Source organism: Capsicum annuum, chromosome 5 (assembly GCF_002878395.1).
Source record: "Capsicum annuum cultivar UCD-10X-F1 chromosome 5, UCD10Xv1.1, whole genome shotgun sequence".
NCBI classification, from domain to species: domain Eukaryota; kingdom Viridiplantae; phylum Streptophyta; class Magnoliopsida; order Solanales; family Solanaceae; genus Capsicum; species Capsicum annuum.
This window is the reverse complement of record NC_061115.1, coordinates 116,747,854-116,819,942: the sequence shown is the minus strand read 5'-3', so window position 1 is coordinate 116,819,942 and position 72,089 is coordinate 116,747,854. Positions and strand designations below refer to the sequence as shown.

The following is a 72,089-nucleotide window of genomic DNA, read 5'->3' as shown; positions in this document are numbered from 1 at the left end:
AGAGATGAGAAGTTGTATGCTAACTTATCCAAGTGTTATTTTTTGTTGGAGTCTGTTTATTTTTTGGTTATGTGGTGACCAAGGATGGTATTATGGTCAATCCAACAAATATTACACAGTTTAGGTTGATCTGGGGCTAATTCACCTATAGAGATTTGGAATTCTATTGGTTTAGCAGATTACTATCGGTATTTTGTTGAGTGTTTATTCATCTATTGCAGCTCTATTGACCAAGTTGACTCAGGAAGAAGATTTCCTTTTAGAGGTTTGATGCTTGTGAGGAAAGCTTTCAAAAGCTCAAAAAATTGTTGACATCAACTTTTATCTTGACTTTGCCCAAGAAGGGAGTGGGTTTTACCATTTTTTATGATCCATCAGGTGTTAGGTTAGGTGTTGAATTTATATAGAAGTTAAGATAATTATGTATGCCTCTCTACAATATGAAGTCCCATTAGAGAAATCACCCTACCTATGTTTTGGAGTTGTGCGAGATTGTTTTTTCTTTACAATTATGGAGGCACTATTTGTAAGAAATCTGTTATGATATTTTCTAGGATCATCATAACCTTTAGTATTCTTTACCCAGTGAGATCTTAACATGATGCGTCATCATTAGATTGAGTTGTTTAAGGATTATGACCTAATTGTTCTTTATCATTTAGGCAAGTCTAATGTGGTTGCGGATCCTTTGAGTCAGAAGTCAACTAGCATGGGTAGCTTTGCACATCTTTTGAGCCAGGAGAGACCATTCGCCTTACATGTTCAATCTTTGGATGATCAAATGATTAAGCTTAATATTTTGACATATGGGTATGTTTTGGCATTTTTGGAGGTTAGGTCCTCCTTGATGGAGCAGATTTAGGCTCATCAATTTGATGATGTTAGTTTGAGAGTAATTTGGGATAAGGTGTTGTGTGGAGAGGCTAAGAAAGCCTCACTTTATTCATATAGTGTTTTGAGTATTGGAGACCGAGTTTGTATGTTAATAGTGGGTGCTTGGATTAGATTTATTTTAGAGAAGACTTATTGTTCCAAGTATTCCATTCATCTGGGAGTTACTAAAATGTATTGTAATTTGAGACAACACTACTTGTGGGGTTGTATGAGGAAGGATGTAGTAGATTTTGTAGCTCATTGCCTATATTTTTAGTAGGTGAAGGCCTAGTATTTGAGGCCTATTGGTTTTATTCAAAGGTTACCCATTCTCGAGTAAAAATGGAAACATATCACCATGGACTTTGTGATTGGGTTTCTTCGTACTTCTCATAGTTCTGACAGTGTTTGGATCATCATGGGTTGATTGACCAAATCTGCTTATTTCATTCTAGTTCAAGTTTTTTAGTGTTAAGAGGTTGGCTCATATCTATATTCGTGAGTTAGTTCATCTTTATGGTGTGCCAGTGCCTATCATCTAAGATAGGGGTTTAGTGTTCGCATCTTACTTTTGGAAGACTTTTTAAGAGAAGTTAGGTACTCGAGTTGATCTTAGCATAACTTTTACCCCCAAACTGATGGTCAATTAGAAAAAACTATTCAATTTTTTGAGGTTATACTCCATGCTTTCGTTATGAACTTTGGAGTTTAGTGGGAGAAATATTTAGCTTTGGTCGAGTTTGTGTATAATAATAGCTACCATTCTAGTATTGAGATAATTATTTTTGAGGCTTTGTATGGTAGGCATTGTTGCTCACCAATTGGTTGGTTTGAGGGTTCTAAGATTAGACCTTGAGGTATAAACTTACTTCGCGAGTCTTTGGATAGAGTTTAAGTCATTCAGGATAGACTTTAAGTGGCTCAAAATAGGAAGAAGTGTTATATGGATCGTAGACTTTGTGCCTTGATATTTAGTGCAATTATCAAGTCTTTCTTCGTAGGTCACCCATGAAGAGCATTCTATGGTTTATGAATAAGGGAAATCTTAGCCCCAGGTATGTTAGACCATTTTAGATTCTTTAAACTTTTGGGGATGTGTCTATGAGTTAGTATTGCCCCCTGATTTATCAACTTTTCATCCAGTTTGTCATGTTTTTATCTTCTGCATTACATTTTAGATGAGTCTCATGTCATTCATTGGGGTTTAGTTCAGTTATAAGAAAGGTTATTATTTATTGAGGAGCTTGTCTCCATTCTAGCAAGGATGTTAGATAATTGAATTCAGGGAATATTTTGATGGATAAGGTCGAGTAGAGACATCGTCCTATAGATGAGGCTACTTGGGAGTTTTAGTCTAATATGCGTGGTAGTTATCCCCAACTTTTTGCTGATTTAGATATTTCTATCATAACCTAATTTCTTAGGTCATGATAGCGCCTACTATAACCCACCATAGTTAAGCCAAACCCGTAGTCCAGAATGGCTAGTAACAGACTACCCAACTAGATAAAGGAAAGAATGCAGAATAGATGTAATAAAGGATCAAACACATACTATAGTTCCAAACCTGGTGGTATCAGTACAAGAGCTTCTAACATAACAAGGATACAAAAGAGGTACTTTTAAAAAAATTAAATTGGGCTGGAGCCCATATTATTAATCAAAAAAATCCAAACTGACACAAAAACCCAAATCAAGCCCAAAATTGGGTCAACCCAGGTCTAATTCCAATAAACATTAAATAAAAGGGTAGTTTTTGGTCTAATTAAGAAAGTACTCCTCAGCTCTTTCTTTTTCTCTTTCTTTACCTTCTTTGGACTCTCATCAGACCTTCATTCATGAAGCACCCTAGGTTTTAACCCTTAGAAATTTTCCTAGGTTTTTTCCTTCTGGATATCATACGAGTTTGGGTACTAGTCTTATGTTATGGCATGGGTAATATGGTCCAGTCATATATTGTCAAGTGTTGGGTCGTGTTGGGTGGTTATGTTTCTTGAATGGGTATGACTTGTATGGGTTTGAGTCATATGGTTGGGTTTTCCTTCACTTAATCTAAAACTTTGTAACTTAACATAGATCTGAGTACGAGTGGATCACAATAAGTGGTTAGATAGGGTACAAGTGGTATAGTCCAACTCAGGGTTGGACAATGCTAACCTCTCTTGATTTTGACTAAGGCATAGTACTAGTCATATGTTTAAGTTTGATTGGGGCTTGGTTGTCATATTTTGGACAGTGTTGGGGGTCCAAGGGATTCCCATGGTATGAGTGGTGGATACCCCTTATATCATAAGGTACGGATGCTATAGTGGAGTCATACCATCCTACGAGAATTTTATGCAGTTTAAGTTAAGGGAAATTTGGACATTTCTCCTTATAATTCCTTGGGACCTCACGGCTTAAAACACCTTTTTGGGTTTTCATTAACCTATTTGCAATCAATCAAACACTCAAAACTCACTCAAAATCACTCAAGACCCTTGGGTTAAGCAAACTCTAGGGTTTCCTTCAAGGTGATCAATTGAGGATCATAGGGGTGATTTCTTCTCATCTTCTTCTCAATCTAAGGCATGTTACTCCTTCCTCATTGTTATTTCCAACTAAAGGTATGTTTTATGAATTTCTTTCATGGCATAATTGTCGTATGGTTTTAGGTTTTCAAATATATGTTTGGGGGTTTTGATTATAAAGGTTTTGTTATGGTTTCCCCATGTTTTAATTTTGGATTTACATGTTTTAATAGTGGTTTGGGCATTTGGTTGTACGATAATGGTTTATTGGTACTTGGTTTTGGTTTTGGAAACACTATCCCTTAACATGTTTGATAAAATGCCCATGAGAATGCTTTTACAATATTATTGGACTTTTAATGGAACTATTCCATGGCACAACCTGGTAATGGAACCCTAAATGGTTCAAATAGTTTGGAATGGTTAAGTTGTAAGGTCTTGGTGGTCATGGTTATGGTTAATGGAACATCCTTATGAAGTACAAGGGAATCCCCTAAGAAAACTAAGCAATGAACATACTTGTGGGGGACATGGGAATCCCCCAAGCTAACTTAACAATGTAATCTATGGGTACATGAGAATCCCTTCTTCTCTAAAAGGTTGTCTAAGGACATTACTTGCAAGCTATATTCGATATGACGATATCACTACTTATAGCCTTGGTTAATAATAAATGGAATGGTGGTTTGGTTGTGTGGTAATGGTTTTAATTAGGCAATAATGAAGGAGTGTGATTTCTAGCCGTGAATGTGTGAGTCTAATAAACGGAAACTGGAAACTCACGTTTTCCAATATGAGGATTGGTCATGATGACCATATATGATACTTATGGGGTACAAGGGAATCCCCTAAGTAAACTTGTACATATGTATTATGTAGAGCGAAGGGTACTCAAGAATCTCCTACTCCTATGGTATCTTCGGTTCATGTAGCTACATGCATCAGAGCATATTCAAGGGGTTACATTGGACCCATATAGCCCATGGGTGGTTCTAGGATGGTTAAGCTACACATACCCAAGTTAATGGTTTTAAGGCATACTAAGCCCGGTTTCCTTTCCCAGCATGGTTATATATATATATTTATGTATAGTTGTGAATGCATATGGTTGGTTTACTTAGTTTTAAAGGTAGGCATTATTTTATCCTTATACTGAGTATTTGCTAGTGATCACCCGCTAACCCATTTTTGGGCGGATGTATCCCCACACAATATAGGAACCAACCATTCTACTCCTCTTGCTTAGTGCTCTGATTCGGGATGAACTCGGTTGGATTGAAGTTGTGAGCTTTCATATTCCGAAAGGCTCCATTTCATGTCATGGATACTTTGGATTTTTCATAGACATTAGTTTTGGCTATGGTTGGGGATATGTCCGAACCAAAGATTTTTTTTAATTTTTGTTAGAGGCTTTGTGGAACTACTATAGGTTGGAATGGGAGGTGTCGGTATTGGTGTCTACCTTAGAATTGGCATTCGTATTGGGGTTGATACCGATTGACTAAATTTATGATTGCTCCATCTTTTTATGTTATGTTATAGATTGGAACTTGGTTATTGTTTTTGTTTTGGAATGGTTATTGGTTGGATTTTGGATTGTTGGACTTGCTTAGGTTGGTCAGGGCTATTGACCTATCCCATAGTCTGGGTTGATACTAATACACTATCTGGTTATATGTTCAAAATTCATTCGATACAAGGTTTATGCTGGTTGGTTGGGTTAGGTATTGGGGTTGGTCTCCAATCCTGGTTGGACTTGGCATGCCCATTATGACAAGGCCTCGATTCGAATCGTGTCGGTTATTCTGTTATCGTTAACCGACTCTTTGCCATCATCATCTTCATACTTCACTAAAGCTAAGTTCTTGGACTTCTTTTTCATTAATCTTTAGTTAATGTATTGAGTTTCGTAGAAACTAATACCACCATCTTAGTATCGATTAGTGTAAATAAAGTCTAGATCTATTAATCTATGTTGATTATTACTATATACATCTAAGGGTTACTAGTTTAGATTTGATATTCCAACTGTTTATCCTTTGACATCTGGAATCTCACTGAATGTAGGTTAAGTATTCATAAGAATTCATTTCTAACTGTCAATTTATCATTTCTATAGTAAGAAAAAAGGTACTAAATAAATATACAAATACAACTATCTCTAAAAAGATACAGGGATCTGTCTAATACATAAGAGAGGTAAGTAATACTCTGAACATCGGGATCTCACTCTAAGTCTAAGAACCATGGCTGCTCCAGACAACACACACATCAATGGTGATAACCCATACTTTGATCTACAGGCTTCAGAAGTGTACTATGAGTACCAAACACGTGGTACTCAGTAGGCAACTGCCAACTAAGCTCCAAAGATAATTCAGATACATTTAACATATAAATAGAATGAAAACTACATCTTAGTGTCTAGAAATTATATACTAAAGCTAGTGAGGTAGTAAGGGAAATTATTCTGCTCATAGCCACTATACAAGCATGATAAAGTTAAGAAAATATGAAGGATGAACTATCCTATTATAGCCATACTCAGGAATCTCAACGCTACACCGTATATCCCTGGCCAATATACGACTATAGGAAAAATATATATATATATATATATATATAACAATATACAAGGCTAATAAATGAATATACAATTTAAATAACTGAAGGAAGAAAGGGATATATGGTAATACCATAACCATATGTAGCTAGATATACATATACATTTATACAAGGTCAACTCAAAATATAGCCTACATCATCAAACTAGCAACTAGTGCTTAAATATACAGGGTTTCTATTCCATATGTCTAATCATGATCTAGTCATGCATAATAATGAATCATAAGATAGAAGAGATGAGAATCATACATCAAATCTAGATACCAAATTAATAGCCAATCTATCATAAACTAGCTATAATAATGATCATAACAATGATAATAACAATATCAATAACAACAGGAGTAACTAGCTAATCCGGACTTCCAAATATCTAGACGAGCCTATCACATGATCTCACCACCTCAGACTCAGAAGATTCAATATGCATGCAACACACCATAAGGTATGGTCATCACCTATACTTATGCAATCCCTCATATGATGCAACACCCCGAGTTTGTACCCTGGACGCCACACGATGCTTATGATCCCAAAGGATCAGAAGATAACCCATGACTTGTACCTACTGTGATCACTAAATAATAATACTGAAATAGGGTGGAAGTACAACTGAAATACCATAAGGTTCTTAAAATACTGATATGAATACTGAAATTCTAAAAAACAAAACTGAATATTGTCTAAGTAAATCTATTCTGAAAGCCTCTAACTGTCTGAATATGGAGTTGATGGGACAAGCCCCCAACTAACTCTGGCTACTGAACATACTGAACTAATGAAATAAATGAACTTTGTCCTCAAACTTTAAGGACTCACCACTGTATCTTCTGCTGATATTCTGAACTGCTAAGTCCGGTCAAGATCCTATGCATCTGAACCTATGATATGAGACATCATAGCACAAAGAAAAGAGTATACATTAGTACTTTAAATTTACTAGTATGCTAAATGAGGTAAGGTTGTATGCATGGGTTCATATGCATGAACAAATAACTGATTGAGTGATAAGAACATAACGAAGTAGAAGTACATGACTAACTGAACATGTAGTAGCTACTGAGTATGCAATGATACCCCATACAAGTATACTATTTCTGAGATTAAACTGAAGCTGAGTACTAAGTTTTGATAACTGAGTAACTGATATTTGAGGCTACTGATCACTAAATTTCTAATAATTGGGTGACTGTGTCTGACAGTCCTGATCCTATTAAACTGAACTGAGTTTTGTACTTAGCCTGAAACTAAATCTATGGGAGGTAATCATCTAACCCACATGCCCATCTCTGAACTGTTTGGGGTCCAACAAGTAACCCAGTTCGAAGGGTGTCAGTACTATGCAATGGGTAAAGACAAGTTACTAGTCACCCTCATCTGGTAGGTACTCTGAATGAGAATGGTGGTGCCCTCAACTGGCAGGTAAGATACCTTATCAGCCCTCAACTGGAAGGTTGATGTCTCAACCTATGCTGGCTATGTAGTTCTGTATTGAAAGGACTACTTGTAAGGATTTCAGCCTCTACTGGCTAGTGATTCCCCATCCTTGGGTTCACTCAGTGCTTAATCCTACTCCCAACTGCTTATACACTGAACTAATTTCTAAACTATACTAGGCTTGACTGAACTGTTACTGATCATGTTAACTAACTGAACTGGACTGAGTTCACTGAGTTTGACTGAGTTCTGTACAAATTGAGTACTATGAATCATGATATTACTGAGACTATTCTGTAACTACTTTAGCTCTAGGTCATCAACTAAGATTTTCGGGTATTAGATACCCCCGGACTCAATAGCATGAAGAGTAACACATAGCATGATCTTGAGAAACATAACAATGTACACTTGTCCACAATTCATTCATAGAGATATTTTATCAAGCATTTGTGGGGCATACGCTTTAACATGATTGGGACCACATAATGACATGTCATGATTCCACTATTTACTTCACATAGGCATTTTAGCAAACACTTGGGAAGCATGGATTGTTTCACATAATAATGGCCAACAAATGAAAACCATGAATACAATACTCAATTTCAAATTCAAGGGTTTAGCATACAATTCATATAATTCATCACATAAACTATTTTAATTTCATGGAAACATAAAATAAATCATGAATTGAAACCCAATCACTTTTATGAACATGAATACAATTAATCTTGAAGAATGGAATTCATGAAAACTCAATCATGTATTTTTAAAGGGTATTCTTGGGCTCTATGGGTGAAAGACATATATGTACACCAAACTTACCTTGATGGTTAATTTTGTGGAGATTGGGGTAAGTTCTTGAGATTTGATTCTTGAACTTGATGAAGCTAGGGCTTGTTTGTAAGAGGATTTTGTGAAAAAACATGAGCAATTATGCTATTTGGGGCTTTAATTTCGTGTTATGGACCTAATGGGTGAAGGGAAAATGACCCATTTTCCTTTAAAGATGCGGCACATAACTGCACGAAAAAACACAGGCCAGACTAGCCAGGGCGCCACGGGCTCTGGAGCGCCGCTCTGGGCAAGGAGTCGCGGGCTTATCGCCTAGGGCCACTATTTCTAAATTCAAAACACGCCCTTACGCTTGTCTGAAAATTCCAAAACTCACCCGGAATATACTATTGATTCCACAACCATGAATCAACTTAAAAGCTAGCTCTCTAAGTCCTAAAGTTCGAGGTCTTTTGAAAAGACTAAGTCCTAACACTTAGCTAAAATTTCTAAGTTTGGGACCCTTTTCATGCTCTAAGGGACTAATTTAAGCTTAGAATTTTATGGGTTCTTACAATATCTCCCCATTGGGAATATTTATCTTTGAATGAGACTGAATATGCTGAGAATACTGATATACGGATGTTACACACTGAACATACATACCTGATGCATTAGATTACTGAAGCTACTGATAAGATGAGTTTTCATACTGAACATGCTTTCTGATACATGAGTATATGACTGAACTGATTCATGAATACATGACTGAATATGTAATGGTAAGGAATACCAAGTTTATAACTATAAATGAACATGAAACTGAGTAAATCTAATGAAAAGTGTTGCCTCAAGCTGAGTCTGAGTTTGAGAAGAAGGGGTGAGGATACTTGATCTGCATATCTGCTTCTGCTTCCCAAGTATCTTCCTCAACGGACTAATTTCGTCAAAGAACTTTGACTGAGGCAACTTCTTTGTTCTCCAATCTACGAATTTCATCATCGAGGATTTGGACTGGAACCTCTCCAAAAGAGAAATCACTCTGAATTTCTATGCCATCTAAGAAAACTATGACTGTTGGGCCTCTAATGCATTTATTTAGCAAGGAGACGTGGAATACTGGATACACTGAAGCTATGTTTGAAGGGAACTTAAGCTTAAAAGCTACCCTTCCAAAACAACTGAGAATTCTGTAAAGACCGACCTATCAAGGACTGAGCTTTTCTCTTCTTTTCAAATCCCTTCACCCCTTTCATCGAAGAGATTTTCAAGAATATGAAATCACCAATGTCAAACTCGACATTATTTATTAAACATGCATAAACAGGAACATGAGAACATAACTGATCCTAAAATATGATACATAGCTTGAATATCATGAACTGAACTAAGCCCCAAAATTCATGGCTTATGGATGAGATTGGAAATCGAGGGTCCACTTTGAGTACCCACTTCTCCAAATTGGATTCGTTACATGAAGAGAAAGTTAAAGGTTTAGATAATGAAACCTAGGGAGATTATAGTGCATCTCCCCCTTGGTATAATATGTCCCGTGAAAGATACTGACTTGGCTAAGAAACTGAGGAAAGATTGGGACGATGAACAGGAAACCTACGAACTGAATCGTGGCTGAATATTTGGGATCTGAAACTGAGGTATGACACATGAACTGGGCTGAACTTGCAACTACCTGGTTTCTCCATCTTGGAATAGCTACATTCATGAGACTTCGGATAGTATGACTAGATCAAAAAATGGGCAACCATACGTACTTATCCTCTTGACTACTAAATTGAATTGCTGGCCTTACGTACTAACTCATACTGAAAAGTTATACTAAACTAGAGCATTTCTCGACACTCTTTACATAAAGATCTACTGACTTTAGGGAGCAAGAAAATCTTTTCATGGGCTGAATAAAACATCTGAATAACAAATCACACCCTGGCTAAAATCTGTAATATGAGACGAGGCCTACGAAACATCATCTAAGATAGAGTGACTAAGCCCTATGCACTACAACCATAAATTTTTAAGCTTAGACATCTTTCTTGAATACTCTCTCAACTATACTGTACTCTCCACCTTAGTACGATGCTTTATTTGAGACTATTGAAAACATTCACATGGGCACTAAGCACAAATGCATAAATATACTAACTTATCTGATTAACTGAATGGGTGATAGCTGAATGCTGGTCATGTGAGATTGAACTGTACTTAGTATGGACTGAAACTATAGTGTATTAATCATATAAAGTAAGGACTGACTGAGAAACATGAAATACTGAGCATGAATACGTGCAAACTGTATTATTGGAGAATATTGGACCAAGTGTATAACATGATTCTGAACTACTGATAACTGAATAATGGATAACTGTATGCTATGGTAAAGTAAACACAAGGCTGAACTGAGTTTTGAACTGAGAATGTAAATGAGTTCTGATAACTACGTGATGGGGACTACCATAAATTAAGGATCTGAATAGACACTCACACTCTGTATCTTCTCAACTTCTCATCTCATGAAAAATTACGATTTCCCTTTAACAACTGAATACAACCTCCTATTAGCCACTTACTACGCGAAATGCATTTATCCACTTACACACCACCATGACATTTAAGCCTATCTTTATAACAACAGCCTCGTGTAAAACAAGCATGTAACAACCTTTTCTTAACATGAAACATTTACTCTCTCCCATCTAAGAAAGTGTTCATCACTACATCATTCCATAAGGAGAGTTTCACTAAAAGTTTCAAACATGAGATCTTGAAGCATGATGGACACTATACCAAACTCAACACGTAAATGAGGCCTAAGGAATAGAATATCAACACAATAGATTTATCAAGAGATCTAAACTGAGGATATACATGACATAATCTAAATTTAGCCGATCGTTAGGAGTGTAGAATAAGTCATGGGAACTGAGCATACTATAAAGCATGATATGAGTACATGAGTCATAAGATAAATGACCTTAGTCTGGAGTTTCTATATTCATGAAACACGATTCATAACACTGAGTGAACTAGAGCTCTTATACTAGGGATTGTAACCGAACATGATTTTTCTAACATGTATGAATATGAGCAATGATCATAGAGCTGACATGTAATACATGAACAGATATCATGATAATTGAGTCTGAAGTACAATTCTAGGATGATCTGCATGATCATTCTAGCTATGGGAATAGACAAAAATGTGATCGATGAAGACTATAATGAACATGCCCAAGTATTGCTTAAACACATAATTAATTAAGTCCATAAAAACTGCTGGGGGATAAGTAAGACCAAAGGACATAACTAGAACTCAAAGTGACCAAACTGAGTTCTGAAAGATATTTTTGGGATGTCACATTCTCTTACCCTGAGCTAATTATAGGTTGATCTGAGGTCTATCTTAGAAAAGTAACTGGCACCCTGAAGTTGGTTTAACAAGTCATCGATTTTGGGAAGTGGATACTTGTTCTTGACCATGACTTTATTTAGCTGACGGTAGTCTATACAAGTTCTAAGAGAATTGTCTTTCTTATGCCCGAATAGAACTGGTGCACCCTAAGAGGACATGTTGGGTCTGATGAATCCCTTATCTAGGAGATTGTCAACTATTTTTTTAATTCTTTGAGTTCTTTGGGGACATTTTGTATGGAGGAATAAATATAGGCTGAGTATCTGGAAGAAGGTCGATTCCAAAGTTAATTTCCCTTTTGGGAGGGACTCTAGGAAGATCATCAGGGAACACATTTAAGAATTTACTTACTACTAAAACTAACTCAAATCTATGAGTATCGGAACTACACTCCTTAACTAGAACAAGATGCTAAACATACCCCTTAAATATCATTTTCCTTGCCCTGAGGTAGGAAATAAGTTGACCCCTAAGTGCCGAAGTACTACCCCTCCACTTAAGGATAGGTTCATTTGGAAACTTAAAATGGAAAATTCTATTTCGGAAATCAACTGAAGAATAGCATGAATGAAGCCAATCCATGCAAAGAGTGACATCAAAATCTATCATCTCTAATTCTACTAAGTTTGCTGAGGTGGCTTTCTGAGATACTATAACCATAAAGTTCCTGTATAACCATTGGGATATGATGGATTTACCCATTGGGATAGAGACTAAGAAGGGCTTTGCTAGGGTTTTGGGACCGACTCCAAAGTCACCAGCTATATAAGGAGTTACAAAGGACAAAAAAGCTCCTGGATTTAGCAAAGCATAAATATGTAAGTGATAAACTTATAATGTACCAGTGACCTCATCAAGAGAAATTTCTTGATCCTATCAGGACTAAAATGCATAAAGTCTGTTTGGGCGCTGCCTACTAGTAGTACTAGAAGCAACACCCTGTTGATTCGATCGATCGAACTGAGCTGAAGGACGATTATGCTGACTTTCTCTGATTCTATGGCCTATATTTCCATATCAAAAACACAACCCACTACCAGCCCTACATACACCCTGATGGTTTCTGCCACTTTTCTTGTAAGAAGGATTTGTTCGGCCACTCTTTGGACATGGCATTCTGGCCCTCTTATTTTTTTTCTACCTCTTTTCTCCTTATTCTATGTAGCTTGAGTCATAAGCCTAGATAACATTGTAGCCATCTGATTATTTTTGAGTGAGATACATGCTCAGTTAGGGGATCTGATTGAATGGGTGGAGGAGCTGGCTGAATTCTAGTTCTTCTTCTGTTAGTCTTTTTAGGAGACATATTCTATAAATAGAAGGAAAAAAAGATTAGACTAAGATTTTAACTTGAGCTCATGCTCACTCAGATGACATGAACACTAAAAGAAGGGAAACTTTTCCTAAAACGCCTCATAGCTTCTTGTCCATAAGTATGTTGCGCTGCACACCCATGCACAAGACTCTACCAGACATGGCTTTCAGACTTCCTAGGATTCTATTAAACCTTAGGATCTAATACGAAGTTTGTAACACCCCGAGACTGCACCCCAGATGCCACACGGTGCTTAGACCCTGAAGGATTACAAGCTAACCCATGACTAGTACCTGTTGTGAGCACTAAATAATAATACTAAAATAGTGCATAATTACAACTGAAATGCCATCAGGTTCTCAAAATACTGATATGAATATAGAAATACTAAAAACAAAACTGAATACTGTCTAAGCAAATCTAGTTTGAAAGCCTCTAAGTGTCTAAATATGGAGTTGATGAGATATGCCCCTAACTAACTCTGGCTATTGAAAATACTAAACCAATGAAATAAATGAACTTTATTCTTGAACTATGAGGACTCACCACTGTATCTGCTGCTGATAGTCTGAACTGCTAAGTACGGTCAAGAGCCCGTGAGTCAGAACCTATGATATAAGATATCACAACACAAAAAAAATATACATCAGTACTTTGAATGTACTTTTATGCTAACTGAGGTAACGCTATATGCATGGGTTCACATGCATGAACAATAACTGACTGAGTGATAAAAATAAAATTGAGTAGGATTACATGTCTAACTGAACATGCTGTAGCTATTGAGTATGCAATGCTACCTGAATACAACTATACTGTTTCTAAAATTACACTAAAGCTGAGTACTAAGTTTTGATAACTGAGTATCTGATATCTGAGGTTACTAATAACTGAATTTCTGATAATTGAGTGACTGTGTCTGACTGTCCTAATCCTTTAGAACTAAACTAAGTTTTGTACTAAACCTAACTCTAAAACTTTAGGAGGTAATCATCTAACCAATATGCCTCTCTCTAAACTGATTGGGGTCCAACCTGTAATCTTAGTTGGAAGGGTATCAGTACCCTGCCATGGGTAAAAGACAAGTTGTTGAGTAACCCTCATTTGGAAAGTGCTCTGAATGAGAATGGTGGTACCCTCAACTAGCAGGTAAGATACCTCAGAAACCCTAAATAGGTAGGTTGATGTGTCAACCTACACTAGCTACGTGTTCTGGAACGCAAGGACTACTTCTAAAGATTTCACCCTCTACTGGCAGGTGAGTCCCCATTCTTGGGTTTCCTCGGTACTAAATCCTACTCCTAACTGATTAGTGATAATGTTCAAATTACACTCCTGAATGGGTGTTAGCGATCATTGTCAATATAAAACCTAACTAGGTTGGCGTCGAATCCCACAGGGAATAGGGTGTGAACTTCAATTTGTTTATGAAAGAATTTACTAGTAGTTTACTGTTTCCAAAAGATGGGGGTTTAAGTTCATAGTGTGTTAAATATCACTTTCAATACTTTAGTATTTGTAATCAAGATAAATGGGAAACCATAGATATGTTCACCAAGGGTTTTGCAAATTAACAGATACGTGGTAATGCTAGAGATTCTCGGAATGAGTAGAATAGCAGAATATCCCTGAAGATTATACTATCTGACTTATCTCTCGACCTCACCAGACAATTTATTAGCTAATTCTCTCAAACTTAGATAACTTATCTATTTCAAATAGAATGTTATCTCAGGTAGATTAATCCACTTACGACATTAATCATTAAACAAAAGGTTGGTAGCTTCCGAGTCCCTGTTAATAATTCACGTCCCCTAGTCTATTTCTCCGTTAGAAGAAAATAAAACCTAAAGCATAATCTAATGTTTGCAACCACTAGATTTCAGTTCAAACAACAGAATTTGAAGATGTTCTACTACTCTTTGAAACTGTTAATCACCTAGCATAATATCAAACCCTAATCTATGGATCCCACAACCCCAGCTAATGGAATTAGTCGCTCATGATTTGATGAACGAACTCACAAGTTGAATTCATAATGATAAGGACTTACGATTAGCTAGAAAATAAAAATTAGTTTATTTGATTGAATCACCAGGTAGAAACCCAAAAATAGTTGATAAAAATAAGAAGAATAATTGATGTAAGAGAGCAACGTTACGTGCCTATCTTTCCTAGGTTAATGTCTGATAGATAACAACAAATCCACTTCAATAAAACCCCAAAACAAGTCTTTAAATATTAAATCCTAAATAAGGAAATAAAATTAAAGTTTTAGTTTTCTCTTCGGTTTAAATGACGATGCTTTTGACGGCGTGCCAGATTCCTAAAAACGTGTGCGAGATGTCGTCAAAGGTTCCAGTGAATTTTTATCTTCTGCCTCTTTAGACGGCAATCCTGATAGCATGTCAAAATCCTAATGGCACGTGAAAACTATCATCACATCTTCACTAGGAATCAGCATACTCTATCTCTAGTTGACGGCGATTTTGATGCCATGTCCCATATTTGACGGCCCTTCCAAATCACCGTCACATTTCCTATCAACTCTTCAGGTTCTTTCTAAGCTTGACGGCAACTTTGAAGGCCTGTCCCATGTATGACGGTGCTTCAGAATTAACGTCAGCTACACTTTAGCTTATTTATAGCAGATGTCATCCGATTTATTCTTCTTTCCTTTGGTTTCCTCCCCGATCTCTTATGTCTGCATTAACACACTAAAAGCAATCAAAAACAATGAGAGTTTCTTAAGACTTTACAACTATTTAGAGTTAAAAGCTTCAAATATGTTAGCATCAGCTCACACATTAACACCCTCAACTTAAACAATTACTTGTCCTCAAGCAACCGAAACATAACTAGGAGTAAACAAAGTACAATTCAGCAGCTAACTACTCTTATCAGTTCAGAATACATGCACCATCTCCATGATCAATCAAAATAAACTCAGCTATGTCTAATATTTGAAAACAACCATGTAACTCACAAGCATCTACATATGGCAAAAATTATAGCAATAGCAACCTATCACATAGCCAAATTACAATCTCCAAACAAAGCAGTCAATAGAAATATACCTGGTGTGCCCTCACAACAAAGAAATCTTTTTTTCACTCAGATTCACATGTATTAACATAGGGGTAAACATAAGACTCACTCTTAGAATGAAGTTCCAACATTGCACATCAAATACCATAGGCTTGCCCTTATAGTCAGTACCAAAGTCTTCAAATAAGTCAGTTAGGATCACTAAAGGGCTTTTCTGAGCTTGTAATGTAAGCTAGGGGATGGTATGATATTCAAGGGTATTTCATAGTGACTATACCTCCTTGGAACTTCATCAACTCACAGGGTTTCAAATTTTGACCTCCTTTTCTTCCCTCTTTTATATGATAGGTATTCTCAAGATGGGTGTTGTATGTTCAAGTATTAGATTAACTTTTTCAGTTTTCTCTTTTCCTACTTTCTTTTTCATTACACCCAACTGGTTATTTATTTTCCTTTTTTTACCTCTCTTCATACTCATAAAGCATCACTTACCCCTATAGTAGCCACCCTCAACTTAGACTATCTGTCTAAGTCAAGGTGCACAGTGTCCAAGGAGGACCAGGGCCAAAACAGGTTCATTGTGATGTGATGGGAAGGTGAAAGGTGTACAAAAATGAACTGGACTATTTAGGCTTAAAAAGGGATCAAGGGATATTATTCACATTTGGTGGTCATTTAAGCTAAATTGGGTTAACATTAAAAACGGCCTATGATCCTTTCCTAATGCTTATCCTATGACTATGGTACGACTAACTGGGCAATTTCTAGATTCAACGCACAATGGGAACTGAGTAAGACCTTACATTCATATGGCACACAAGTATATAGCACATCACTACTCATCCATTTCATGCATTTGTTTTCTACAGGTTACTTATTTGTGACACTATTGCCACAAACAGATACACAGTGGTCACACCAGATGTACTTCACACAGTTTATAGCATATCAGACCATTGGAGAGGTACTCAAAAAGTTAAAAAATGATCTAACTTCCTTAAGTAATTGTACTACTCCTAATCATCTACGAACATGTAACACAACAGTTTTCCTATACCCTCAACTTAAAATCAAAAATAAAATTTACCAAGGGTTAGGATATACCTGAAGACAGTCAAGCCTGTGGATCCTGGGTCTCCGACCCTGCTATCGCATCATCAGTTGTCTTCTCCTCACTCGTGGTGTCTACCTTTTTAGTGGCTGGAGCCTATCCCAACAAAGCACCTGCAGCCCTAGCTCTGATGGATGCTTCCCATTTTTCTGTGTTAGCCAAAGACTCCAGACTTGTCCTTTTTAAGTCTTCCTTCTCTGCCTTCTTCTTTGCTTTCTTTTTAGCCTTTCTCTCTTCTTCACCATCAAACTCATCTCTTTTGTTCTTGCCTTTATTTTCCCCTTTTTTCTTCTTTTTCTTTGGGGAATCTACAACAAGATTAAGTATAGGAATTTCTTTCTCTACATCATGCATGGCTGATCCTATTGGAACCATAATTTGGTGCTGCTGCAACATTCCAACCTCAGCCTTTACTTTGTCCAATCCAGCCCTGAAAGTGGCAAGATCAGTGCCTGTCATCTCTCTCACCCGAGCATTGAACCTATTCTCTAGATCTACTACCCGTGCAGGCAAGGTCATGAAAGGTTCTAGTGTAGCTTTGAGTACAGCTTTTACTCTTTTGTCTAAAGCATCAGCAAATTGTCTGGCAAAGGCCTGAAGTTGCACCTCGCACCAATTCATTTGTCTATCTACTTTCCTGATATCAATCAGCTGAAATGCCGACCCTATTGCTGTTGGAGAAACTGAAGTAGTCAGCTCACTTTGAGGCACTGACTCTGCCTGGACTGAATGTGCTGGTGGTGGTGGTCTAGCTTCGGAGCTTTGCACCCCCACATGTGGTTCTGGAACAGTCTCAGTGACTTGAGGATCTGCTGCACCATCTGTATCTCAATCAACTCATAAGCTCGGTAGAATTTCATTTTTGCTAACAGGGTTGTGAGTCTTCTTGGCATGTATCTCATCATTAATACCTAAAATCACAGGTACATTAGCTATTTCACACAACCTAGTAATCAGACATGGGAATGGATATGCAGCATCGGGTCTTGCGAATTGAATCTTGTTGTCCTCTGCTATGATTATCCCCTAATACATTGTCTCCCTCGGTGGGTATTAGATGAATGCGCACTAAACCCCACCAAAATCTTTCTTCTGAATTCAAATATGCTTTGGTAATCTTTTCTGATGGATTATTCAACTACTTTGGCTCCCCATCTACTATGAGACTCGCTAGCCACTTGCGCTGATTTTCCCGATGCTTCAACCTGGAATAGAATGTAGGTGAGGTGGCTCTTGGGATGAATACTAGCCCATGAATAAATATGTTCATGGTGGCATCTGATACATCCACCCTTATTCCACGTATAGCAACTTTGGTTAGAAGAGGTTTATCGGAAGTTCTATCCCCTCCGTTGCATATATTTTCTACCATAGCCTGGTAGTTCACGTAGAACTCTAGAACCAACAAAGGACAGTATACACCGTTTCCCCTAGTATTCCATTCCAGGCCATACTCCTTGAGTTTTTGTATCACCTCAAGGTATCTGATCAACCCTGTAGTGATAATCTTCTTCTCCTCTAGAATTGGTCTTCTGGCATTTTGTCGATCTGTTCTACGAAATCAATCCAAGTAGATCATTTCATCCCCAGGGATTTGCCATCTCGCATTGTTCCTAACCTTAGGGTTTTTGCATTTCACCAAAGTTCCCCATACTGGAGAATCCTTATCACCTTGCTGCTCCAAAGATGGTGATTCAAACTCAGTTTCTTCAGTTGCAGTCCTCTCAGAATCTTCAGTTTCAGCTTCTTATTCAGTGTCTTCACACCCCTTCTCAGTGTGTTCTGATCCTTGTTCCTCAGAATCTTGCTCAGATGAGTTTGTCACCTCAGTACCATCAGTATTCTCCACCTCAATAGGCTTAGGTGGAGGTGGAGTCTTTGGACTAGTCCTCTTTCTTTTCCACCTGAACAAAGGCTCCGCGTCTTCATAATCAAAGTCCTCATTGACAAGTTGTTGAGGTACACTCTCTTTAGCTACTTTCTTTGGTGTGGTTGGTATCTTCCTTTTGGGTTCCATGCTCAGTTCAGTATAATCATAAAATTTCTGAATTAGTTCCCATAATCAAATAATAGAAGAAAAAGAATCACCTCAGTTTAATCATCATCACTGTTTTTAGTGTACAGGTTCTACGGCCTTTCTGATTTTTCATCACAGGTGTGATGGCGCTTCAAAAACGTCATCAAACTTATCCAAAATCTACAAACTTTCTCAGCCTCTGACGGTAATTTTGACCGGCCATCACACAGGTGCAAGGCCATGAATTTTTTTGTTAGACAACATTAAACTTCTAACTTTTGTTTTGAATATTCTTCTACCATTGTTCTTGATTTCAACTTAGGTCATGCTCTTTACTGAGATTTCCACAAAATTATGCTGCATGCCCCTAGTAGTCCTAGTTTTCGAAGGAAATTGAAGCATGTTCATTGACTCAGCTCACTCCTTTGAAACCAAGGTTTCTTATAGTTCACAATTGATCCAAATAAAGATGAAGTTAAAGTTTTCTCATACCTGGATGTCGACACTTAGTTGATGAATCTTTGAGCACCTTTACTTGTGAGTGAGAGAATGATGAGATGAGAGAAGAATAAGATTTCTTTACTTAACTCTCAGGATTCAACAAAGAAAGTCTTAACATTTTTCCTTAGAATAAATTAAGTTTGAAAAAAAAGAGAAATAATTCTTTAAGGAAAGAAAACTAAAACTGGAAGTAAACTATCTAATATATGCGGGAATGTGAACAGCTATTGCTGGGCTGAGTTAGCTCGAAAATTTGAAGCTGGGGCTGACTCATTTGATGTCATTTTTGATGGCCCATCAGAAATCGAACGGAGCTTCAAAATTCCCGTCAGCCTTTACAGAATGATATTTTAGTTTGATTGTTTTGACGTCATGTCTCACGGCTTGTCATGCTTGTGACAGCCCATCAAAATTAGCATTGACTTGCTCAGGCTGACTACAACCAGTTCAACTACTTTGTACACTCTTAGCTACAAAAATTAAAAACCTAGTGCAATAAAATTAAAACATTGGGTTGCCTTCAAAACATCGCCTGATTTAATGTCGCGGCATTACTAGCTTATCTTGATTACTCAGACTTTGTCAAGATACCGTATCACTAACTCATTACCATCTTCCTGGAATACATCAAAAACTAAAAAGATATTGATTTCTTCCAACTGCTTCATAGGAAGATGCATTTTGAATCTAGCCTCCCCTTTTCCATACCTGAACTTTAGCTCATTGAGCTCCATATTAACCAATACTCTTCCCATGGATAATTGTGGTCTACCCAAGATGATGGGTACCTCAAAATCAACATCACAATCCAATATCACAAAGTCTGCCAGCAGAATAAATTCATCCACCTTTACCAGAAAATCATGTAATATACCAACTGGTAGTTTTACCAATCTATCTGCCATCACACGACGTATCATTGTGGCTATAGGTTCCCCCAATCCAAGCTTCTTGTAGATATCAAGTGGAACCAGATTAATACTTGCGCCTAACTTACATAAAGCTTTGGCAAACTTCATGGACCCAACTGTGCACGGGTCCAGGGTCAGGCTTTTTCTGCACTAAGGATTGTGAAGAAACAACACTACAGTGGTGGATGTTGTCCACCGGCTCACAGCTTAAATTCTGCTTCTTTGTCAATAATTCCTTCATAAATTTAGCATAGTTCATCATTTTCTCAAGTGCCTCTATCAATGGCATATTCACTATCAGTTGTTTCATTATTGCCATGAAATTGCTAAATTTTTCCTTATCTGCTTTCTTCTTCAATCTCTAAGGAAAGGGAGGTGGTGGTCTTGGCATTTCTTCCAATACCACTTCACCTTTCTCTTCGACTTTTTTTTTTTTGAAATATTAACTAACCCATCCAGCTTCTCAGACTCTACTGGATTTCTTTCTTCTAGTTCATTAATATTTACCTCATTTTCCACAGCTTTTCCCATAGAAGGGCCAAGTAACATCTTACCACTCCGGGTGGTAATCTCCAAACAAGAGCCATCAGTCCGCGGATCTGAAACCTGTCACTAGGTAAAGTGCCAGCTTTTCTCAGGTTTAAAGTAGCCGAAAGTTGGCTCATCTATTGTTCCAATTGCTTAATAGAAGCAGGGCGTGAGCTAACCAAATGACTGAGGGTATAAAATTTATTTTTCATATTAGTTACCCCCGAGTAGTCGCTTCAACTCCGTTCAATAGCTTTTCTATCATGTCCTCCATGGTCATTTTGATAGAACTAGTAGTTGCAGCATCCCGACTTCTAGGAGGAACATGCAAACCACTCTTGTCATTATTGTTTCGCCAATGTCCCTATCCATATCTTTATAATCAGGCTTGTAATAGAAAGTCCGACCTTGGTTCCCTTGACTATTGCCTTGAAAACCCCCCTGATTACTCATATAATTTGCCTCCATATCTGCACCTGTAGAAGCAGTACCTTAAGATTCCACAGCTTTTACCATTTAAGTCTTACCAAATAGCAAGTGCTTGGCCAGCAAGTCCATTTGCGTCTTCAAATGGTCCATGTCCTGATCTCGCTTCTCATTCCTTCTACGTTACTCCACAGTAATACTACCAGCAATAGTCGGGCTAGCCATCACAGAATCCCTAGTGTGCCAAGCTCAACTCTTCTTGGTCATTCTGTTCAGCATGTTAGCAGCATCTAGAAAAGAAAGTTCAATGAATTAACCACCTGCAATGTTGTCAACAATAGGCTTTGTCATAGATTTAAAGGCTCTGTATAAAGTCTCCATCAAGTGCAAGTCTGTCATATTGTGGTTCGGACGTTGTGCAAGCTTTTTCTTAAATCTTTCCCAGGTCTCATGCTGTTCTTCAGTCGGAAGTTATCTGAAGTTACTAATTTCTTCCCTCAACTGTACCCTTCTAGAGGGTGAAAAGAACCATTCTAGGAACTCATCTTTCAGCTGTCTCCTGTTGATTATAAAATTGGGCTTTAACTCATTCAACCACATTGTTGCCTCCCCAGACAAAAACAAAGGAAACAATCTCAACCCAATCGTATTTTGGCTTACTCTCAGATTGTCAAAAGATTTTCAAATAGTGATGAAGTTAACCAAGTGCATGTTTAGATCATCTCCGAGTAAGCCTCCAAATAACCCCTTCAGATTTAGGAGTTGGATCCTCATACTTGTTATGATGAATTTTGCTCCTGGTGCCAACGGTGGAGGAATAATAGCACCTGTTGCACCAGCTCCATCCATTTCTTCATCATCTTCATCAGCATCATATTGCATAGGTTGTTGCCCATATATCCCTCGAACTGGATGATTCTGTTGACATTTCGCTGCACTGGTGCAGCAACTTTCTCAGCTTGCCTTGGGTTTTGAGGATTCAAAAGTTCCTCATCACGCGAGTCTTCATCATCAGGGTTCTGGTGATGTGTTGACCTAAATTTTGCACGTTCACCTGAGCCCTGGCCATAGCAGCTAGTCTTTCTGTTTTCTGTTGCCAAGCCATTCTGCCTATCAGTTGAGGTTCCGAATTAATTGATAATAGTGGTTCTACGGAACTTCTTGTGTTTGGCATAAACAACACCGTACCTGGAATAAACAAAAACAACAAATAAATGTAAATCAAGGAAACCTAACTATCAGCAAATTTTCGTGCACAAACTTTTAGTCTACAACCGTATTCCCCAGTAACGGCATCATTTTTTATAACGCTGAAATTACACTCTTGAATGGGTGTAAGCGATCATTGTCAGTATAAAACTCAACTAGGTAGGGGTCGAATCCCACAGGTAATAGGGTGTGAACTTTGATTTGTTTACAAAAGACTTTACTGGTAGTTTATTGTTTCTAAAAGATGGGGGTTTAAGTTCACAGTGTTTTAAATATCACTTTTAATACTTCAGTGTTTGTAATCAAGATAAATAGGAAACCAGAGCTATGTTCACCAAGGGTTCCGGGAATTGACAGATACTAGGTAATGCTAGAGATTCTCGAAATAATTAGAACAGTAGAATATCCCTGAAGATTATACTATCTGACTTATCTCTCAACCTTACCAGACAATTTATTATCTAATTCTCTCGAACTTAGATAACTTATCTATTTCCAATAGGATGTTATCTCAGGTAGATTAATCCAGTTACGGCATTAATCATTAAACAGAAGGTTGGTAGTTTCCGAGTCCCTGTAGATAATTCACGTCCCCTAGTCTATTTCTCCGTTAGAAGAAAATAAAACCTAAGGCATAATCTAATGTTTGCAACCACTAGATTTTAGTTCAAACAACAGAATTTCAAGATGTTCTACCACTCTTTGAATCCGTTAATCACCTAATATTATATCAAATCCTAATCCATGGATCCCACAACCCCGGATAATGGAATTAGTCGCTCATGATTTGATGAACGAACTCACAAGTTGAATTCATAATGATAAAGATAACTTATGATTAGATGGAAAACAACAAGTAGTTTCTTCGATTGAATCACCAGGTAGAAACCCAAAAATAGTTGATAAAAACAAGAAGAATAATTAATGTAAGAGAGCAATGTTAGATGCCTCTATTCCCTAGGTTAATGTATGATAGCTAACAACAAATACACTTCAATAAAACCCCAAAACAAGTCTTTAAATAGTAAATCCTAAATAAGGAAATAAAATTAAAGTTTTAGTTTTCTCTTCGATTTAGATGACAATACTTTTGACGGCGTGTAAGATTCCTGACGGCGTGTACGAGATGTCGTCAAAGGTTTTAGTGAATTTTTATCTTTTGTCCCTTCAGACGGCAATCCTGATGGTGTGTCAAAATCCTGACGGTACATGAAAACTATCGTCACATCTTCACTGGGAATCAACATACTCTGTCTCTAGTTGACGGGGATTTTGATACCATGTCCCATATTTGACGGCCCTTTCAAATCACCGTCACATTTCCTGTCAACTCTTCAGGTTCTATCTACGATTGACGGCAACTTTGATGGCCTGTCCCATGCATGATGGAGCTTCAGAATTGAGGTCAGCTACACTTCAACTTATTTATATCAGATGTCATCTGATTTATTCTTCTTTCCTTTGATTTCCTCCCCAATCACTTATGTCTGCATTAACACACTAAAAGCAATCAAAAACAATGAAAGTTGCTTAAGACTTCGCAATTATTCAGAGTTAAAAGCTTCAAATGTGTTAGCATCGGCTCACACATCAATTAGACACTGAACTAATTTCTAAACTGTAATAGGTTTGACTAAACTATTACTGATCGTGTTTTTTTTTTTTGCCAAAAATTTTGACTTTCAAAGAGTCGACACTTAATTTTGAAAAGTAATTAAGAAACCTTTATAAGATACTTTAAACGATCCAAAACAAAAGATAGTTTAAAATTTAAAGATCTAAGTAAGAAAATCCTATTAACGTTATGGGAAGCTTTTAGGCACCTAAAACGTTCGCTAACTTGCGGTTATCCAAACTATTTGAAAATATTTTTTGACAACTTTGAAACAGAGAAGTTGGATTTTTTCGAAAAGAAATTGGTTTTAGGAAAAGATTTGTATAATAAATTTTGATGACTTGATAGGATATTTAACCAAATCTAAACAAATTAAAAGCAAATAAACACGTAAAAGGGGATAGGGGAGAAAGTAAAAGACTTAGGCCATTGGGCACAAATCAACGACCTCTATCCTAATTTAATTGGGCTTTCGACCCATTTTTCTCATGTCCTAAGCTATGTTTTCAAACCGTTGGATTGAATTTACTTCACCAGTATTAAATACAACTTTGTATTCGAGGCCCAAATAAATGAATGGATAAATAAATATATAAAATAAATAAATAAATAAATAAAGCAAAAATAAGATTGAAACTTTTATGTCTCCTGGAAACTTCATCAACGAGTTTGAACCCATCTTGCCTTCTTCCATCTTTACTCATATGACAGGTAGCGCCCACTCTCGGACCATCTTTTAGAATCTTCAAAAGGATGGGCCTCAATAGCCCGTTATGAAATGCAAGGAGGAAAAAGTCCATTTGGACTCCAAAGCGGGTTCATGTAAAGAAAAAGATAAAGGGAGATCAATGCGCACCCAAAACATATATAAAAAGCTCAAGTATAAAGGAAAATAAGCATTTTGACTTCAAAAGAGAAAGAACCAATTTTTTGTATTCTATAGCCAGAGAACAAAAATGGAAATGGGCATCTTAACATGATGAAGTTAGCAATTATGGCTATCACTTGAATGTGAAAAAAATAAAAAAGTACATTGACTTCAACGAATAAACAGGAAGAAGTTTGAAATCAATTTTATAAACTCGAATAAGTAGAAGTATGGATGATTTAAGCGTATTAAATTATAATCAAACATTTAGGAAAATAACAAGAAAAATAAGACATATTACCTTTCCCTCAAAGTTTCATCAACCCTCTCTTGGTACAACTGAGGAAAAGCTTAAACAAAAACACATGTATAAACTCAAAAAGATGACTAAGATATAGAGGAAACAAAATACTTCATATTGTAAAAAAATAGTTTTGACGTAAAGTCATACATTTAAGAATTATGAAATGCCCAAACAATTAAACCCAATGATGGAACAATCAAAGAATTAGTGAAGCTCCTTATTCACAAGACCTTTTCATCCTTTCTTTAAAAAGTTACAGAGATTCGCTCGTAAAAATACGATAAAAGATCTTAAAGATCCCTTAATATCAATATAACATTCCTTTTGAAAAATAACAATAATTCTGAAGACTATTCTAATTTAACACATAGGAGGAAATTAGCAATGAATTTAATCCAGGGCTAAAGGGTTTCATGATACTTTTTAAGGTGTAGCTTTGGCATAGGGACTTATTTCATTCTCTTCCTCTCTTGTGTGGGTCCAAAAGAACCTCACACACCAAGAAGGTCATAGAGGGATCTTTGTATAAAATATCCCCTTCTATAAACCCACTCCACCATTATCATCCACATAGTGAGTAAAGAATATTCGGAAGAGGCTCTAACACACTTGGAGAGAACCAAATAATCTAAGAAACTACCAAGAGAAAAATCAAGTACTCTAAAAGGTTTTTAGGCCGGAACCATAAAAAAAGGGCTAAACAAATGAGCTGCATATATATGTAAAACAAAATAGCACATCAAATTAAAAAAACCCATTATGAAATAGAGGTGACTTCGTATTTAAGTCCAGCCCTTATATGAAATAAGTTCCAAGACTGAAGCAACAGACTATCTTCACATACACCATAGCCTTTTCCATCTTAAGATTTTAATAACAACCAACTCTCCCTGAATAAAATAAAGAATAGACCTGGACCGGAGTTTTCTTGACAAGTAAACATTTATCCAAATTACCATACATATTCTAACAACTTGAAGCTTGTAACATGCAGGAATTGCTTCTGGGAGCTTCTATATATTATATATAATTCACATTAAAGAGATTTTCCAATTACTAACCACCAATATATGAAACATAACAGACAATAAGCCAAAAGCAAAAATAATATACGAGTATAGATTTTAAAACTCTGTAATGAAAACCACTTCATAATGGTGCAGAACAATGGCTACAAGCACATCAATTCGAATAACAACCATCATGAACGAAACCTACGGCCATCAAAGCCATCTACAATAGTCAATCCCAGCACACCATTATAAACATTAATACGACTATCGAACGGCTATCAAAGCCATCTACAACAATCAATCCCAGCACACCATTATAAATACATTATTTTTGTTTTGTTATGGTTATTGGTTGGATTTTGAATGGATTGACTTGCTTGAGTTGGTCACAGTTATTGACCAATCCCATAGTCTGGGTTGATACTAATATGCTATCTTGTTATATGTTCAAAATTCATCAGACACAAGGTTTATGCTGGTTGGTTGGGTTAGGTATTAGGGTTGGTATGCGGTCCCGGTTGGACTTGACATGCCCATTATGACAAGGCCTCGATTTGGATTATGTCAGTTGTTCTACTGTCATCGACCACCTCTTTACCATCATCATCTTCATGCTTTACTAAAGCTAATTTCTTAGACTTCCTTTTCATTAATCTTTAGTTAATGTATTGAGTTTCGTAGAAATTTATACCACCATCTTAGTATCAATTAGTGTAAACAAAATCTAGATCTATTTCGCTATGTTGATTATTACTATATACATCTAAGGGTTACTAGTTCAGATTTGATATTCCAACTATTTGAACAAATTAACCTTCGACATCTGTAATCTCACTGAATGTAGGTTAAGTATTCACAAGAATTCACTTCTAACAGTCAATTTATCATTTCTATAGTAAGAAAAGAGGTACTAAATAAATATACAAATGCAACCATCTCTGAATAAAATACAGAGATTGGTCTAATACATAAGAGAGAGGTTAGTAATACTCCAAACATCGGGAGCTCACTCTAAGTCTACAAACCATAGCTGCTCCGCACGACACACACATCAATAGCGATAACCTGTACTATGATCTGTAGGATTCAGAAGTGTACTATGAGTACCAAACAACTGGTACTCAGTAGGTAACTGCCAACTAAGCTCCAAATATAATGCAGAGATATTTAACATATAAATAGAATGGAAACTACATCTTAGTGTCCAGCAATTATATAATAAAGCTAGTGAGATAGTAAGGGAAACTATTCTGCTCATAGCTACTAAACTAGCATGATAAAGCTAAGAAAATATGAAGGATGAACTATCTTATTCCAGCCATACTCAGGAATCTCAATGCTACATCGTATATCCCTGGACAATATACGTCTACTGGATAAAAAGATAAATATAATAATATACAAGGCCAAGAAATGAATATACAATTTGAATAACTGAAGGAAGAAAGGGATATATGGTAATAGCCTCGCTATATGTAGCTAGATATACATATACATATATACATGGTCCAATCAAAGTATAGCCTACATCATCAAACTAGCAACTAGTGCTAGAATATACAGGGTTTCTATTCCATATGTCTAATCATGATCTAGTCATGCATAATAATAAATCATAAGATAGAAGAGACGAGAATCATACATCGAATCTCGATACCCAATTAATAGATAATTTGTCATATCTAGCCATAATAATGATCATAACTATGATAATAACAATATCAGTAACAACATGAGTCACCAGCTAATCCAAACATCAAAATATCTAGACGAGCCAATCATGTGATCCTACCGCCCTAAGATCAGAAAATTCAACAAGCGTGCAACACATCTTAAGATATAGTCCTCACCTATACCCATAAAATCCCCCATATGGTGTAACACCCTAAATTTGTACCCTGGACACCACACGGTTCTTACGACCTCGAAGGATCAAAAGCTAACCCATGACTGATACCTACTGTGAGCACTAAATAATAATATTGAAATAGGGAAAAAGTACAACTGAAATGTGATAAGATTCTCAAAATACTAATATGAATACTGAAATATGGAAAACAAAACTGAATATTATCTAAGTAAATCTATTCTAAAAGCCTCTAATTGTCTAAATATGGAGTTGATGGGACAAGTCCCCAACTAAATCCGGCTACTAAACATACTAAACTAATGAAATAATTAAACTTTGTCCTTAAACTATGAGGATTTACAACTGTATCTGCTGCTGATAGTCTAAACTGCTAAGTATGGTCAGGAGCCCGTACGTCTGAACCTATGATATGAGACACCACAACACAAAAAAAAATATGCATCAGTACTTTGAATGTACTTGTATGCTAAGGGAGGTAAGGTTGTATGCATGGGTTTATATACATGAACAATAACTGACTGAGTGATAAAAATATAATTGAGTAGAAGTACATGTCTAACTGAACATGTTGTAGCTACTGAGTATGCAATGCTACCTGCATACAACTATACTATTTCTAAGATTACACTAAAGCTGAGTACTACGTTTTGATAACTGAATATCTGATATCTGAGGTTACTGATAATTGAATTTTTGATAATTGGGTGACTATGTCTGACTGTCCCGATCCTTAAGAACTGAACAAAGTTCTATACTCTAAAACTGTAGGAGGTAATCATCTAACTAATATTTCTCTCTCTAAACTGATTAGGGTCCAACCTGTAACCCTAGTTAGAAGGGTGTCAGTACCGTGCTATGGGTAAAAGACAAGTTACTGAGTCACCCTCATCTGGCAGGTGCTCTGAATGAAAATGGTGGTACCCTCAATTGGCAGGTAAGACACCTCATTAACCCTCAACTGGCAGGTTGATGTCTCAAACTATGTTTTCTATGTAGTTCTGTAATGCAAGGACTACTTCTAAGGATTTCACCCTCTACTGGCAGGTGAATCCCTATCCTTGGGTTCACTCGGTGCTGAATCCTTCTCCTAACTGCTTATACACTGAACTAATTTCTAAACTGTACTAGGCTTGACTGAACTATTATTGATCATGTTAACTAACTGAACTGGACAGAGTTCACTGAGTTTGACTGAGTTCTGTACTAACTGAGTACTACTAATCGTGATATTATTTAGACTATTCTGTAACTACTTTAGCTCTAGATCAACAATTCGGATTTTTGGGTATTAGATATCCCAGGACTCGATAGATAAAGAGTAAACCATAGCATGATCTTGAGAAACATAACAATGTACACTTGTCCATAATTCATTCATAGAGACATTTTATCAAGCACTTGTGGGGCATAAGCTTTTACATGATTGGGACCACATAATGACTTGTCATGACTCCTCTATTTACTTCATATAGGCATTTTACCAAACACTTGGGGAGCATGGATTATTTCACATGATAATGTCCAACAAATAAACATCATGAATACAATACTCAATTTCAAATTCAAGGGTTTATAATGCATTTCATATAATTCATGACATAAACTATTTTAATTTCATGGAAACATAAAATAAATTATGAATTGAAACCTAATTACTATCATTAACATGAATACAATTAATCTTGAAGCATGGAATTCATGAAAACTCAATTATGTATTTTTAAGAGGTATTCTTAGGCTCTCTGGGTGAAATAAACCCATAGATGAATACCAAACATACCTTGATTGTTAATTTCGTGGAGATTGGGGTGAGTTCTTGAGATTTGATTCTTGAACTTGATGAAGCTAGGGTTTGTTCTTGAGAGGATTTTGTGAAAAAGATGAGCAATTTGCTATTTGGAGCTTTAATTCCATGTTATGGACCCAATGGGTGAAGGAAAAATGACCCATTTGCCCTTAAATACGTGGAACATAATTATAGGAAAATACACATGCCGGACTAGCCAGGGTACCGTGGGCTCTGGAGCGCTACTCTGGGTAGGGAGTTGCAGGTTTATCGCCTAGAACCACTGTTTCTAAATTCCAAGCATGCATTTACGCTTGTCCAAAAATCCTAAAACTCACCCGGGATATACTATTGACGTCCACGATCATGAATCAACTTTAAAACTAGCTCTCTGAGGTTGGGAAGGTCGTTAATAAATTCCCCAAAGTTTGAGGGCTTTTGCAAAGACTAATTCCTAACACTTAGATGAAATTTATAAGTCTGGGACCCTTTTCACGCTCTACGGAACTGAGTTAAGCTTAGAATTTTATGGGGTCTTATAATATCTCCCCCTTGGGAACATTCGTCTTTGAATGAAACTGACTAAGCTGAGAATACTGATAGATTGAGCTTACACACTGACATGCATGCCTGATGCATTACATGACTGAAGCTACTGATAAGCTGAGTTTTCATACTGAATATGCTTATCTGATACAAGAGTAGATGACTAAACTGATTCATAAATGGATAACTGAATATGTAATGGTAAGGAATACCAAGATTATAACTGTAACTAAACACAGAACTGAGTAAATCTAATGAAAAGTGTTATCTCAAGCTGAGTATGAGTTTGACGAGAAGAGGTGAGGATACTTGATACGTATATCTGCTTTTGCTTTGCAAGTATCTTTCTCAATGAACTGATTCTGCCAAAGAACTTTGATTGAGTGAACTTCTTTTTTCCCTAGTCTGCGAATTTGATGATCGAGGATTTGGACAGGAACCTCTCCAAAAGAGAAATCATTTTGAATTTCTCTGCCCTCTAAGGGAACTATGACTGTTGGGTCTCTAGTTCATTTATTTAGTAAGGAGACGTGGAATACTAGATGTACTGAATCTAGGTCTGAAGATAACTTACGCTCAGAAGCTACCCTAACAAAATAACTGAGAATTCTATAAAGACCGACATATCGAGGACTGAGCATTTCTCTTTTTGCCGAACCTCTTCACTCCTTTCATGGAAGAGATTTTCAAGAATATGAAATTACTAATCTCAAACTCGAGATTATTTACTAAATATGAAATTACTAATCTCAAACTCGAGATTATTTACTAAACATACATAAACGGGAACATGAGAACATAACAGAGCTTGAAACGTGATACATGACTTGAATATCATAAACTAAACTGAGCCCCTGAATTCACGGCTTATGGCTGAGATTGGAACTCGAGGGTCCACTTTAAGTACCCACTACCAAACTGGATTCATTACATGAAGAGAAAGTGGAAGGTTTAGGTCATGAAACCTCAGGGGATTATAGTGCATCTCTCCCTTGGGATAATATATCCCGTGAAGGATACTGACTTGTTTGAGCTACTGAGGAAAGATTGGGATAATGCATAGGGCACCTATGAACTGAATAGTGACTGAATATTTGGGATCAAAAACTGAGGCATGATACATGAACTGGTCTGAACTCATAACTACCTGGTTGCTTAATCTTACAATAGCTACATTCATCAGACTTCGGATAATATGACTAGATGAAAAGATGGGAAACCACACGAACTTGTCCGCTTCACTGCTAAATTAAATTGTTGTCCTTACGGACTAACTCATACTAAAAACTTATACTAAACTAGAGCATTTCCTGACACTCTTTCCATAAAGTTCTACTGACTTTGGGGAGCAAGAAAATCTTGGCATGTACAGAATAAAACATCTGAATAAGAAATCTCACCCTGGATAAAATTCTGTAATATGAGGCGAGGCCTAAGAAACATCATCTAAGATAGAGTGATTAAGCCTTATGCACTGCAACCACAAATTTTCAAGCATACACATATTTCTTGAATACTCTCTCAACTATACTATAATCTCCACCTTAGTACGGCGCTTCACCTGAGACTACTGAAAACATTCACGTGGGAACTGAGTGCAAATGCATAACATACTAACTTATCTGATTAACTGAATAGATGATAGCTGAATACTGGTCATGTGAGATTGAACTATACTTAGTCTGGACCAAAACTATAGATTATTATACATATAAGGTAAGGACTAACTAAGAAACATGAAATACTTAGCATGAATGCTTGTAAACTATATTATTGGAGAATAATGGACCAAGTGTATAACATGATTCTGAAATACTGATAACTAAATAATGGATAACTGTATGCTATAGTCAAGTAAACCCAAAACTGAATTGAGTTTTGAACTGAGACTGTAAATGAGTTTGTGATATCTATGTGATAGAGACTGACATAAATCAAGGATCTCAATAGACACTCACACTCTACATCTTCTCAATTTCTCATCTCATGAAAAATTATGATCTCCCTTCAACAACTGAATACAACCTCCTACTAGCCACTTCCTATGCGAAATGCATTTATCCACTTACATACCACCATGACATTCAAGCCTATATTCATAACTATAATCTCATATAAAACAAGCATGCAATAACCTTTTCTTAACATGAAACATTTACTCTCTCTCATCTAAGCAAGTGCTCATAACTACATCATTCCATAAGGAGAGTGCCACTAAAAGGTTAAAATATGAGATCTTGAAGCATGAAAGAACACTATACCAAACTCATCACTTAACTAAGGCCAGAGGAATAGAATATCAAAATCATGAATTTATCAAGAGATCTAAACTGAGGATATACATTACATAATCTAAGTTTAGCCAATCGTTAGGAGTGTAGAATAAGTCATAGGAACTGAGCATACTGTAAAGCATGACATGAGAACATGAGTCATGAGCTGAATAACCTGAGTCTGGAGTTTCTACATTCATAAAACACAATTCGTAACACTGGGTAAACTGGAGCTCTTATACTAGGGACTGTAAGCGTACATGATTTTTCCTACCATGTATGAATATGAGCTATGATCATAGAGCTGACGTATAAGACATGAATAGATACCAAGAATGTCATCGATGAAGACTATAATGAACATGCCCAAGTACTGCTTGAGCACATAATTAATTAATTCCATAAAAATTGTTGGGTCATTAGTGAAACCAAAGGACATGACTAGAACTCGAAGTGACCATACCGAGTTCTGAAAGATGTTTTTAGAATGTCACATTCTCTAAACCTGAGCTAATGATCACCTGATCTAGGGTCTATCTTACACAAGTAACTGGCACCCTAAAGTTGGTCGAATAAGTCATCGATTCTAGGAAGTGGATACTTGTTCTTGACTGTGACTTTATTTAGCTGACGGTAGTCTACACACGTTCTAAGAGAAATGTCTTTCTTATGCACGAATGGAACTGGTCCACCCTAAGGGGACATGTTGGGTCTGATGAATCCCTTATCTAGGAGATCTTCAACTATTTTTTTAATTCTTTAAGTTCTGTTGGGGCCATTTTATATGGCGGAAGAAAGATAGGCTGAGTATCTGGAAGAAGGTCGATTCCTAAGTCAATTTCCCTTTCGAGAGGGACTCCAGGAAGATCGTCAGGAAACACCTCTGAGAATTCATTTACTACTAAAACTGACTAAAGGATATGAGAATCGAAACTACACTTCTTAACTCAAAAAAGATAATAAAAATACTCCTTAGATATCATTTTCCTCGCCCTGAGGTAGGAAACAAGCTGATCCCTAAGTGCCGAAGTACTACCCCTCCACTCAAGGACAAGTTCATTCAGAAACTGAAATTGGACAATTCTGTTTCTATAATAAACTGAATAATAGCATTAATGAAGCCAATCCATGTCAAGAGTGACATCAAAATCTGTCATCTCTAATTCTACTAAGTCTGCCGAGGTGGCTTTCTGAGATACTATAATCGTAAAGTTCATGTATACCCATTCAGCTATAATGGATTTACCTACTAGGATAGAGACTGAGAAGGGCTCTACTAGGGTTTTGGTACTAACTCCGAAGTCATCAGCTATATAAGGAGTTACAAAGGACAAAGAAGCACTTGGATCTAGCAAAGCATAAACATGTAAATGATAATCTTGTAACGTACCAGTGACAATATCAACAAAAATTTCTTGATCCTGTCGGGATTGAAGTGCATAAAGTCTATTTGGGCGCTGCCTACTAGTAGCACTGGAAGTGACACCCTGCAGATTCGATCGACCTGACTGAGTTGAAGGACGATTATGCTGACTTCGCGAACCTAACTAAGGACAATATTTGATTCTATGGTCTTTCTTGCCACATTCAAAACACAACCCACTACTATGCCTATACATGCCCTAATGGTTTCTGTCATATTTTTGGTAAGGAGGATTTGTTCGGCCATTCTTTGGCCTTGGCATTCTTGCCCTCTTATTCTTTCTCCCTCTTTTCCTACCTCTTTTCTCCTCACTCTGTGGAGATTGAGTCATAATCCTAGGTAGGATTGTACCCATATGATTGTTTTGGAGTGAGATACATGCTCATTTAGGGGATCTAACTAAACAGGCAGAGGCACTGGCTTGATTCTAGTTCTTCTTCCATTAGTCTTTTTAGGAAACATATTCTATAAACAGAAGGAAAAAAAAGATTAGACTAAGAGTTTAACTTGAGCTCATGCTCACTCGCATGACATAAATACTAAAAGAAGGGAAACTTTTCCTAAAATGCCTTATAGCTTCTTGTCCATAAGTGTGATGTGCTACATACCCATGCACAAGACTTAACTAGATGCGGATTTTAGACTTCCTATGACCCTGTTAAACCTTAGGCTCTGATACAAAGATTTCAACACCCCGAGAATACACCCCAGATGCAACACGGTGCTTAGACCACGAAGGATCACAAACTAACCCATGACTGGTACCTGCTGTGAGCACTAAATAAAAATACTAAAATAGTACGGAAGTACAACTGAAATGCCATAAGGTTCTCAAAATAATAATATGAATACTAAAATACTGAAAACAAAATTGAATACTACCTAAGAAAATCTAGTCTGAAAGCCTTTAACTGTCTAAATATGGAGTTGATGGGACAAGCTCTCAACTAATTCCGACTATTGAACACACTGAACTAATGAAATAAATGAACTTTATCCTCAAACTATGAGGACTCACCACTGTATCTGCTGCTGATAGTCTGAACTGCTAAGTATGGTCAGGAGCCCTTACGTCTGAACCTATCATATGAGACATCACAACACAAAAAAAGCATGCGTCAGTACTTTGAATATACTTGTATGCTAAGTGAGGTAAGGTTGTATACTTGGGTTCATATGCATGAACAATAACTGATTGAGTGATAAAAATATAATTGAGTAAGAGTACATGACTAACTAACATGCTATAGCTACTGAGTATGCGATGTTACCTGCATACAACTATACTATTTCTAAGATTACACTGAAGCTTAGTGCTAAGCTTTAATAACTGAGTTTCTGATATCTGAGGTTACTGATAACTGGAATTTTTATAATTGGGTGACTGTGTCTGACAATCCTGATCCTTTAGAACTGGACTAAGTTTTGTACTGAACCTGACTCTGAAACTGTGAGAGGTAATTATCTAACCAACATACCCCTCTCTGAACTAATTGGGATCCAACCTGTAACCCTAGTTGGATGGGTGTCAAGTACCGTGCCACAGGTAAAAGACAAGTTGCTCACCTAGAAAGTGCTCTGAATGAGAATGGTGGTACCCTCAACAAGTAGGTAAGACACCTCATCAACCCTCAACAGGCAAGTTGATGTCTCAATCTACACTAGCTACGTAGTTCTGGAATGCAAGGAATTCTTCTAAGGATTTCACCCTCTAGTTGCAGGTGAGTCCCATCTTTGGGTTCGCTCGGTGCTAAATCCTACTCCCAACTGATTATACATTGAAATGATTTCTAAACTTTAGTAGGTTTAACTGAACTATTATTGATCGTGTTTGTTTTGCCAATAATTTTGACTTTCAAAGAGTCGCCACTTAATTTTGAAAAGGAATAAGAAACCTTTATAAGATACTTTAAACGATCCAAAACAAAAAATAGTTTAAAATTTAAAGATCTAAGTAAGAGAATCCTATTAGCATTATCAGATGATTTTTGGCACCTAAAACATTCGCTAACTTGCGGTTATCCGGACTGTTTGAAAATATTTTTGTCTAACTTTGAAAAAGAAAAGTTGATTTTATTTTTAAAAGAAAGTGATTTTAGGAAAAGATTTGTATAATAAATTTGATGACTTTATAGGATATTTAACCAAGTATAAACAAATGAAAAGCTAATAAACACTAAAAAGGGGATAGGGGAGAAAGTAAAAGACTTAGGTCATTCGGCCCAAATCAATGAACCCTGTCCTAATCTAATTGGGCTTTCAACCCATTTTTCACTAGTCCTAATCTATGTTTTCAAACCTTTGGCTCGAATTTGCTTCACTTGTATTAAAAAGAACTTTGGCTTTGAGGCCCATATAAATACATAAATAAAGCAAGAATAAGATTGAAACTTTTCGGTCTTCTGGCAATCTTATCAACGAGCTTGAACATGTCTTGCCTTCTACCATCTTTACTCATACGACAGGTAGTGCCCCCTTTCGAACCATCTTTTGAAATCTTCAAAAGGATGGGCCTCAATGGCCCGTTACAAAATGCAAGGAGGAAAAAGTCCATTTGGACTCCAACGCAGGTTCATGCAAAAAAAAAAAAGATGAAGGGAGATTAGTGCGCACCCAAAACATATATAAAATGCACAAGTGTAAAGGAAAATAAGCATTTGACTTCAAAAGAGAAAGAACCAATTTTTTGTATTCTACAGCTAGAGAACAAAAATGGAAATGGGCAAAAAAGAAAAAAGTAAATTGACTTCAACGAATAAACAGGAAGAAGTTTGAAATCAATTTTATAGACCCGAATAAGTAGAAGTAACGATGATTTAAGTGTATTAAATTATAATCAAACATTTAGGACAATAACAAGAAAAATAAGATACATTACCTTTCCCTCAAAGTTTCATCAACCCTTTCTCGGTACAACTGAGGAAAAGCTTAAAAAACACATATATAAACTTAAAAAGATGACCAAGATATCAAGGAAACAAAATACATCATATTGTAAAAAAAATAGTTTTGAGGTGAAGTCAGACATACATAGAATTATGAAATGCCCAAACAATTCAACCCAATGATGGAACAATCAAAGACTCAGCGAAGCTCCTTATTCACAAGACCTTTTCATCCTTCCTTTAAAAAGTTAAAGAGATTCACTTCCAAAATTCAATAAAAGAGCTTAAAGATCACTTAATATCAATATAACATTCCTTTTGAAAAATAATAATAATTTCGAAGACTATTCAAATTTAACACATAGGAGGAAATTAGCAATGAATTTAATCCAGGGCTAAAGGGTTGCGTGATACTTTTTAAGGTGTAGCTTTGGCATAGAGACTTATTTCATTCTGTTCCTCTCTTGAGTTGGTCCAATAGAACCTCACACACCAAGAAAGTCATAGAGGGATCTTTGAATGAAATATCCCCATTCTATAAACCCACTCCACCATTCTCATCTACATTGTGAGTAAAGAAAATTCAGAGGAGGCTCTAACACACTTGGAGAGAACAAAACAATCTAAGCAACTACCAAGAGCAAAATGAAGGATTCTAAAAGGCTTTTAGGCCGGAACCATAAAACAAAAAGGGCTAAACAAATGAGCATCATATATATGTAAAAGAAAATAGAACATCAACTAAAAAAACCATTATGAAATAGAGGTGACTTCGTATTTAAGTCCAGCCCTTATATGAAATAGGTTCCAAAACTGAAGCAACAAACTATCTTCACATACACCATAGCCTTTTCCATCTTAAAGTTTTTATAACAACTAACTCTCCCTGAATAAAATAAACAATAGACCTAGAGCACAGTTTTCTTGACAAGTAAAACATCTATCCAAATTACCATACATATTCTAACAAATTGAAGCTTGTAACATGGAGCAAATGCTTCAGGGAGATTCTATATATTATAAATAATTCACATCAAGGAGATTTTCCAATTACTAACCACCAATATATGAAGCATTACAGACAACAAGCCAAAAGCAGGAATGATATATGAGTATAGATTTCAAAACTTGGCAATGAAAACCACTTCATAATGGCGCAGAACAATGGCAGCGAGCACATCAATTAGAATAACAACCATCACTAACAAAACCTATGACTATCAAAGCCATCTAGAATATTCAATTCCAGCACACCAGGTATCAAACGACCATAAAAGTCATCTACAACAGTCAATCCCAGCATATCATTATAACTACTAATAAGATATCAAAAAAATAAGAAAAGAATGTCAAAACTAAAAGGGTGAAAGGTTACCTATTTAGAAGCATCAAAATGGGGATTAATTCTTCGATGGAACTTCTACCACCACCGGAAAAGGCTCTACAACTCAGAGAAAACTTTGCGTAAATGAGAACTTATCACGAAAAAGTTGTTTTTACTGGAAAAATAGACTTTTTTCTCAAAAAAACTTTCAACCTTCTCCGACTTCCATGTTTTTTTTATCAAGAATCCCTTTTTATAGAAGGGAATTTGGATTCACATTTATGCTCCAACCAATGTTGGAGAGATAATTTTTGGGGTTAATTCTGGGATTTCAAAGGGGAAAATTCAAACTTTGAATAGGGATAAGGGGATGTGCTGTAAAATTGTTTGAAAATCGTACAATTTTGAAATAGTTGGATGCAGAGTTGTTGAGGTCGTATGATTCCTCATCACTGGAATCGCGGGTTGGAGCTGGGTCAGGTTTGAGGTATTGGGGTTTGCTAGTTGTTGTTCGAATTGATGTTGGGTTGAGTTTTTCGTCGGGTCGGGGGTTTGATCGGAGTTGGGTCAACGATATTGATGGTGTTTGTTGTTGACCGATGTTGCTGTTTTGTTGGGTTTTTCCATTTTTGTGCTTATGGTCGCTGTTAATATGTACTGAATTGTTGATAGGTAAAGAAGAAAGAAATGGGCTGGCAGGTCAGGTCAATTGGGCTTAGACTAAGAGTTGAGCCATTAGTTATGGTGGGCTGCTGATGGGGTTTTAATTGGATAGATTAGGTTTTAGGATTTTTTAAAAACTAACCCCAATTAGACTAGGGGTTCAAAAATTAGTTTCAATTAGGAATTAATCAATTCTACTTAAATGACAATCAAATTAAAAGTTAATTGGCCAATTGAATTGAAATTGTGGTCAATTTAATTTCAATTATGATCAAATTTAGTAGATTGGTCACATTAAATTGAAATCCGATACGAATTAATTCTTTATTTAATCCTGGTCTTCTTGATTTAAATAAAATCCAACAACTATTTTCCATATAAATTATTTTCGAGAACACATTACTTTAAATCAAGATTTTAATCATTTGAATTTATTTTCAAAATAAACTAAATTGAAATACAAAATTCTATGGAATAAATATTTATGTAATCAAATTATATAGTCTTATATAATTGAACACGATAATATGTAATCTCTACTTAAAATGATAAAATTACGTACAAAAATATTTTTTAAATTTTTTATTCAAATGAAATAAATATCTTGATTTTATTAAAAATTGAAGAAACTCAAGATTAAATTTAGTCGTTGAGGAAAAAAATTTGGTGTCAACAACTTTCCCCAGCCTTTGGGTAGGGTTGATTCAAGTAACCTTGTGCAAAGGGAGGTTGACATTTCTAATTTTCATCCGACCATAAATTCTAATCTGAAAGAGGTTGGATTTTGCACGAGTTTCATAGAGTTATGGTCGGACCTATGTATCAGGTTTCCTACATATCTTAGGTTACATGAGAATTCAGACCAATTGTAGTTCAAAAAGCTTGATTTAAAGCATGATTTCCAAAAAGTACACATACTATCTCGATTTTGGAGTTTTTGATGAAGCAGAAAAACTAGAGAATAAAAGAGATTTGGGGAGAGGTTGGAATATAGTTTTTTTTTATATAGATCTCAGCCTACATATCCCCGAGACTCAAGTAATCAGACTACTTGTAGCTCAACTCTATCAGTAGAAAAGATGGTTTTTTATTTCAGACGATCTTTGGCTCAAGATGAGTGACAGGTTGATCGAGTTGCGGAAAAGAGGCTTGTAACCTCTTAACCATGAATGTGGGATCCTTCACATCCATAGGAAAAAACTTACCCGGATATAATTTCCAAAACTCTTGGTATACTATCACTCGAATTTGAAGGAAAAAAAGGTTTACCCTTGGTATGTGCTTAGAAATATCCTGAGGGTGAAACTGAAACTAGAATATCCCAAAATTCCCACATACCTTCCAATAGGGGTATGTTTGAATGGCGGTGACAATCATTCTTTAGCTCACGTCCAAAGAATTTGACGTCCCTCTTTAGACTATGTCTCATTTTGCTGCTAAGAAAGAGTTCCATATTGTGCTGCATTATATCTGGAGTCGTCCGTACCTGTGATTTTTATTTGAGATTTTCATCATCTCTAATGCTATTGGCAATGTCTCAAACAAAAGTAATTAGTGCTAAACATAATTCACAAAAGAGGTATATAATTTTTACCATATCTCTACATGAGTTATCGTGTGAAAAGTGAAGCCATCCTTAATATACCTGTTCAGAAGGAAATAACTCACAACAATAGCTACAACAAACCTCTTGGTTATTGCATAATTAACTCATTTGTCAGTTGAATATGTCTTTAAAAGGGTGGCCCTTTTTGGACATCGATGACACTTTATGTAGAATGATCCCTGCAACTGTGTAATCTTGTGCTGATGTGGCAACCTTTTGATCACCTATAATGCTTGTCGTTGTAGTGTTATAACATTTCCACTTATTGAAAATGAATTTCCTATGACTATGGGTAAGTCTTGCTCATCTTTTATATTGACACGACTTATATATTTCCGTTGAATTGTCAATCTTTGGATAATCTCGCGCATTATTTGATATTGGATATGAGGTAAGTTAAAGATATGAATTGATAGCTTTTATGTGATCCTGCACATTATTAGACCTTGGATAAAAGATGGCTTACAGATATCTCTCCAAGCGCTAGCTCTCAGGTATTCCTACACATCATCCGACCTTGGATACAATATGACTTATAGATATCTCTCAAATTGCTAGTCTTTGGGTAATCTTGCACATAATCAATCTTGGATATGACGCAGCTTATAAAGAACCCATGGACATATCAATTTGACAATCTCGCATATTCTTCAGTAAGGACTTAGTTGCGACTTATGGATAACCTTTGAACTATCAATTTTTGAGTAACCTTGCACATTATCCGGTTAAGATGTTGTTGCAGGTTACGAATGACCTATGGGCTATCAACTCATAGGTAATGTTTCACACTATCCTATTTCAAATAATATGACTTATAGATGACCCTCAGATTGTCAATTTCTAGGAAGTCTTATATGTCGTTCACTTTTAGATAGCAACTTAAAGATAGCCCTTTGAATTACACGTTTTTGATGCATTCAGATGCTAATTCATAAAATGATGAGATATCCTTGATGCCAGCGTATGCTATCTCACATGTCAACTGATATTAGATGCTGATGATATCCTTGATGCCAATATTTGTGTCTCGCGTGTCAATAGATATTAGATGCTAATGATATCCTCAACGCCATCATTTGTATCTCACGTGTCAACAAATATTAGATGCTAATGATAACCTTGACGCCAGCATTTTTGTCGCACTTGTCAATGAATATTAGATATAATGGCCTTCTCGACAATGGCTTAAAATGTCCCTCTTGGAAATGATATGAAATGGCCCTCTCAGTAATGGCATAAAATGGCCCTCTTGGCAATGACATAAAATGGCCCTCTTGTCAATAGCATGAACTGTCTCTCATAGCAATAACATGAAGTAGCCCTCTTGGCAAAGATATGATACAGCCCTCTCGGGAATGATATGAAATGGCCCTCTCGACAATCGCATAAAAGGGCCCTCTTAAAAATGATATGAAATGGCCCTCTTGGCAATGACATGAAATAGCTCTCTTGGCAATTATATCAGATGGACCTCTCGCCAATGGCATGAAATGGCCCTCTTGTCCATGCCATGAAGTAGCCCTCTTGGTAATGATGTGATATGGCCCTCTTGGCAATGATATGAAATGGCCTTCTCGACAATGGCATAAAATAGCCCTGTTGGTAAGGATATGAAATGGCTCTCTCGACAATGGCATGAAATGGCCCTCTTGGTAATGATATGAAATAGCCCTCTTGGTAATAATATGAAATGGCTCTCTTGGAAATGCCATGAAATGACCCTCTTGGCAATGATATGAAATGGCCCTCTTGGCAGTGGCATGAAATAGTCCTCTTAGCAATTGTATGAAATGGCCCTTTTGGCAATAAGATGATATGAGATGGCCCTCTCGGCATTGGCATGAAATGGACCTCTCGGTAAATGAGGTGATATGAAATGGTTCTTCCGATGATTTGAAAACAGTTTCACCTAAATTCATTTGTCTGCATTTTGCTTTCTACATGTACCTGTACTCAAGGTAGACAGTTAGTAGACACCTTGTCGCTCTCACTAGCGACCACAGTCAAGCTTTATGACAGTTTAATGACGAATACTGAGCATTATGATTTGAATGACTTATTCTGCTATTAATCATTTCTTCTTGAAGAAATAATTAAATAGTAAATCTATCGGATGCAAGTAAATGGGGTAAAGTCCTTCTTTAAGGATTACTCAAATACCGTTTGCTTCGCTCCAAGATGAATTTTGAGGATGACTTTCTATTTTTTCTCCTATTGAGTGATCCTTTTGATTGTTGTATTTATTGTGTCGACTCTCTTGAATATACCTACACTCAAGGTAAATTTTTAGTAGACACAAAGTCACTTTTGCTAGCGATTATTTTTTAGGAAAATTTTAAATACAATATTCATAAAGAAGATAAAGCACATTTGTTTGTCCTTCATGGTCTCAAGAAATGAGATAGACAATTCAAAAGTTCATCGATAAATGGGTATTAAATCCATTTTTTAGGATACCCAAAAATACCGTTCTTGAGCATTGTATGCTCTGGTGTGGCTCGTAACTCACTTGGGGATATTTTGAAAAAGATTTCAATTTTGTGCTCTTATCCTTGCATCCACAAAAAAATGATTAATTCTGAGTAAAACTACTCCGTGTTGACCTCTTTCAATCCTTGATTTGATCCTTTCCATCTTTCAGGTACTCCATCAAGTTGGGACTTTCATCCCTAACTCTCCGTCCTAATTGATGCCTAGGAAATCATTTTAAAAAATATTTGTATAGATTTTTTAAAGTATTCTTAAATTTAGAAAATTGTTTCAAACGTTTCTGTAAAACCTTTAGCAAATCTCTCCCAGTCAGGTCATGTACTAGCTCAACGAATGTCTTCCTCTTGGTTCTGACTATATCCCATATTTGATAGAGGATCATCAGGGATTCATTGTCATTGAGATTCTCTATCAGAAGTTCTGTCATAGCCAGAGATTTAGTCTATCTAGACTCTCTCGCAGTTGGTGATTTCCAAAACTCGACTTTGACCTCTATGATGGGGGATTAGAAATATATTCCAATATCTTAGTGGAAATTTTAAGGACCTCCTCAAAATTTTTGTTCAAGTTTAAAGTTGTTTGAGATGATCTCAGTTGGGAGAGGATCTGAAGTCTTTGTTATCTTTGTTTTGGATGATGATCTTTCTTTTGTGAATTTTTGAGATTCCTTCTCAAAAATTTTGCCCCAATTTCTATTTCCTAGTGTTATATGATCGAGCCATTGGGGCGCTACATATCCCGTTGAAGTAGAAATCATATCAAGCGTAGTTCAGGACTACGTTAAGGACATATAGTAAAATCTATTGGGTTGACCGAAGCCGACATAGGCCGCCTACGTATCCCTTTCTTGGAGATTCAGGTTATCACGTAGTTCATACATAAAAAGAATTTTCAAAGTTAAATGGCCTTGAATATGATAATGCTCAACTTACACGTCAAATAAGTGCAAAGCGGTCGTCATCAATATATTTACGCAACTTTGGAGTCGGGGTCGAATCCACGAGGAACAATTTGAGTGGTGATTAAACTAATTTTAAACTATAGCTATAAGTTGAATTCAAATAAATGATACGAAAAGATAAAATGGAGGTTTTTGTTAATCAAACAATAATTAAAGTTTTAAATTGCTTCAGAGCTCAAAACTAAAATTTCAATATTTCAAATCAGTGATAGAGAGGAACTAGGGTTGTGATCACTATGATTATTAATCCCCATTAAATAATAACTGTAGTATTGGGTTCTCATGACTTGTGGGAAACACCAAATTATCAGTTTCGACAGTCCATCTAAGTGTTTCTCAACCTACTTAGATGTTGAACTCACTAATTCTCTCGAACTTAGGAAATTATTCTATTCATACTGATTTTATCTCAACTTGATCAATCTTGTTACAACACTAATCATTAGATGAGATAAGAACCTTCCCAAATCCTCATTGATAATTGGTTACCTTTAGTTTATTTCTCAGTTCGAGCAAATCAACATAAAGAGGGATCTATTATTTGCAACCAACAGAAAATAATTAATACAAAAGAATTGTCAAGATGTTCCCACAATCACTCGAATCCTAACCAACTATTAAGACAATACAAGAGTAACCATAGATCCCACAACCCTAGTTGTGGGTTTTAGTTCCACACGAAAGAGAAAGCGATAACAATCACTGAATTCATAATTCAAATTGATTAAACTTACAAAAGATGTAGTCAGAAATTGATTCTCTTCCCAAATTCAAGAAGAATATCTCACAACTAAATCAAAGAATGGAGAATTGAAATCCAAGTTTAGAGACCAAAGAGAAGTAAAGTAGTCTTTTGAATAAGTTAAAGATGTTAATCCCTCTTCAATGAAACCCTAAAAGTTGCTATTTATATCTGTAACTTAAGAAAAATTTAAAATTAAAAATTCAGATTTCTCTCCTTAGCTGACGACATGTTGACGGCTTATCAGAGATCTGATAGCTTATCTGACCATGTCGTCAAACATGATTCCTATTTCTTATCTTCTGCTTATGAGTGACGACATGCTTGACGGCTTATCAGACACCTGACAGCTTATCAGGGGATGTAGTCAGCCCCTCCTTCAAGTTTGATGATTTCTGCCTTAGGTTGACGGTAACTCCTAATGGTTTATTAGGGCTTTGACGACATATCATACAATGCCATCACTTCTTCACTTCAAATCTCATGTTCTGCCTTAGTCTGACGGTATTCTCGATGGCTTATCAGAATTATGATGACTTATCAGAGATGTTGTCACACTTCTGCTCCAACTTTCTCACACTGTCTACAGCTAACGATGACTCTGATAGCTTTCACAAGGCTAACGACTTATCAGATAAGTCGTCAGCTATACTTCCCTCTCTACTTGCTCAGAAATCAACCCTTTTACTTTCATTATTGCTGGTTCTCTTGTATCTTGACTTTTACTGCAATATCAAAGAGAAAACAATCAAAAATGACAAAAATTGCTTAAAACTTTGCAATTATTCTCAGTTAAAATCCTCAAATGTGTTAATATCTGCTCACACATCAACACCCTCAACTTAAAACAATTGTTTGTCCTCAAGCAACTAAAACATAACCAAAAGGATACAAAGTACATTCAGCAGTCAACCATCCATATTATCTCAAAACATCTTCTCCATCTCTAAGGTCAATTAATTTGAAAAACAACTGTGCATATTATTGAAGGACAATAATGCAACACACCTTGACATCAATTCAGCAACAACAACCACACATGTACCAAGATTACACTATCAAAACAAGTTAGCAACTAGCAATGTAACTAGTGTGCCCTTACAACAAAGAGGTCTCTCATCACTCATATGTGAACTCAAGCATGTCAATGTGGGGAAGGTCAAGAGACACTCACTCTCAGAAAGAAGTTCCAGTCAATGTATGCCAAATAACATAAGCTTTCCCTTATTTTCATTACCGAAGCTTTCAGACAGTTAAGTTAGGATCACTATAGAACTTTTCTTCAGCTTGTAATGTAGGCTTGGGGCTGGTATGATACACAAAGATATTTAAAGTAACTAAGCCTCCTTGGCACTACACTATTTTTGGGGTCTTATTTATCAACCTTTACCTTATTTCTCCCTTTCTTGATTAAAGCACATTCAAGCTAGGTGCAGTTTTTATTTATTCATTTTTTTCACAACTTTTTTTTCCTCATTCTTTTTCTACCATACCCAGCCTTGCAATTTTTTTACCCTTATTCATACTCACTTTACATCACGCACCCCTATGATAGCCACCCTCAACTTAGGCTATTTGCCCGAGTCAAAGTACATAATGTCCAAGGAGGACCAGGGCCAAAAAAGGTTCATTGTGATACAAATGGGAAGGTGATAAGTATAATAAAAAGAATAGGTATTCAGGCTCAAAATCAGGATCAACGGATATTATTCACACATGAAAGGTAATTTAGGCTAAAAGTGGACTAATATCATCAACGACCTATGATACTTTCCTAACTGCCATCCTACAACCAAGGCAAGACCAACCGAGTAAGTTTTGGATTTAACACACAATGGTAACTAGGTAGTATCTCACACACACACAAAGTTACATCACAAACTACTACCCATTCGGTTTATGCAATTGTTTGGCAATAGTTATCATGTCACTAGTACTAATGTCATAACAAGATGCACAGTGGTCACACATAAATGCATATCACACAGTTATAAAATAGACCATTGGAGAGGTGTTCAAAAATCAACAAAAATATATTAACTGTCTAAGGTACTTGTATTTCTCCTAGTCAACTACAATATTTTACAACAAATCATAATACGCCTAAACATGCCGGCTCTACTAGGAAAAAGACTTCGGGGAAAAGAGGCACGGCAACAAAAGCCCCAAGAGGACATGAATACCCACAAGTAGCCCCACCATCAACTTAAAATCATGCAATGTTCCTAATGCATCAAACCAAAACAAGAGATTTAAAAAAATATCTATGGCACCATGGGTGCGAAGATCTAATGTCAATCACATAATACGAATACAAACAACAAAATACTTTGGGTTGCCTCCCAAGCAGCGCCTAATTTAGTATCGCGGCATAACCCAACTCAATTTTTTCCTCCACCTTGAGGATATGAATTTCACCTCCAACTTAGAGTCCATCTGGTTTCCTCAATCTTAGGGGATGGTACAAAAATTAAGAAGTCGAGTAATGGATTGAGCGTGGGAAACCACTCGACATTAAAGTGAAGTGTGTTTTCATGTTGCTTGTTTAATGTAAAATCAAGAATATAGGATTCTTGTTCCTCATCTTCACACTCTTCTACTATTTTAAATGATTCCACAGACAAGATATCATCTAAACATAATTTAGAAAAGTGCTTTGAATGAAGCCCAATCAATCCTACTTCAAAATTTACACTATCTACTACACACTCACTTTTATTTACCTTCTCGACATCTTCACTTCGAATTGGGCTAGAGTCTTTATTAGAGATTTTCTTTGTTTCTTGTTTTACCTCTAGCACCATGTCCTCAATATTGACATCATCTCTCATTGTTGATTTGGATGGTTGGGAAATCACTAAGGGTTGCTCAACATCAAGCTCAACATCAATATAGAGTTTTTGCTCTTTATCTTCACACTTTTCCATTATTTTAAATAACTCCAAGACAAGATATCATCTAAACATAATATAAAAGAATGCTTTGAATGATTGACCTCTCTATCCATCTCCTCATGAAAAATTGGCTTCATGTCTTGACACATATCACATACGATATCATATGTTTCTTTCTGGAGATCCAACATTTGTTGAAACATAGCTTCAATACCACTTTTTTAGATGCTTTGCTCTTCCTTTTCTTGACCATACAACCTATAGAACTCATAAGAAGAACTAGAGTTTGGGTTAGTGCAGTAAAGGGCGGGGCATTTGGGCAATCACTCCAATATCCATATTGACTACCACATAAAGAACAATCATACTCTCGATAGGATGGAGATGGTGCACACATCTCTCTTCGGGGAGCATATCTATAATCTTTCCAAAAGTGAGGACTATCATAATATGGGCATAGATCATCAAGATAAGATTTACAACCACCAAGATCATGTTTATTCCACGATGCCATAGTAATAATTAAACTAAAATAAAAATCTACCTAACACAAAAATAAAAGAAAACTAAAAACAAATATTTACAAGTTTGAATTCAAGAAAGTAGTCTAAAATTCCAAACCAACTCAATACTCCAAATTTTTCCCCGACAACAACACCAATTTTTATAATGCTCAACTTACACGTCAATTTAGTGCAAGGCGGTCATCGTCAATATGTTTACCCAACTTTGGAGTCGGAGTCGAATCCACGAGGAACAATTTGAGTAGTGATTAAACTAATTTGAAACTATAGATATAAGTTGAATTCACACAAATGATACGAAATGATAAAATAGGGGTTTTTGATGAACAAATAATAATTAAAGTTTTAACTTGATTTAGAGCTCAAATCTAAAATTTCAATGGTTCAAATCAGTGATAGAGAGAAACTAGGGTTGTGATCACTATGATTATTAATCTCCATTAAATAATAACTATAGTATTAGGTTCTCATGCCTTGTAGGAAACACCAAATTATCAGTTTCGATAGTCCATCTAAGTGTTTTTCAACCTACATAGACGTTGAACACCCTAATTCTCTTAAACTTAGAAAATCATTCTATTCATACTGATTTTATCTAAAGTTGATCAATCTTGTTACAACATTAATCATTAGACGAGAACTTAACCTTCCCAAATCCTCATTGATAATTCACCACCTTTAGTTTATTTCTCAGTTCGAGTAAATCAACATAAGGCAGGATCTATTGTTTGCAACCAACAAAAAATAATTAATACAAAAGAATTATCCAGATGTTCCCACAATCACTCGAACCCTAACCAACTATTAAGACAATACAGGAGTAATCATAGATCCCAAAACCCTAGTTGTGGATTTTAGTTCCACACGAAAGAGAAAGCAATAACAATATCTGAATCCATAATTCAAAGTGATTAAACTTACAAAAGATGTAGTTAGAAATTGATTCTCTTCCCAAATTCAAGAAGAATATCCCACAACTAAATCAAAGAATTGAAAATTGAAATCAAATTTTAGAGACCAAAGAGAAGTAAATTAGTATTTTGAATAAGTTAAAGATGTTAAGCCCTCTTCAATGAAACCCTAAAAGCTGCTATTTATATCTGTAACTTAAGAAAAATTCGAAATTAAAAATTCAGATTTTTCTCCTTAGCTGATGACTTGTCTGACGGCTTATCAGAGATCTGATAGCTTATCAAACCATTTGGTCATACATGATTCCCATTTCTTGCCTTCTGCATATGTGTGATGACATGCTTGACGGCTTATCAGACACCTAACGGCTTATCAGGGGATGTCGTCAGCTACTTCTCCAAGTTTGATGATTTCTACCTTAGGTTGACGGCAACTCCTAATGGCTTATCAGGGCTTTGACGACATATCAGACAATGTCATCACTTCTTTACTTCAAATCTCATGTACTGCCTTAGGCTGACGACATTCTCGACAATTTATCAGAATTGTGATGACTTATCAGAGATGTCATCACAATTGTACTCCAACTTCCTCACACTATCTATAGCTGACGATAACTCTGATAGCTTATCACAATCCTGACGACTTATCAGACAAGTCGTCAGCAATACTTCCCTCACTACTTGCTCAAAAATCAACTATTTTACTTCTATTATTATTGTTTCTCTTGCATCTCGACTTTTACTGGAATATCAAAGAGAAAACAATTAAAAACGATAAAAGTTGCTTAAGACTTTGCAATTATTCTCAGTTAAAAACCTCAAATGTGTTAGCATCTGCTCACACATTAGAATACTATTATCCATCTTACTAAGCACTTCTACGGATGACATGACATTTTCATTGCTTTTTCTTGATAGAACGAAGGATCAATTGTCCAATTCCCTTAGTTAGTGCCCTCCTAGTTAACCACCTCAGTTTTCTCTAGATTAGGCTTCTTTGATTCTCGAACTCTTTGACTCTTCTATTGACTGTTCTAAGGCTATTGTCTCTCATTCGTCATTATCTTACTTCTTGACAGGACATGAAAATGACAGGTTTTAAGTTATTACTGTATGACGGGCAATGAGTCTTAAGTGGAGTGGAGGTCCAATTCAACAATGTTTCCTCCAATTAATCTTCCTCGATCCCAGTTCTCTTGGAAAATTCTATCCTCGTATTTTCCTTATCCCATCATCGAGACCATCGTTTACAGGTTTGAAAAATGATTAATAGAGTCCAATTTTACAAATAGTCATTTTTCTTTTCCTGTAACAAAGATATAATTAAGAGAGAGGTCTCTTATTCACTTTGATCTAGTAAAATAGGGTCATTTTGTGCCAATACAGAGTAGTTTCTATTACCTGCAAGGTAAAAACAACTTAAACGCTGATGTGTTAGATTTCATTAGTAATAACCAAAGTAAGATAATATGGTAGGAAGTAAACATATAGAGTTATTTCTTATCTCATGTGAATTCATCCATGAATTAATGATGACTCGAGAATTTCAATGAATAGGATTTTTCTTAATGATATGGATAAGTGGAATTTATCAGGAAGGCCCAACTTTTCTTCTTTCCGATCTTATTACTTTTTCAAGAAAGTGGAGGACAACGGAGATTTTGAAGATGGAGGTTGGGCCGAAACTATATTGGCTTTTCTTTATTCTAAAGTCAACTTTCCTAAAATGATATCGATCATTTTGGATGTTTTAAGAATGACTGCAAACTTTTCTAAGAAACTTGGGAGACTTAGAGTACGTTTGGTCGGACTTTTGTATAGTGGGGTATATTTTTACCTTGAGATGTTCTACGGAAAATGGGATTGGATCAATTTACCTTTGATTCGAATCAACATAGCACGTATCATCACATAAACAGTTATATAATACAAACATATTGTAATAAACGTGCATTCTAATTGGGTCACCCTTTTGAGCCAAGGGTTGCCCTAACGTATTTGAAGGAAGTATATGATTTTTAAAACCAATCCATTATCCCCCCAAAACCTTCATAGGTGTACATAAAGTTGCACAAAAGGGATACAATCTTCAGGGAAAGGGAAAATAACATGAGAAAAAAAACAATGTCCTGCACAGAGGATAGGAAATACTAATTCCTGAATGCTCTTCTATCGGCCTTCTCCCTCTTAGTTTTGTATACTTATTGTCATTGGCAACATCTATTGATGATCAAGCGATTCCCCTATAACTTTGCTCTAGATGCAATTGTCCAAATCAATCAATTGCTTTCCTGGCTTGCTTTAATTCCTTCTTCAATTGGTGTATGATTGAGGCATCCTTACTTGAAAGAAAGGAACCAAAGGATAATGAATTGGATTAAGCAAATATATATTTCTTCAAAACACAAATGTGATTTGTCTGTAATTAACTCGAGGTCAATAAATGCAGGGAAAGATTTCTAATAGACCTAATACCCCTTCGGGCATTGGGTCATCCTAGGCTTGTGCCAAAAATAGGGTTTTGATTTCGCTATATCCTAGGTGTCTAGAGTGGGTTTGAACTAGGTCCCCAAGAGAACGACTTGGGTTTGAAAATACGAATAGCCATCAGATGACTCGCGTGCTAATAAACCACCGTATTTCAACACTTTATTTGGAGTTGAACAACAGGGGTCAGGACATCCACAAAACCCCAAAACAATTTAATAAATCAATGCAAGATTATTCTATGAGATACAATAATTAAATACCACAAAATCAAAATATATAAACACGTAAACATTAATCAAAAGATGAAATCAAACATTTGGTTAGAACCTAGTTAAATTCACCAGCAGAGTCGCCATTTGTATTTTATCAAAAATTTTGACTTTTGAAGAGTCGCCACTAAATTTTGAAAAAGAATTAATAAACTTTATAAAATACTTTAAACAATCCAAAAAAAAAATCATTTAAAATTTAAAGATTCTAAGTAAGCGGTTCCTATTAACGTTTTAGAAAGGTTTTAAGCACCTAAAACATCCACTAACTTGCGGTTATCCGGACTGTTTGAAAACATTTTTTGACTAACCTTCAAAAAGAGAAGTTGTTTTTTTTCGAAAAGAAAAAGGCTTTAGGAAAAGATTTGTAAAATAAATTTTGACGACTTAGTAGGGGATTTAACCATGTCTAAATAAATGAAAAGCAAATAAACACATGAAAAGGGATAGGGGAGAAAGTAAAAGACTTAGGCCATTCGGTCCAAATCAACGAACCTTGTCCTAATCTAATTGGGCTTTCAACCCATTTTTCACTTGTCCTAATCTATATTTTCAAATCAACTTTGGCTTCGAGGCCCAAATAAATAAATAAATAAATAAAGCAAGAATAAGATTGAGACTTTTCGGTCTTCTGGGGCTTGAACCTGTCTTACCTTCTACCATCTTTACTCATACGACAGGTAGCGCCCCCTTTCGGACCATCTTTTTGAATCTTCAAAAGGATGGGCCTCAATGGCCCGTTACAAAATGTACGGAGGAAAAAGTCCATTTGGACTCCAACGCGAGTTCATGAAAAGAAAAAGATGAAGGGAGATCAATGCGCACCCAAAACATATATAAAATACACAAGTGTAAAGGAAAATAAGCATTTTGACTTCAAAAGAGAAAGAACCAATTTTTTGGATTCTACAGCCAGAGAACAAAAATGGAAATGGGCATCTTAACATGATGAAGCTACACATTTATGGCCATCACTAGCACATCAAAAAGAAGAAAAAAAGTAATTGACTTCAATGAATAAACAGGAAGAAGTTTGAAATCAATTTTATAAATTCGAATAAGTAGAAGTAAGGATGATTTAAGCATATTAAATTATAGTCAAACATTTAGGAAAATAACAAGAAAAATAAGACACATTGCCTTTCCCTCATAGTTTCATCAACCCTTTCTTGGTACAACTGAGGAAAATCTTAAACAAAAACACATGTATAAACTCAAAAAGACGACCAAGATATCGAGGAAACAAAATACTTCATATTGAAAAAAATTAGTTTTGAGGTAAAGTTATACATCTATAAAATTATTACATGCCTAAATAATTCAACCCAATGATGGAACAATCAAAGACTCAGTGAAGCTCCTTATTCACAAGACCTTTTCATCCTTCCTTTAACAAGTTACTGAGATTCGCTTGTCAAAATACGATAAAAGAGCATAAAGATCCCTTAATATCAATATAACATTCCTTCTGAAAAATAATTTTAATTTCGTAGACTATTCTAATTTAACACATAGGAGGAAATGAGCAATGAATTTAATCCAGGGCTAAAGTGTTTCGTAATACTTTTTAAGGGGTAGCTTTGGCATTGGGACTTATTTCATTCTCTTCCTCTCTTGTGTAGGTCCAAAAGAACCTCACACATCAAGAAGGTCATAGAGAGATCTTTGAATGAAATATCCCCCTTCTATAAACCTACTCCACCATTCTCATCTATATTGTGAGTAAAGAAAATTCGACAGAGGCTCTAACACACTTAGAGAGAACGAAACAATCTAAGCAACTACCAAGAGCAAAACCAAGGACTCTAAAAGACTTTTAGGCCAGATCCATAAACCAAAAAGGGTTAAAAAATGAGCAGCATATCTATGTAAAATAAAATAACACATCAATAAAAAAAAACCCGTTATGAAATAGAGTTGACTTCGTATTTAAGTCCAGCCGTTATATGAAATAAGTTCCAAGACTTAAGCAACAAACAATCTTCACATACACTATAGCCTTTTCCGTCTTAAAATTTTAACAACCAACTCTCCCTAAATACAATAAAGAATAGACGTAGAGCGGAGTTTTCTTGACAAGTAAAACATCTATCCAAATTACCATACATATTCTAACAAGCTGTAGCTTGAAACATGCAGCAAATGCTTCAGGGAGCTTCTATAGATTATAACAATTCACAGTAAAGAGATTTTATAATTACTAACCCCCACTATATGAAGCATAACAGACAACAAGACAAAAGAAGAAACAATATTTGAGTATAGATTTCAAAACTCTGCAATGAAAACCACTTCATTAACGGTGCAGAACAATAGCAGTGAGCACATCAATTTGAATAACAACCATCATAAATGAAACCTACGGCCATCAAAGCCATCTACAAAAGTCAATCCCAGCACACCATTATAAACACTAATACAACGATCGAACGTCCATCAAAGCCACCTACAACAGTCAATCCCAGCACACCATTATAAACACTAATATGACTATCGAACGACTAAGAAAAGAATGCCAAAACTAAAAGGGAGAAGGGTTACCTATTTCAGAGCAGCAAAACAGGGCTTGAATCTTCGATGGAACTTCTACCACCACTGGAAAAGGCTCTGCAACTCAAAGAAAACTTCACGTAATTGACAACTTCTCACGAAAAAAGCTATTTTAACTGGAATAATAGACTTTTTTTCTCAAAAAGTTTTTCAGCCTTTTCCGACTTTATTGTTTTTGCTCAAGAATCCCTTTTTATAGAAGGGAATTTGGATTCCCATTTATGCTCCAATCGAAGTGGGAGTGATAATTTTTTAGGCTAATTCTGGGATTTCAAAAGGGGAAATTCCAAATTTGAAAAGGGATAAGAGGATGAGCTGTAAAATCATACGAAAATCATACAATTTTGAAAAGGTCGGATGCTAAGTTGTTGAGGTAGTACGATTCCTTATTACTGGAATCATGGGTCAGAGCTGGGTCAAGTTCGAGGTGGTGGCGTTCACTGTTGCTGTTTGAATTGATATTGGGTTGGATTTTTTCGCCTGGTCATGGGTTGGATTGGAGTTGGGTCGCCGATATTAATGGTGTTTATTGTTGATCGATGTTGCTGTTTTGTTGGGTTTTACCATTGTTGCGCTTATGGTTAATGTTAATGTTGTACTGAATTGTTGATGGGTAAAGAAGAAAAGAATGGGCTGGCGGGTCGGGTCGGGCTTGGACTGAGAGTTAGGCCATTGGTTATGGTGGGCTGCTGATGGGGTTTTAATTGGGTAACCCCAATTAGACTAGGGGTTCAAAAATTAGTTTCAATTAGGAATTAGCCCATTCCACTTAAATTACGATCAAATTAAAAGTTAATTAGTCAATTGCATTGTAATTGTGGTCAATTTAATTTCAACTATGATCAAATTTAGTAGATTGGTCAAATTAAATTGAAATTTATACGAATTAATTCTTTATTTAATCATGGGCTTCTTGATTTAAATAAAATGCAACAACTATTTTCCAAAAAAATTATTTTCGAGAACATATTACGTTTAAATCAAGGTTTTAATCATTTGAATTTATTTTCAAAATAAACTTGATTAAAATCCAAAATTCCATGCAATAAATATTTAAGTAATCAAATTATATAGTCTCGTATAATTAAACTCGACAATATATAATCGGTTCTTAAAATAAAAAAATTACGTACAAAAATATTTTAAAATTTTTTTATTCAGATGAAATAAATATTTTAATTTTATAAAAAACTAAAGAAACTCAAGATTAAATTTAGTCGTGGAGGGAAAAAATTAGGTGTCAACAGTGTTAACTGACTGAACTAGACTGAGTTCTGTACTGACTGAGTACTACTAATCGTGATATTACTGAGACTATTCTGTAACTACTTCAGCTCTAGGTCAACAACTAAGATTTTTGGGTATTAGATATCCCATGGACTCGATAGCATGAAGAGTAAAGCATAGCATGATCTTGAGAAATATAACAATGTACACTTGTCCACAATTCATTCATAGAGACATTTTATCAAGCACTTGTAGGGCATAAGCTTTTACATGATTGGAACCACATAATGACATGTCATGATTCCACTTTTTACTTCACATAGGCATTTTAGAAAATACTTAGGGAGCATGGATAATTTTACATGATAATGGCCAACACATGAACATCATGAATACAATACTCAACGTCAAATTCAAGGGTTTATCATGCAATTCATATAATTCATCACATAAATTATTTTTATTTCATGGAAACTAAAAATAAATCATGAATTGAAATCCAATCACTATCATGAACATGAATACAATTAATCTTGAAGCATGTAATTCATGAAACTTAATCATGTATTTTTAAAAGGGATTCTTGGGATCTATGGGTGAAAGGAACCCATAGATGAACACCAAACATACCTTGATTGTTAATTTTGTGGAGATTGGGGGTGAGTTCTTGAGATTTGATTTTTGATGTTGATGATGTTAGGGCTTGTTCTTGAGAGGATTTTGTAAAAAAGGATGAGCAATTATGTTATTTGTGGCTTTAATCCCATGTTATGGACCTAATATGTGAAGGAAAAAGGACACATTTTCCCTTAAAGGCGTGGAACATAACTGCAGGAAAATACACGGGCTGGACTAGCCAAGGCACCGCAGGCTCTGGAGCACCGCTCTAGGTGAGGCGCCGCAGACTCTAGAGTGCTGCTCTGGGCAGGGCGTCGCAGTCTTATCGCCTCAAGCCACTATTTCTAAAATCCAAACACGCCCTTACACTTTTCTAAAAATTTCGAAACTCACCTGGGTTGTACTATTGACTTCCTCGATCATAAATCAACTTAAAAACTAGCTCCCTGAGGTCGGGAAGGTCTTAAACAAATTTTGTAAAGTTCGAGGGCTTTAGAAAAGACAAAGTCCTTACACATAGCTGAAATTTCTAAGTCTGGGAGCCTTTTCACGCTATAAGGGACTAAGTTAAGCTTAGAATTTTATGGGGTCTTACATATGGGCTAACAGATATAGGTGTATACTGGTGATAGGAAATGTACATGCAAGATTGAATTCAAAGTACATAAACATTATCACAATGTCATCATCACAACCATATCCATAATAACCATCATCACCATAGCTATCATCATCATAACCATTATCACTATAACCATCATCATCGCAGTCATCCTTCAGCCTTACCAGGTATATAGTTTCCATACATAGGGTTAGCCAGACTTAAACCAGTAGATGTACATATAGGCACATAGATATAATCATCCTTCGGCCTTTCCGGGTATTAATATTATCATCACATTATTTCCCGTCCTTACCAGGTATCAATATATCATCACAATGTCCTCCGATCTTGTTAGGTATCTATATCATCATTACAATATCATCTGACCTTGTCGGGTATATAATCAGTATCATCATAATCATCAACACATATATATAACATTAATACTATAATTTTTCTTTGGGTTTTACCCAGAAATTATATTATAAGTACAACATCTTCATCCCTCCCATATCTGAGAGGTGTATATATAGATATAATAGGTGAACGAACACACACCATGGCTAAAAAGAGTGTAAATGGTTGGAATAATTATAAAAGTGTTGAAATGCTCGGAATCTCTTACTATCAGAGTAATTAGTAGTATCAAGTCATAGACCAGAATTTATCTCGATCAAGTCTTTAAGACATCATTATTAACCTCCTTTACATATAAGATATCCATTACCCAGAGTGAACTTCGGAACTAAATCATTATATAAGTGTTGAAAAGGTCAGAATCTCTTACTATCGGAGTAATGAGTAGTGTCAAGTCATAGACCAGAATGTGTCTCAATCAAGTCTTTAAGACATCATTATTAACCTCCTTTATATATAAGTTATTCATTAAGACATACGATTATTATTATTAAAAAGTGTATTTTTAAGGAAAAAGGCATGTTTTAACCCTTACTCTACAAGCTTACTAGTCTCAAATATGCCTAGCCACCATGATTAAGTCCACATGGGCTAACCCAAGTCTTAGCCTAAGTTGGGCCGGAAGAACGCACTTCTAATCCTCGAATTCAACATTTAGGCAATTTATACCTCGGGCTAGGCTAAGGTATCTAAATTCACTTCTTGATGGTACATAAGCCATAATCAACTCTAAGATAAGTAAGCCACTTAAAAACATGAGCAATTAAGTTAACTTAATCTAAATTATGGTTTCAAGATCACTAGAATTGTCCAAAAAGCTTAATTTATACTAACCATGCTTCCAATTCTTAAACCACATCCCAAAACTAGCATCAGATCATATCTATTCTACAAATTGGTTCAATCTAAAGAGAAGGAAATAAGATTCTACTAGGGTAATAAGCATTTTACCTTACTAGTCAAAAACCCTCATATATTCTCCAAACTTCATAGTCAAGACTAAGTCATTCTACCCAATATCAATCTTAAAATTCACATCTACATGGAATAATATATAGCACACATTATCTTATGAAGAAAAGTAGACAGAAGCCTACCTCAAAGCCGAAGTGCAAATCCTTAAATAATTTACCAAATCCGACTTCACTTGATGATCACAAATAGTAATCAAGCTATCAAAATCATAATATACTCGAAAATATGAGAATAATGATACCCAAATTGCACAATTATGCTTGACGTCCAAAAATCACACCAAAAATCCCACGTGGGTCCCACTTACAAAAAATACATTTTCGATACCAACCCAATAGTCATGCATGATCAAGGAATCATAACCCTCAAGAAAGCGTGAAAATCAAACTAATTTGGGGGCTAAAGTTAAGCCCTCAAGCTATTTGTGGTTTTGGTCAAGAACCAAGAAAATTCACCAAGAAAGGGATTAAATCTTACCTCAAATTGAAAGAAAATTGCAAAAATAGATGTTAATCAAGCTCCCAAGTCACCCACAAGTCTCAATTCTGAGTTATCAAACTAATTAGGGCTTTTATTCTCAAGGTGTGGCTAAAAAATGAGCCAATTTGCGAACTAAAGGGTTTTTTTATACCCCTTCTAAGTAATCGGGTGTTGCAATCAAACATCCAGGTATGCAATCGCATACGCTGGCCTCAGACACAGATGTGGCAATTGTCGTACCCTCTAGCACAATTGCATTACTCTCTTTGCACGTACTTGTGCAATCACACATGCACCAGAAACCACCTGAATCTTGGATTCATTCGAAATTCGATATGCAAAGGAACTATATAACCACACTAAATTTGATGTTCTGGACGCAATGGCAAAGTTAGATTATCCGTACGAGGTTGTTTCAACCAAATGTGGGTCCCATACCCATATTTCTAATTTTCCAACTTTTTGACTGGTAGGTCAAAATAAGCTCGAGTGCATCGGGATCCTAGCCAAAGGTCTACCTAGATGAAAATTGATATTCTAGACCTGCTAGCATAGTCAAAATTTGCATCTGAGATTGTTTTACTAAAAAATTTTCTTAGTGGCCATCTGGAACCAACGAAAACTTCTAAATAGGAAATTGGCTCCAAAAATTAAACAAACTGTCCGGTAACTGAACTGTCAGTCCCAGAAAGTCATAAATGACTTGGGACAGCTGTGGGAAAGCTCTAATAACAAAATAAGTGACAATATGAAAAATGACCTAGAGGATCATTACATTATCCACACCTAAAAGGACGTTCATCCCTGAATTTCAATGGATAGAAAGATCTCAAAAACTTAAAAGGGTGTTGTATTAGACCCGCATGCACCTAGCATAACTTCCCAGATAACCTCTATGAAGAGAGAACACTTCTGAGAGATTTTTCTGAGGATCCCTTTTTCAATAAGATCTCAAACAACCATAACTCAACTTCAATCACCAACTGACCTTCAAATAAATCAAAAGAAGTTTATGCATGAGAAACTAAACCACAACACACTAATAATATCTTGATACCCACATAAATAATCAAAAGGCTCACCCAAGACAAAAGCAAGCTAAGGCATGATTCATACAACATACTCCAAATCCAAATATATCCTTTCTTTACCATTCCAAACCTGTTATCCACACTAAACTAGGAGAAAAATTATCTGAGTCCTGCCCATACAATCTCATCACAGACAACTTGAAGGACTGAAGCTAATCTATTAAAAGTACATAAAACAAACATAAGAATAATCTCATAAGGCATTATATGGGAACATATATGGAGATAACCAAGGAATACAATCTATGTCACTAATACAAGAAGTCCGGATAGTAATTATAACTAAAATCTAGAAGTCCAAAGCATAACTACTCATCACTGAATGATCCAGTCTAGAATGTTCATCAACTAAGAATGAAATAATACTAAATCCAAATCAAGTATATTACTCCCAATTAGTATATCATTACAAATTCCCAAAGAAAATAGAAGATCCGTGGTCAAAGATAAAAGAACTGATACTTGGTCTATGGCTATCATTTGAATACTTATCGACTATACCCTAATTAAGGTCGAGAAGATCAAATAGGTAAGCATAGAGTAGGCTAACCCAGCTTATAAATAAAATTCAAATTGAGAAAAATATAAATCAAAGGTTGAACTCAAGCTCTACAACTCCAAGCAGAAATCTCAGCACCAAGGCTGAATCACTCAATCACAACTACCCAAATCAAACATAAAAGAGGGTAGACATTCATACTCCAAATATATCATAACTTCCAAATCACCATTCCAAGGCATCAAATAAAAAACATGGCCAATAAGTTTGTATTATTGTTAATTACTCAATTTGACTTTAGTATCCAAATCTGATATATCCAAGATAAATTATATCAACCCACAATTAAGACATAGCTGAAGAGCAAAAATCACCGTAGGTATAAATCATCGACTGAGAATGAAATTAACCACTCTATACCATCTAGAAGGCACAAATTATAACCATAGAATAGAAATTATGCCAAAAGATAAATCGCTAACTGACAATGCAAATAACCTACTCCATATCTATTGAAGGGTATAAACTATCAAAACATGCTTGAGGACTCATAATGACCACAAACCATACTAGTAATAGTAAATTTTAGCAACTCGAAGAAATATAACTGAGCAAAAAACAAACTAGTCCAATACTCCATCTCTGCAAAGGATAGCCACAGGTACATAGCATCAAGGAGAAACATGACACCAAGCCTCATGAGGCCGAACAAACTCGAAAATGGAGATTTTCCTGAATCTATCTAAGTAGGACAATCATAACTTGATCAATCCATGAATCACAACATCAAGGGAGAAAATACCAATCTTGACCCCAAATCCAAGGTTAAGACCACTACAAAAATGATCTAGATAACTCAATATGAAGAAATTTTGATTTGCCAACATAAAAAGTGATCACATGAAAGGCCACCTGCCTCTAACTCCTTAATTCAATAGAAGACAAAAATCATATCACGGTAAGAACGGAGCTTCTAACTTCACACTTATAATAAAGGCAAACCATCACTAGGAGACAAGCTCAACAAATCTAAGAGATGAATCCTAGATATTTAAATATCAATATATGAAAATGCTATCAGAGAATGAAATAGCCACAAATGAAGAATGGAACCTAAATTGGTCAATCTCACAAATGGGCTATATAGAAAGGGATAGCCAATACAAAGCCTTGGCAACCTAGGAGTCAAGTCTTAGAATCTCAAACTCAAGAACGAGCAATATAACTAAATTGCCAATTTTAGAACCATAAAAAAATCACAAAAGGTCAAATTACCTTTGATGCTATAATGGACATCATAGTCAATCTAAAACAACCAAGAAAAGAGGAAAGCAATCAACCTCATCTCGCCATAGGGAAAAATAAACAAATTGAGCTATAGTTGCTCAAGCGACTAAATAAGAACCACAAAGAATGGAATTCAAACTAGATAACACTAGTCTAAATAGCTACCCAACGAGGATCAATTTCCTCAAATAATATAAAATAGCAACAACAATATAAACATCAATATAATGAATAGGTTATACAAAATGAAAATCAATAGAAAATACAACTCAATGGCCATAACAAGGACGATATGCCAAGATAAATGACACTCAAACCCCAATGCTACACCCATAGGTAGAAAATATCAATATAAATCTACTCCATCCACTACTTAAAAAAATAAACCACAAGGGTAGTCATATAATCATGAATTTAATAACAAGGTACACAATAACAAATATGAGCTCATCAAGGCATATAATCATCAATGGGTACAAAAATCCCAATAAAAATAAATAAAAAAATACGGGAAATAAAATTACACCTACCATGGTGATAACCGCAACCACATACTTTATGGATCTAAGAGAGAATAATCTAAATTGGTGTAAACTCGGACTGACCGATTGAATCATCAGCTCAGGTGACAAGTGCACTATCTCTAACTAAAAGTGCCACAATATCAGTCATAAATTCACATCCATGCAAAATATATAGCATGCATCATCTTACGAAGAAGATGGACAGAAGCCTACCTCAAAGCCGAACCGCAAATCCTTAAATTATTCACCAAATGTTAAATTTCACTTCACGATCCAAAATACTTTCAAACTATAAAAATCATAATCTACTAATAAATATGAGAATAACGATACCCATCTTGCACCATTATCTTTGAGTCCAAATATCACACCCAAACCCCATATGGGTCCCACATATGAGGCAAACCCAATGTTCATACATGATCAAAGAATCATAATCCTCAAGAATATGTGAAAAACAAGATAATTTAGGGGCTAAAATTAAGACCTCAAACTATTTGGGGTTTTGGTCAAGAACCATAAAAATTGACCAAGAAAGGGATAAAATCTTACCTCAAATCGTAAGTTAATTGCGAAAATAGATGTTAATCATGCACCCTAGTCACCTAAAAGTCTTGATTTTTAGTTATCATACTCATTAGGATATTCTCTAAAGATGTTAGTGAAAAATGTGCTAATTTGCAACCTAAGGGTTTTTATACCCCTTCCAAGAATCAAGCGTTACTATTGCACACCTAGGTGTGCAATCACACACCCTAGCCTCAGAAGTAGATATGGCAATCGCCATACCCTATGGTGTGATGGCACTACTCTACATATACTTGTGTGATATCAACTTAAGTGGTGCGATCGAACATGTACCAGAAACCAGGTAAAACTTGGAATTTTTTTTAAGTTTTTGGAAATGCTTTGAAATTCCTTTGGAATCTGATATATGAAAATAAACTATGTAATCATACTAAATTCAATATTTTGGACATGATGGTGTAGTTGTATTTTTCATATGAGGTTATTTCAATCAAATATGGGTCCCACACCTATGTTTCAATTTTTCAACTTTTCGACCAATAGGTTAAAATAAGCTTCAGTGCATCGGACCCCAAACTAAAGGTCTACCTAGCCTAAAATGATATTATAGATCTACTATCACAGTTGGAATTTTCTCTGAGATTGTTATATAGAAGTTTTGCCCTATGTCCATTTGGAAACAATAAAGACTTCTAAATAGGAAATTGTATCTAAAAGCCAAACGAATTGCTCGATAATTAAACTGCTAGTCCCAAAAAGTCATAAATGACTTGGGGCAGCTATGAGAAAGCTATAATATAATAAATAAGTGGAAATATGAAAATGACTTAGAGGGTTATTACAATTTCCCTTGCCTTAGCTCAAGAACAAACTAGATTTTTAGTAGTGGATGGTGTAACGACTTGATTTTTTGGTGACTTTGTGAATAATTTATTTCTATGTGATTTAAAATTTTTATAGTTGACTTTGGTTAACATTTGGTCAACATTAGTTGTACTATGCATCGAATGGCAAAACAAACTATGTCAGAATATCCAATATGTTGATTTAGGTTGGTAACATAGTTGGCATGGTTTTATGGCTTTCATATCTCATTTTGACCCTCAGTTCAGAAAGTTGTGAAATTAGGTCTCAAGGGTTAATTTTGTGAAAAATGATGTCTTTTGAAAATATGATATGACCATTGAGTCTAGAGCATCGAATTTTATAGGGTAGCATAATTTATATGCATATACAGGATTTTGGATAAATCTTAAGTGGCCCACAAAGACTTGAAATTCTTTAAGTCTCCAGCTGATGCGCCACTCAGCTAGTGCATCTACTTAAGCGATATTTTAGTTGCTTAAGCAACCTGGCCTGATCGCTGAAGTTTTGCTTAAGCGACGATTGGCTCACTTAAGTAATTATTTCTTGAGCTACAGTCGAGTCTCTTATGTGACACTAACGAACAAAGCGAGTATCACAAAAGTGACACCTAGTCATCTAAGACACACCCACTTGAGGACTCGGTGTTTGCTTAAGTGATGCCTGGGTGGTATTTATACCGCCCCTTTGTAATTTTTCACTATTTTAACACTTGAAGCTTGGGTTTAGAGTTTTAGGTGATTTATTCCATTTTTGATCTTCGGTGAGCTCCAAATTTCTATTTCAATTTTTTTCTTCAATTCTTGTTATTTAAATCTTGTGAAAACTTGAATTCAAAAGTGGAATTTGGGGATTTTGGCTTGGAAGGCCTAAATTAGTAATTCTTTGATATAAACCTTGATTTTAGCCTTTTTTCAGTTGGGTTTTCTTCTATGACTTCCTTTAATCTTGGGTAATACATTTTTTGACTAAAATTCTATTTTTATCCTTTTTTTCAAAAATTTATTTTAGGGGTCCATTTTGACCCTAAATCAGAAATCGGAAATATGGGTATCATTGGCTTCCTTTTGATACATAGATTCTATATTTGTATGTTCTAGTTGATTCCAGATACATTCGTAAGGAGAAAGCTCTATGTTAAAGGTTTTTTAGATTGATTTTTAGCATTCGAGGTAGGTTATGGTTTAACTTTATTTAGATTGGGATGGGTAGTTAATATTAGTATAAAATCATGTTATGGGTGTGGGAAATAATCATAAAAATGGCTTTATTATTGTTGTTTGCTTGTGTGGGGGACTGTACTCTTGTTATTTAGTGGTTTTGAGATATTATTTGCTATGTGTGACCATGTGGTGTCTTATATGATGCTATTGCCCCTGTAATTACATTATAAGTTATTTTCTTAGTGGAAAATATCTAAGTTTGTAGTTATGTGGTATCAAATGGCATTTTTTTATATATATCTTACTCTATTGGTTTATGGACTATACTAGATTCATGGATGGTTGACATATTGAGTAGATTTTGGCTCACATGGTTGGTTATTGGTTGGATATGGAAATTCTCTCCTAGTTTCTTATGAGCATTACATCCTCATACTGTATACATTAATCAAACATTGGTACCACTACTAGCTTTTTCTGACAAAAAATATGACATCCTTAAAAACCCTCTACCGATGTATGTGTCGAAGAGTAGTTATAGCTATTAGATTGGTATTAGATATTGGATTGTATATGGTTAATAAACCCCTATGGGTCCTACTTCCAATGAATGACTCGATAGGTGTATACAGAGGTTGTGCAACAACCTTATGCATCACATCATCATATTTATTATATTTCATACATTATGTATGTTCCATGTTGTATTTTAGTTCTTGATATGATATATATCTATTTATGCTTTTTTCTTATACTTGTATTTTGGTATATGTGTATATTTTAGAACTATTAGTGGAGATGGTGTGGGCTACTGTTTAGGAATTTTTTTTTATTATATGTGACGTGCCCATAATGTGTATTTTATATGTTTTATTTTCTACTTTCTTCACTTGGCCTATGATACCTACTGAGTACAAGTGGACCGTACTCACCCCTACTGCACCAGTTCAGTGCAGATCCAGGTATGAGTCCACTGCATGGTAGAGGTGTAATTTTTAGGTAGAGATCGATCTATGCTTCCAGAGTTGATCTACTACCTTATCTTACTTTGTTTATGTCTTGTTTTTGTATTTAGAGATAGGTTATGTTCCTTTTGGACAATCAGTTATATATTTTGACTACGAGATGTATTTAGTTGGTTGTTACACTTTTACACTGGATTTTAGTATATTTATGGTATTTTTTTAATGTATTTTTGCGCTATTATCATATATTTGTGGTTCGTCTTTGTTCTAGAAGCTTTACTTTGGTTTTTGGTGGTTTTTTGCTTTTTATATTAGTTTGGATGATAGGCTTACTTGTCAAGGCTTGCCACAATAAATGCCATCACGACCCTTGGTTTTTTAGTCATGCTATATTATATTCTTCGTAGATCCTCCCATTATATTGATGATAATATTTACCTTTTTCTTACTGAGTTATAATGTTGCTTTCTTGGTAAATTATATATTATTGGGCCAAAGGCAATAGTTACGAGACCAGTTGGACATCCAATTAGTCCTTTTTTCTTTGATAGAGATGTGACTTAGTTTGTAGATGCTTAGTCATTTATTTCCTATTTCTTGCATACAGGTGATGGCACACATACATCTAGATGCATTCATGCTTATTTAGTGGTAATATTTAACGAAAAACCTAATTTTACTACCATTTTCTAAAAGAGATCTCATTTTTTACTTTTAAATTATTTCTTTTAAAATGGAAGTCCTACCACCCATATTATTGGATTGTGACTTTTTAAAGTAAACATACTACTTTGGAACTTTGACCGAGGATAATTCCAGTCCATTCTTGATTCACTCATTTTACTACTACTTTACCACTCTAGTATTGGATGGCTTCATTTGAGGCCTTATATGGTAGGAGGTATAGATCTCCTATTGGATGGTTCGAGGTTGATGAGGCTGAAATTTTGGTCTGGATTTGGTTCACTAAGCGATAGAGAAGGTGAAGGTAATTCGGGATAGGCCTAAATCTGCCAAACATTGCCAAAAGTCCAATGTGGATGGATGCGTAGGGAGTTAGAGTTTTAAGTTGGCGATTGGGTGTTCTTGAAGGAATCTTCAATGAATAGAGTAATGCGGTTTGGGAAGACATGAAAGCTCAGTCTTTTATATATCGGTGAATACATGGTCTTCAAAAGAGTCGGTAGTGTGGCGTATGAATTGGAGTTTCCCTCTAGTTTGAGTTCCATTAACTCAATTTTCCATGTGTCGATGTTGAGGAAGTGTGTGGATGATCCTTTGTTGGTTGTGCCTATCAAGGATATTGGTATTTCAAATTCCTTATCTTATGAGGAAGTCCCTGTTGAAATTTTGGACTGTCAAGTTTGTCGGTTGCGGATGAAGGACGTAGCTTTGACAAAGGTTCTATGGAGAAGGGCGGCTTAGCTTGAGAGAGAGAGAAAAACATTTTTTGCTCTTACTCTCAGTATTCGCACACCAAGATCATTTTCTAGTTTTTGGTATGATAAATATTTCTATCGTGATTTTGATTTTATTCATGAGTAGCTAACTTTATTAGTTAGGGTTATGGAAGCCTTGTAGCATACAATCTATTACTTTGGGTTTTGAATTCATTATGCACTGATTTGTTTACATCATACTCTCTTCGTTTATCTTGAATTCTCGTGGTTTCAAACATAGAGGATATGCCTTAAAACACAACTTGTTCAAAAGAAAGGTTGTTCAGAAAGGAGAGTAGTGACAAGAAAATAGGATTACCAACCCTTATTTCATATGTTAATGCCTTAGAAGGATTAACTAGTTGGAGATTTTGTATTGGTTTTGGTAAATGCTTTTGATTCGGGAGAACTAAAGTGAATTAGTCCTTGATGGTTGAGAAACACTAGGATTATGTTATTAAATACAATACGTTTCTCTATAAGAATGATGCATGAATGAATTCGTATAGCCCAAAGTTAGAAAGTATTGAAAACTACAAGGTGGACATAACCCTATCTTGCTCTTTCTCTGAATTTGAATACTACTACACTTATTTCATCTTGTTAAACTGAAACCATTAATTTGTGAACTGAATCAAATCCCCCTATTTATTTTATAGAAATGAATGATTAAAAGTCAACTAATCTGCATACAACTTAATTAGCACCATATTCCCTGTGGTATTTGACCCCAACCTAGTTGGGTTATATATTTGACAACGACCACTTACTCTCTCGTAAGAGAGGTGTAATTTGGGCGTATCAAATTTTGGTGCCGTTGTCGGGCAATACGGTTGTCAATTGAGTTTATGTGTGTAAGTTGATTGTTAGTCAAGTTTTCTTATTTTACGTTTATTTGTTGTTTTTGTTTGTTATAGGCTCATTGTTGTTTATTCCACAAACCAGAAGTTCAGGAGAACCGTTAATACCATTTAATCCTAAACCTCATCTCATTGAAAGAATGGCTAGCCAATAGGAAGCTGAAAGATTAGCCGCTTTGGCTAATACTCAATTAAACCTCCAAAATGCTGATAACCCAGGTCGAGAACCTAATCCAAATGAAGAGGACCTGGGAGATGATGAGTTGTTGGGGCCATTTAATCGAAGGCGTACAAAGGATATAGCTGCACCAGTGAACAAAAATGTGAACAGAAATCGTCCTTTTAGAGCAAGACCTGAACGCCAAGCTATGCATTTTAATTTGGAGGATGATGATGATGACTTGGATGGAGCCGGTACAACAAGGTCTATTATCCCTCCACCCCTATCACCCAGAGCCAAGTTTAATATTATAAGCACTATGATCCAGCTGTTGTAACTCAAAGGGTTATTTGGTGGACTTGCAGGTGACGACCTGAATATGCATTTGGTTAATTTTGTCTCAACATGCAGGTCGTTTGACAACCCAGGGGTTAGATAAAATGCAATTCAACTGTGCCTATTTCCATTGTCTTTATCTGGAGAGGCAACTCTCTGGTTAAGTGGGCTAACTACCGACTCTATTACCAATTGGAGGCAACTGAATGATACTTTCCTAGAAAGATTCTTTTCTCCATCCAAGAGAGCACAGTTGAGAGATGAGATAAGCAATTTTAGACACCTTCCAACTGAAGCTCTCCACGAGACTTGAGAGAGGTTCATGAAGAAGCTTATGCGGTGCCCAAATCATCAGATGACCAATGTCCACTTGATGGAGATATTATATCGGGCCTTGAATTCAGTTACCAAGCCAGTGGTAGATAATGCTGTGGGTGGATTATTCATGGACCTCTATTTTACTAAAGCTTCTAGGATGCTTGATTGGATGACAAAGAATAGTAAGCTTCATACCAGGGAATTTAAGGTAGTAAGCTCTATTGTATCTATTGGCATAACTGTAGAATAGAGGCGAAAAAAAGAAGAGCGTGACCAGGACATGGCTCACATAAAGACGCAAATAGATCTTATCACTAAGCATCTATTATCAGGAAAGACAAAGAAGTTTAAAGTTGTAGCATCACAGGGGAGGGCTGACTCCAATCCTGAGGAAGAAGCCAATTACTTGAATAATTAGATGGGTTTTTGAGGTGGTGGCCTAGGAAACTGAGGTTGGAACCATCAAGGAGATTGGAAAAGTAAAAGTGACAAGAGTGCACTGTATGTACCTCCTGGAAGCTGTGATAATGCTGCCACCAGTTTAGGCAAAATATCCATGGAGGACATGATGGAGAAACTATTAAGGGAGTTGAGGTGACAAATTCTGGGGTGACTACTATAAAGAGTAAAATATTTTCCATGAGTCAACTTGTAAATTCGCACTTAGTCGCTATTAAACAATTGGAGTAGCAAATGAGCCAATTATCCACAGTATTTAACCAAAGATAGAATGAGACTCTACCAAGTGATACAGTTCAGAATCCGAGGACTGATGGATCATGTATGGCCATTACCACTAGGAGCGGTAAGATGTTATCTAGTCCAGGTTTGGGAGCTTTCTCTTATACTGATGAGGTTAAAATAGATTGGGAGATGGTTGATGAATCTCCAGTGGTACCTATGGAGTTGGGAGGTTTGAAAAAGAAGAGTGTGGAAGTTGAACGACCAACTAAGCTAAAGCATGTTAGTGATGTAGAGCAAGGCATAAGAAAGGAGGTAAAAGTTGCTCCAACTGAAATCCCATAGCTGCTACCCCCATTTTCACAATGATTAAATAAGAAAGAAGATGATGGAAAGTTTAGCAAATTCATGGCTATGTTGAAGCAGTTGACAGTGAATGTTCCCTTAGTTGTAGCACTGAAACAGATGCCCAGATATGCTAAGTTTATGAAAGACCCGTTGACAAAGAAAAGGACTGTGAGCTATGAAATGGTAGATAATCTTCATCATTGTAGTGCTATTTCTACAAGATCTATTGTCCAGAAGAAAGCTGATCCGGGAGCATTTACTGTTCCATATACGATTGGATTACTAAAGTTTGAAAAGTCCCTTTGTGATCCTGGGGAAAGTATCAATCTCATGCCATTGACGGTTTTCAAGAAACTGGATTTAGGAGATCCTACGCCCACCAATATGCGGCATCTAATGGTGGATAGATCGGTAAAAGGTCGATTGGGATTCTACATGATGTACTTGTAAAAGTTGCTGATTTTATATTTCCTGCCGACTTTGTAATTCTTGATTGTGAAGTAGACTTTGAAGTACCCATAATTTTGGGTAGGCCGTTCTTAGCAACTGGGAGAGTGTTAGTTAACATGGAGCTGAATAAGCTAAAATTTAGGCTAAATAAGAAAAAAGTTAGCTTTGGAGTATGTCGGTCTATGAAACAACAAAAAGAGATTAGTGTCTTCTCCATTGTTGATGTATTCTATGAAGATGAGCGAGATGTACTAGTTAAGGATATGTCTTTTATGGAGACCATTGCTGGTTTGGTTGAACTTGCAAGCAAGAATGTGAGTGATTGCAAAGTGGTTGGACTAGGAATAAAGCATTTTCTTGATCCAGCAAATAAGGTACAAAAGGTATCATTGATGTATCTTGACGAAGTCTGAGTAGTCAAGATAAACGAGTCATGTCGTGATGTTAAATCAGGCATTGCATGGGAGGCAACCCATGATTTTATTTTCACTTTATTATGTTAAACAAAAATACAAAAAGAAGAGTCGAGCCACGACCAAAACTACGGCGCTTGGTGGGAGGCAACCCATCTTTCTAATCATTTTTGTTGTTTTTGATTAAGTGTAGGTGCATAAAGTACTAAGGAGAAGATTAGTACCAATTTTGATTTGGAAGCGAGCCATGTCAATGGTGGTAAGTTTAGGAGTTATGGGAACATTACAGGTAAGTTGGAGTGGTCAAATTTGTAAGGCTCAAGTATGATTCACTTTAGAGTCGCGCCTCGAATTATGTAAATCCGACCCAAAAAGTTTTGCGGTGAGACTTTATTTTGTGACTTTCAATGAGGTCAGTGGTGGGCTTCGGGATTGGGTTTGCCCCCACGGTATAGACCTTTCTGACCAAGAGTGCGCCACATATTTTAAGATATCCGCCGTATTGTAAATCGCCTATGCTCACTGCCTTACTTAGGCGATAGGTTAGGCGCCGCCTATGTCAACATAGGCGATAGCTTAGGCGCCGCCTATGTTAACATAGGCGATAGGTTAGGCACCGTTTATACCATTGCTTATGCTCACTGCCTCACTTAGGCGATAGGTTAAGCGTCGCCTACTTATGCTTAGGCGATTTCATGGGCGCCGCCTATCAGTGTAAGTTTGCCTAATAATTTGTTTTTTTTATTGGATCTAATCAACCCAAATCTCACGCTTTAATAAAATCCACACCATGAATGCCCAAACTCATCCATATTTCACTCCTAACCTGCATAAGATTGCTCTCACCATTCTCTTTGTCTTTCAACATTAACTATCTCAAGAATTTTCCTTTTCTTTCACCAAACTTTCATCTTCAAGGTAAGTTTTACTTTCTTAATCAATAGATATTATGACTCTATGTTATAGCTAAGTGATTTATTAAGGATTATGAATTAAATTCATGCCATGGTGATGTTGTGAAAGTGATGGCATTTTGTATATCTTGATTTGGTTGAAAGTGTAGAGCATGATTCTGTTCAAAAAGTACTTTCTTGAAATAGAATTGGGGGAATTAAAG

General features: G+C 35.9%; 2 long non-coding RNA genes across 3 annotated transcripts; both read right to left on the bottom strand.

Moving 5' to 3' along the window:
* Nucleotides 1-28,479: 28,479 nt before the first annotated feature.
* LOC124898917 lies at nucleotides 28,480-39,439 on the bottom strand. The gene is made up of 2 exons (XR_007055846.1): nucleotides 35,432-39,439; nucleotides 28,480-28,787 (listed from the first exon to the last, which is right to left on the bottom strand). It is a non-coding gene; the product is annotated as an uncharacterized LOC124898917 (long non-coding RNA).
* A 9,812-nt stretch (nucleotides 39,440-49,251) lies between these two features.
* On the bottom strand, nucleotides 49,252-55,606 carry LOC107870873. 2 transcript variants are annotated; one of them, XR_001674479.2, is made up of 3 exons: nucleotides 54,717-55,433; nucleotides 52,829-54,621; nucleotides 49,252-51,758 (listed from the first exon to the last, which is right to left on the bottom strand). It is a non-coding gene; the product is annotated as an uncharacterized LOC107870873 (long non-coding RNA). The 2 variants fall into 2 exon arrangements; XR_001674480.2 differs by lacking the exon at nucleotides 49,252-51,758 and having other exon boundaries at nucleotides 54,453-54,621; nucleotides 54,717-55,606.
* Between the last annotated feature and the right edge of the window lie 16,483 nt (nucleotides 55,607-72,089).